The sequence below is a fragment of the Pseudochaenichthys georgianus genome, chromosome 14 (assembly GCF_902827115.2).
Source record: "Pseudochaenichthys georgianus chromosome 14, fPseGeo1.2, whole genome shotgun sequence".
Classification (NCBI taxonomy): domain Eukaryota; kingdom Metazoa; phylum Chordata; class Actinopteri; order Perciformes; family Channichthyidae; genus Pseudochaenichthys; species Pseudochaenichthys georgianus.
Genome location: NC_047516.1, coordinates 16,069,889 through 16,141,543, shown reverse-complemented (window position 1 = coordinate 16,141,543; position 71,655 = coordinate 16,069,889). Strand labels below are relative to the sequence as shown.

Sequence of the window (71,655 nt, the reverse complement as noted above, 5' to 3'; positions counted from 1 at the left end):
ATTTATTTGAATTAATTTGTTCGCTATGTCCGTCTCTGCAGATCGAGGAGGAAATGCTTGCGTTGCAAAACGAGCGTCTGGAGAGAATCCGCTCGCTGCTGGAGCGCCAGGCCCGAGAGATCGAGGCGTTTGACTCTGAGTCCATGCGGCTGGGCTTCAGCAACATGGTGCTCACTAACCTGGCTCCTGACTGCCCGGGGGGCTGGGGGGGGGGAGCAGGTGGCCCGGGGGCTCAGGGGGGGAGCCAATGGCCAGGCGGAGGTGGAGCAGGAGGCAACCACAGTCATCCCCATCAGGGGGGCTCCAGCTCCCAGCAGCCCTGGGGTCACCCCATGCTGGCCGGGGGCCCGCCACCCTGGAGCCTCCACCACCCCGGGGGGGGGAATCAGAGGGGGGGCGCGGGGGGGGTGAGGAACAGCCCACAGGCTATGAGGAGGACGTCATCAGGGGGGAGAAATGAACAGGGCATGAGCAGGAGCGCCAGCATCACCTCTCAGATTTCAAACGGATCCCACCTGTCGTACACCTAGAACACACACACACAGTTTGATTCCTCTTCTGACACTACACACACACACGCATGCACCACACATGCTTCACACACACTTGCAGTTCCTCTCCCATCCCCACTGCTGTCTGACGTCAGCGCTCTGCTAGCAGCAGTCTGTGGAAACCCAAAAGTCTTGAGAATAATCCAAGATGGCTGACGGGCATGTCCAGTTTGCCACAGCAACAGTGTCACTTTGACTATAGCCTGCAGGGATGTGTCGCCATGTTAGTCTCTGTTGCCATAGACCCAAAGTAGTATTTTACTTTTATCTGCCATGGAGTTTTTCAATTCAGGATTTAGTTTGCTGTATGGTTGTTGTTCTTTTAAGTCTGATGTTGTCAGATGTTGCTTTAGCACATTATGGTGCATTCAGTGTGCAGTTTTGAGAATACCGTTTAAAAATATGTTCCCTTAAATCTCTCACAGCTCGAGATGTCATCACGTCGGTCTGATAAGGTTTACTGAGAGGATTGTTTATGTGCAGTTACAGACGAATGAGAAGGCAGGAGGCAGAGTAGGGTCTGACGTTGAACAGCTCTGGAAGGGATATGCAAAGAGAACAAAGGTTGTTGAAAGTGAGTACCTGAGGGTATCTCTGACGTCATGGTAGCAGCACAGGGACGTCCAAGGAGTCACGAAAAGCTAAAAGTATGCAATATTTCATTCCAGCCTGCGTGATAAGCTTATCCTCAAATAGAGAGGAATCTAACCGGGGAAATCCCCATGTGCAGCGTTTGAGTGGAATTAGTATTTAGGAGTGAATGTGTAGGGCTGCAGAGATGCCAATGGTAAGCGTTCAGAGTCAGATTTGTCATTTTAATTCCAACATACTGTTTAATGAGATTGTGCCAGAGATGTTTTGGGAGGTTCTGAAATACTATGCGTAATATTAGGCCAAGTTAGATGCATGCGTTGCTGGCTTAGAGGAGAGAAGGGAGCCATTTCCTGTGCATGCTCGGCCTCTTCATCTCGGCTCCTGGGTTTCCACAGTCCTCTGCCCACTCCTCACTCAGGCCTGTCTGAGGGACTCTCATGACGAGGGTGGTTTTTCAGCCTAACCTTTATTTCAAAATAATCAATATTAGTGTTTAATCCTTCTTTTTCTGCAGTCAATATTCCGGCTCTAAACACTGCGCCCTGTGCGGGTGATTAAAAGCGATGCACTGCGCAGTAAAAAAACGTCTCTGACAAATGTAACCGTGCCTGTTGGTCTACCTCAAGAACACTCGAGCAGGGCTTAACCACAGGGGGTCGTGACTTTAACAATGACTTGCACTTTTTGCGCAGGCCTTCACCCACACTTGATAATCAGATTGACACACACACACATGCATACATACAATAGTGTTTTTTATTCCAACAGTATGTCCCTTTGCACACTTGTTGTTAGATGCATGTACGGGGTAACATTTGAGAAAATGCAATGGGATATAAAAGATCTTTAAGGCACTTAGAAATGGCTGTAAATGAGCAACAATATCCATCTCAGTTGCCTTAAAATGTCTTTAAGGGTTTTTAGAAAATAAAAAAAGAACTAGATTTACAGAGTTGGTCGGTGCTGAATGTCGTTGGAGGTTTAGCGGTGATGCTGTGATCTCCGCTGCTATGCCCCTGCTCCTCTCCCTGGTCTGACGTCCCGCTCTGTCTCACCCCCCCGAGACCCCCGACGGTCTATTCTGACCTTCAACCTCCTGATTCCCTCCACCCTTGTTTCCCCCTCCCCCCCCCGCTGTGCCTGGTGTTGGCTTCACCCCCTCTCTGATCTATTTGGAAAGAGCGCTTTAAGTGAAGGAAGAAAAGAAGAAGAAAAAAATACATGTTTTATTATAAAAAAGGATTATAGAGAAATAAAGAGAGGTGGAAGTCTTATTGTAAAATGCAGACATTATGCATTGTATGATTTTTAGAGGTGGAATGTACAGGAAACCTGTTAATATTGTATATTTTGAGTTGAAAATATGGAAATCTAACGGACAAATCAAAGACACATGAACTAGTTGTGATGCAGACACAGTGATGTGGTTTTAGACCAGCGGTGTTCAGATCACTGTCTTACTGCGAGTACTCAAAGCTGTTACAGATATTCTGTTGAGAATGAACAACACGACTCCACTGTAGGTCAGGTTGCCTTGAGTAAATGGCAACATTTAGTTTCATGCTGAATGAGGATGATTTTGCACATAATTTGAGATCGTTATATTTTACTGACCCATTATAGAAGACTCACTCACCCTGTATATTTAGGTTTTCCTGATTTTTATTTGAAGACTAGCTGAAAGGCAAAGGTATAATAACATAGACAAAAAGAAAGAACTGTCTTTTAAAGATCTCTGAACCTGGAAACGTGCTGAATTCTACAACATTTGGTTGCATAAAACAAAATGTGTATGTGCTGCAAAATCCACGTTGTTGCACAAGATGGTAAATATATCTGTTGTTGGATATCTACAAAGGGTCACTAAAGTGATAATAATTATGCCTGGATTTCTTCAACATGGATACTCTTACGTTGTTTGAAAAAAAGCATTTTCACATTACACTATAGTATTATTATGTTCCTCAAAGCGTACCTCCCAGCTCTCAGAATGAATAGACACTTGAAATAGATTGTGGTTGTCCCAGTTTTCCCCATGAACAAATATGCGATTACACCACAACGAGTGTTTTATTTCCTTTTATGCCAGAAAAGGTCATGTTATGTTTGAGGTGACGTCTGCAGAGGGCCGTTGCAGATTTTAAAACCTTCTCTTATGTTTACTGGAGCTCCCAGGTGTTTTGGAGGCAGCCGGGCAGAGTCTAGTTTTAGACCTCGGCCCTCTGAACTGGATCAGTTGCACTGATTGCACAAGTGATTGTCCAGATTAAAGTGTCTACTGTGATCCCCGCAGTGTGACAGAGGGACGGCTGCCATTGGCTGAAAGTAGGCGGGAGGCGGGGCTACGTCTCTGTACAGTCTGTATCAGTATTCCCTTTATCTCTCCTGTCATTTGGTGGATCTTGCCGTTTTATTCTCCGTAGTCCAGAGACCTGTATTAAATTGTATAGATTGTGCAAAAAGCTGAATGTCGCAGAAGTGAAGAGCTATTCCTTACAGATGACAAAGTGATTTAAAATGTATAAAATAAATTCAGAAGCGAAGAAGTTTAGGGGATAAATGTAATATTTTGTTTGTAATTACTTCATTTTTTTTGTTTGAAGAGGGCTACTGGATAAAGAATCATCTGTAATAAAGTAATTTTAATATTTATTTGTCCCATGGTTGTTGTGTGTGTTACAGGAGCATGAGGGAAGTATTTAAAGCTTTGGAAAAACGTAACTTCAATATATTGCATTTTTTTTCATTCAGTCATATTATGTTATACATTTGAAATGTTATACAATGTAAATGGTAATGTAATGTTAATCTGCTGTCCTTATTGTATTTTGGATGATTGACTTTTTCATTTGTTTTTAAATCTTGTATCATAAAACTGCAGCTTTAGAAATAACTTGAGAATGTCTCTCTGCAGATCCCCTCCTTCCCTTTCTCTTCCTCCTCAGCGGGTGTTTGACCTCTTCCAGGTGAAGTTTCCTTCCTCTTCATCCCCACTCCTCTCTTCAGTCGGCTGCAGTCTCTGTCTCCTCATCACGTTGGCTCTCCTGCGGAGGGGGGCCATGTTGCTGGTCCTGCTCCTCTGCCCTGCCTGAATATATTCCCCATCCTTCTCCTCCCCTTTCAGGAAATCAGCGACTACTCTAAAGTACTCCAGAACTGCAATATGACTCCAGTTACCTCCCTCCTCCTCCTTCCCAGTCCTCCCCCCCTCTGTCTCCTCTGGGCCCTCCAGAGTGAACCCACAGTGCCCGCCTCTGTCTGTCAGCACTAAAAGGAAATATGGATTGCTCTGGAAAAGGGGAAGGGGCAAAGTGGAGGCCGGTGGGAGGAGAGGATCGTCCTGGCTGCAGATACAGAGCACAGGGACCCCCACCTCATCTGCATCCCTCAGAGGTTCGTTTCTCTCCCAGTAGTTGTCCCAGTCCTTGGCTGGGTAGGCCCTCTCGCCCAGGGCCCAGGCCACTGAGGGGGCCAGGACCCTCGGAGAATCAGGTCCCGAATTCAGAGAGGTTTTTGGAGGTCTAGAGCAGGACAGAGTTTCCTCAAAGTCTCTGAGGGAGGAACAGCTGAGGGCCCGCTCCACATCCAAGACTCCCCTGAAGGAACTCTCATATCTTACGACCATGACGCATGTAAAGGGAAAAAATTATAGTGTCCATATTACTTTTGTTTAAACTACTATTAAAGGTCCCCTGTTATACTGTTTTTCATCAATATATTATAGGTCTCAGATATATAGAAAACATGTCTCTGAAGTGTTTGGCTCCAAACACCAAACAGATCATTGTAGCATCCCATAATCCCCTCTGTTTCAGCCCTGTTTCAAAAGTGCTGATTCTCTGTCTGTTACTTCAGATGAAAATAAGGAGCCACGCCCCTCTGAGAGATATTTGGTTAAAAAGAACACAGTGCTCTTCTGCTCTAGGAGGTAATAAGGTGGGGGGGGGGGGGGGTTACCTTGGTTGGTGATTGGCTAATGGTTACACAAGCCAACAAATCGTTATGACATCATAAAGTGGCCAAAATCTGATCAGCTCATTTTCAGGTTTTTATATAAATGGATCGGGACAAAAACTGAAACTTTCAGAGTCTCTTTACACAGAGAGGACACATGTAGATGTATAAAAACATGAAAAAGTGGATTTTGCACAATAGGTGACCTTTAATACATCTGTTAATTTGTTTCTCTCTCACCTACTGAGCTGCAGTTTCCGGTGAATCAACGCCCCCCAGCGATAAACAGGAGGCATGGCTGTTTCGAACCACAGTTGTCCCCTGAGTACAGGAGAGATGGCTGCAGCCGCCTTCAGACAGGAACTGGACCCACTGTCCCCCAGGTAAGAGAGAAGAGTCCCTGAGCCGGATCCCTCACTCACTGCAACCATCACAGAGGATGGGTGGCGGCTGTGGACATAGGCCACCACCTGAAAGAAAAAGATAATCCAGGAAGTCATTACTGAAGGGTCAAATACTGTAAGCAATTGGATGAACACAATGTTAATTTTAGCCATGCTAAGAGCAACTGTGTGGCAATGTGATGGGTTGCAATTAAAACAAATGTATGGACATGGATGATTCCCAGAAGACGAATCCTAATAATCATGTTGGCAACAGCATTTCAGTTTTAACACTGGTTTATGACCGAATAACAAAACTTCTGGCCCAGCTGTAATATTTATGTTTACTGATAATTAGCAGAGAAGCATGACCATTTTTTAACACTGTTGTGTGTGCATTGTCAATTGGATTGAAAATAGGCCTGCAACTAAAATAATATGAATTCGTTTATTATTGTTGACTTTTTTATATATCTATCAATCTATCTAACAAATCGTTTCATCTCAAAAGTCTTATGAACATAATTATCTAAAAACATAATAACCCAAAACTTGATTTAAAAGAAACCTGTACTTCTTTGTACCTGCTCAAGATCAGCGGGGTCTCCAAACTCAGTGAGCCGTGCTGAGGTCAGCGGACAGCCCACGGTGCCTCGAGCGTGAAACACCACCACGTAGAAGCCCTGACGCATGGCCTGGTGGCACAGCACCCTCAGGTGGGGGGTCATCCCTCCCCAGGACCCAGGGATGAGGAGGAGGACAGGAGGCGTTCTGGTGAAGCAGCCTAGCGCGTTCCCCCTGGACCCCGGCTCCTTCCTCCCCTCCCACCTCCTCCTCCCTCCAAACTCACCCAGTTTTGTCCCCACAGCCCAGTCCAGAGCAACGATACCCCCGTCCCTCAGTAACAGATTATCTCTAGTGAACTGTAATGTGTCTCCATGTTGTCCCCACAGCAGGCTGGACAGGGTCTGCAGGTGGGGGTCTCCTCTGGGCCAGGGGGCTAGTCTCGGCCTGGCCAGAGAGCCACAGTGCCGCAGCAGATATGTGGCGAGAGCAGAGGGTTTGCAGATGAGCTGCGGAGCGTCTGAGGCCGGACCGGAGCCTGACAGAATATCCTCAGTCCCTGTTCGTATGTTCCTGTCTAGTGGCAGCTCCAGGATCAGGCAAATAAGGACCCAGAGTCTCCACCCTGCAGCAGAGACAGCCAGCCTCGTCCAACAACATACCCTGGGCCAGCGGAGACCCAGAGACAGCAGCAGGAGCAGCAGTGAAGGAAGCAAACAGAACAAATAATCCCATACGAATGATGCCATTGGTAAATAGAGAGATTGCAGTTTATCATACAAGTCCTGTGTTTTCTTCGTTGAGTGTTACTGTGATCTCCTCAGTAACATCTGACCCCCATATTTACAATCCTGCCTTGTTGTGCCACAAATCAGTGGGACATGCCCTGCAGCTGGCTGAAGTTCAGAAAGGTTGTCTTCTTTCTACAGTTTTTGCAAACACAAAAAAGAGAACTGGGGTAATGTAAATTGTAGCCTCTCAACTCCTGCTGCTGCTCCACCTCCCTCCATAAATCATTTACTGAAAGCACAAATTCGGACTGAGCAAACACACGCCACATAAATCTGTTCCATTAATGCGAACAGGATTTATTTGACCATGGCTTATCGGAATTCTTTGGCATCATTACCCCAGTTCAACTGTGATTATGTTTTGGATTGTTGATACAACAGTCCTTGTTATTTTATCTGTAGACTGTGTAGGAGCCATATGTTAAAATGTATATTTTGTTGTTAGTGCTATTATATCATTTATTGGAACCAGCCGTGTGAAATTAACGGCATAGACGACCGCAGCTGTTCGTGATTACAAGACGTTATAGCCGACGGCAGCTGCTGGTGATTGGGGTGTGTGAGAATGAGAAAGAAGCACCGAGCAACATAGTTTTTTGACCTGAGAGAATATGTGTTTGTATTTGATACCTTTTTGTGTAAGTAAAAAACAAACTATCCTGAGACGTATTTTGTCCGAGTCAAGCTTATTTGCTATCTATGAGCCGAATTTTGAATTATTGGAACTACAGACTGTTTTAATCTATCTCAATCTATTTAAAGAGGTCTTGAAGTTGCCACTGCACTCTCATCTCATTTTGAATTTGATTGAAAGAGAACATTGTTCATTTTGTCCGGATGTACAAAACTGGGCTGACAGGGACATGTACTGCAAACGTAGGTTTCTCACACAACCTGTTATCAGAACTGAAAATGAAACTATCAAATGGTCACATCAAAACAACAAAAACTGTTTGCTGCCAGGATTTTTTATTGCAAAAACAAATAATAATAGAAAATAATTCCAAGAACTACAGACTACTATCTGTGCTAACCGAACCCCTCCTCAACTTGATAAACAACCTCTCTCTGATCCAACCAGCCAGTTCAGACCGCAGACCTGATGATAACAACATCGAGTCGATCATTGTTCTTTGACCTAAGGTTATGCTGCCAAGTGATATAACTAGTTTACACGGCATGATGAATCTTTCCTTTTTGCTGTCATCAACAACAACAAAAACAGCTTCAGCATCCATATTGTTATTGGACAAATTGTTCTTCTCAAAATTGGAATTTTTTAATGGGCGCATTCCAAAACTAAACGATATTTGTAATGGCCAGTGGCGACTGGTCATTAGGGGCACAGCCCCACCTAGTGTCAGCAGAAAGTATTACAAATAATGATTACAAACAAATGCAAAAAATAAATTAAAAAATATATTAAATATATTTTAAGGTCATGTTTAATCATCTGATTCGTCTGTACATTGCTGTTTTAGTCTGTGTTCTTCTAATTAGTGTCTACAGTGTGTGCCTATTGAGCTGTTTAGAGCAGAGGTTCTCAATTGTTTTTCAGCCAAGGACCCCTTACAAGATAGAGAATACACCAAGGACCCCCTCATTCTGATTTGTGATTTTGGGCTATAGAAATAAAAATTGATTTGACATGTATGTCCCTTGGAATAATCTGACGTAGCCTATTTTTTACACTTCTATAGTCTTAGTTATGTGAAACTCTGAGTTGGGGGAACATGTCTGTAATGCCATTTTGCACCTGCCTTCTCCAGATCGCTGTTTTGGCACGGAATGCCTGGATTTTGTCGCTTACCTCCAGGATAGAGGCATATCTGCCTTGAACGGACAAACTGAGATCGATCAATAAATTGAACACATCTGCGAGGTAGGCGAGCTGTGCGATCCATTCGGGGTCCGAGAAGAGTGCTGCAGTGGTTGGCTTGTCATTCTGGATGAACTCACACAGCTCTGAGCGCAGTTCGTACACCCGCTGTAGCACTTTTCCACGGGAGAGCCAACGCACCTCTGAATGGAACAGCAGGGTGTCCTGTCCTGCGCCCATCTCCCTGCAGAGCTGGCCGAATAAACGGGACTGTGGCTTACACTTGATGTGGTTGACCACAGATACCACCGTGCTGAGAACGGACTGTAGCTCAGGACTCAACGATTTTGACGCCAGAGCCTGCCTGTGCAGCATGCAGTGGGTAGCTACCATCATTGGATTGCGCTCCTTGGCACGAGCAACCACCCCACTATTGCGTCCGGTCATGGCAGCTGCCCCATCCGTGCAAATCGCAATGCAATTCTCCCAACTCACATTGCCAGTCTCCATGAACATATCTATAACATTGAAAATCTCTTCACCTGTTGCTCGCCCCGTCAACTCTTGACAAAATAAAAAATCTTCCTGAATCCTTCCTTCCCACGGGTAGCGAACCAGCGCGATGAGCTGCGCAGAGCCGGACACATCAGTGGACTCGTCCAATTGAACCGCGAATTTAGACCCTCTCAGTCTTTCCAGCAGTTGTGATTTGATATCAGCAGAAATGTCCTCAATTCGTCGTCTGATGGTGTCATTTGACAGAGGTACACTTCTCAATTTGGCAGCCGCATCTTTCCCCACCATCACCTCACACAGATCCACCGCAGCAGGGAGCAGTAGTTCCTCCGCTATTGTGTGGGGCTTTCGCGCCTTACGTTACGTCCACACAGCAGCTTTTCAAAAATCTTGAAAAGCTTGAAGCTGGGCGTGTCTGAAAGCTTGGGGATTTTTTGTGAGCAACGCGACCAACAACCAATCACATGAATCTCCCGCCCCCGACATACAAAGCAAAAAACCCCGGGATTTTATGCGAGCAATATATATATATATATATATATATATATAAACTCCCCAAACAGGCAAATACCTACCAGTTTCACCCACTGTCTCTGCCACCTCCCTCCATGCCTGGTTCCTCCGGTTTGTATCCCGTTAATAGTTCTGGTCGTAAAGAACCGGGTGATTTGCTACCGTAATTTCTCGTTTGGAATATGAGGAAATGAACTGCGGTCTGGTTCTCCCTGCTTACACGCGGTTTGATTGGCTAGCGCTTCTACTGTCAGATTTGCATAAACGTGATTTGATTGGCTGACGCTTCAAGCTCAGCTTCAAAAGTTGAACATTGCTCAACTTTTGAATCCTGGAAATCTTCGCTTCGCTCCCCCACAATGCAGTTCGGCGAAAAGCGAGGCAAAGTGACGTCATCCCCATTCAAAGTCAATGGACAGAGAAGCGTTGGAAGCGGTGGAAGATTCGTCTAAAGCTGCTGTGTGGACGTACCGTAAAGCTGCTGTGTGGACGTACCGTTAGCAATCCTCTGCGCTACCAGGTAGGAGGCCCGCTGCGCTTTAGCAGAAACAGACGTAACATTAACCATCCGTTGTTGTTGCTGGCGTTAGTCCTCACCCTTCCTCTCAAAAAAAGCCCGGTCTTTTTTTACATAATCTGGATGCTTGGTCTCGAGGTGCCTCTTCAATTTGGCAGGCTTCATCGCCTCATTGGCAAGACACCGCAGGCATATCAGACATTTCGGTTTCCCTTCCACTTCAATAAATCCATATTGGAGATACTCCTCATCGTATTTCCTTACTTTTGTTTTTTGTTTTTCATTTACTTCATTTGTAGCCGTAACCGGTCGTTTTAAAAATATGTCCATCTTCGTAGTATGCTAGCCGTGTTATATCTCTATGATGCTTGCAGCGGCGCTCTCTGACTGACGTAACAGTTATTGTTGTTTCCACGGTAATGGGTGACGCGCTTGATTTTTAAATGTATCTATTTGTTAGATTAGAACGTAATCTATGAACTATTTTAGATTAAAAAAATAAAATATTATTTGTTGAAAAAAAAAAAATGAAAAAAAAAAATGATATGATAATTTAAATTAATGAATCTGAAAACTTTTCACGGACCCCCTGGCAGAGTGCCACGGACCCCCGGGGGGTCGCCGACCCCACTTTGAGAACCACTGGTTTAGAGCCATGTGGGACAAAACCCGATCCTGCCCTGGTACTGTCTAAGAAGTCAATGGTGACTGTAAAAACTGCACTGCGCATGCTCAGAATATTTTCCTATTTAATGTGTGTGGCAAAAAAATAATGACCATCGGGGCATAGTGCTGCCATCCCCACCATACATCATCTCACATAATTCAGAGCTGCAGTGACGCGTCCTAAAACCCGGAAGTAAGCTGCGCATGGCTTCCCTCGACAAAAAAGCATGAGATTTCTCCATAGAATTTTAGAAAATAGCTCCAAATAAGATCTGTGGGAAACAAACCTGTTAGATAAATGCACGTTTTGTTCAGCCGGATAATATCCACATGTCTACCCTACTTTTATAATTTTCGAATCATAAATCTATTGATTAGATTAGATTTATGATAGACTTTTGAAACTACAAGAACATAAGGAGGACTTTTACAAAAAAGTAATAGAGATGTTTGTCCAGAAGGATAGGCAAATGGACTTAATCTTCAAGTCAAGGTAAGACTGCAATTGTATTGAAAATGGGATCTTACTAAGAGAGAGCAATTCAATATTTAAATGATAAAATTACATTTTTTGGGTATCCTTCTGTTGAACTGTCTGTTTAAAATTAATTGAAGCATCAGACAAAAAAAGCTTTTGAAAATAATATTATATTTTGAGTTAGGTCAAAATATAATATTTGTAAACCTGAAGAGTCAGTGCCAGTGCCTCACCATCCATGAACCTCACTGCAGAAGCTTATAGACATCTAAGTTTTTTGTGCCCCACCACTTTTGTACATATAAAAACGCCACTGGTAATGGCCAATCCGTGCTTAGCACAGAAGTCCCAACAACTAGCCAACCCTTTGCATATCTCTTCATCAGACTACCTCACGTCTTTTGGTAGATTCGATTTTCAGATTTGCACTCTTCCAAATAAGAGAAAAAAGGCAGAGACTCAAGCTACTTTTCTTAGCATTTGAAAGATAGCATTTAAAAAGTAATTAACTATGTTTTCAACTGTTAAGTGATGAGGTCAGAGGAAAGGCAGTATCATCCTCTATCAGTCATTCCACTGCAGCACATGTAGTCAAAAAACTGCTGCCGGGTACGCCCAGTGCCACAACTCAGTTCTCTGTGGAAAACTTCTACTTATCAAAACATAACAGTGGTGTTATGTTTCAGAAGCAACAGGTCAGACCAGTCATGCAGTGATGGACTCCTCTCCGGATAACAACCATTATAAATTAAGTTTCACAACTGCTAGTTTACAAGAGGACCTCAAGACCTAAGGTACAGTAACATCATAAATGTTTGTTAAATAAGGACCACACTTTTGTAGTCAATTGACCAGAAAAAAACAAAGGTCGAATCCATTTTATGTGAAGTTTTTGTTGAAAGTGAAATAATGATGTGTTAGCTGCTATTCTTTTAGTGCTGCAGGGAACTCCTGTTTGGTTGTGGTTAAAAAAAACAGGAACAAATTATGTATTTGGTTTATTTTCTGATTTAACATGTTTTTTGTGTTTATCTTTATAATAAACAATACAATACATGTGCTTTCTTTTTTTGTGTAGTGATGTTTGGATTGGCAGCTTTGTGTTTCCTGCTTCTGCAGACTGGAGCTTTTGGGTTTCAAATATACCCTTTTAATGTAGTAGGCTTTTCGTCCAGCTCTTCAATAACTCATGAGGAGATCATTCAGAGAGCCGTCCTCAATGCCACCGTGCAGGCTTGTGGCCCGGGCTGAGGGCAAAGACTTCACTTTCCCTGTAAGGAATAAATTCTACCTAAATACATTTTAATTTGAATGTTGACCATTGCCTGTATTGTTCATTATCATTATGCCTTATTAATTGTGTGTGTTTGTCCACAGACTTTGACTGCTGTGTCTGTTGCTGTTGCCTGTGAAGCGTCAAAATCATCCAAGAGCTTCAGCAAAGCTATCAAATTAATCCAAAAAGAAAATCGACACAGATAAACTTTATTTCTTTTCAGCACCTCATCACTTTGACGATGAACAGTTCTTGGAGGGGAGGAGACTCATCACAGAAGGATTGTCCGTTTTGAAGGCCAGCAACAAGCGTGACAACTTTGTGACAGCAAGAGAGAAACTGGGGAGAATCTTACACACTTTACAGGTCATTTCTTTATTTGTTTTTTTTCCATTACAGTTTTTGACATTTTCAATCAATTTAATCAATTTCCATTGGCTATTTCCTTTTTAAATCATATTTAAAAGTAACAGTTTAAAGGGGACATCTTTAAAGTACATTAATGAAGACTTCTGAAAAACATCATCTTGGTATTTAAAGATATAGACTTTAGATAATAGATGCAATATTTAACTTCTTTCCTTTTTAAATAATAGGATTTCTACAGTCATAGCAACTGGGTGGAAATGGGAAACAAACTCCCAAACTCTAACCTGTTCAGGGAAGGGACGAGCATCAGAAACATAGCAGGTAAAACATATCATGTCAGCGTTTGTCTCCACAAGAAAAGAAACAGATAAGTGACAAGAAAAAAGAAAACTGACAAATTGTTCTTTCTCAAAGCCAAAGACAGAGCAACCTGTCGCAACTGTGACGGCGATGACTGCAGGAACAACATTTTGGAAGATATCCTACAGGAAAAGATACTTATTTCGGAATATTTTGCTATATTTAGTTCTTCCAAACCAGAAGGTAAAGGATGTAATACCTGCCTCCTTCCTGGTTATTTTCCAAAGAAGATAGAAGAAGTGTTTTCTTATCTGTTTCTATTACTGAACAGGAAAGTGCAGCCATGGAGGTTTTTGGGATAAAACAAGCAAGACTGAACCTAAAGGTGGGATTAACAAAGACAAAGTTGGCTCCGACCATGGACACCTCCACATAACAGCAGCAAATATGGCTGTAGCTGCCACCAGTGAGCTACTGGAGGACATTCGAGGGGCTGCTGGGGACAAAACCTTCCTCAGTAAGAAACCCAATCTGCATGTTGCAGTTAGTGTAAAACTGCAAATGGGATCTTCTCTTATCTCTTTGTTCCTTCTTCCCTCAGGTTGATGGAAATCAACAAAGGATCCAGTAAAGCTCTTTGCTTTGTGATCGACACGACAGGAAGCATGAGCGATGACATTGATGCAGTGCTGGCCATCACTTCCTCTATAATCGACAGTAAAGTGGGAACAGAAGATGAGCCCTCACTCTACATTCTTGTTCCTTTCAACGATCCAGGTATTGTTATGCCCCAGACTTTTCAATCTTGTCTATATTTTGTTTTGAGAAAAGGGTTATTTGTACCATTAAATTATAACATTTGGGACTGCGGCATAGCTCACCTGGTTGAGCTGGTGGCTCATGTACCGGACCGGACATACTTTAATGTTGGAGTGTTGTTCACATAATATGTCAATAAGAAAGAACATCTATCTGTAAACCAGAAAGTATCCAACAAACACAAGCAGAAGAGGAATATTAAAATCATGTATTAATCCTTTCTTCACCTGAACCCCAGATTTTGGGCCACTGCTGAAGACTACCCAAATGTCTTCAAGAATGCGATTGATTCACTAAGAGCAGAAGGAGGAGGAGATAGTCCAGAGATGAGTCTTTCAGGGCTTCAGGTGCTGAGATGTTTATGAGACTACTTCATGGTCAACTTTTCATAATAAGATAAAACATTTAAAGAAAACTTCTGTATGCTCCTTCAGCTAGCTTTAACTGGTGCTCCTCCTGAGTCTGAGATCTTCCTCTTCACGGATGCTCCTGCTAAAGACACACACCTGCAAAGCACAGTGATCACACTCATAGAGCGCACCAAGTCTGTGGTAAGTATCTACTATTGGGGGCAAAGAAACGCTTAAGAACAGTGGTTTTCAAACTTTTCAATAATGTATCTGCTGACCAACCCAAAACATGTTGGTAGATAAAAAGAAAAAATATTTAAAAAGAGACACATACACTAGAAAAACATAAAAGTTTAGATACAAGTAAGGTTGTACTTAGGCACAACAGTGCATTAGGTTAAATGCTAGAGTTAGCATGTTAACGGGATTAGCCGTAGGTAATGCTCGCCGTGTTTTAACATTAAACACAAAGAACTTTGTTCAGAAATATTGATATTAATGCCTGTTATACTATGCAGGTATGGATATGATAATAAGAACACAATATCACAATTTTCAAATACTTCTACAATGGATTAAATGTATTACATTTGCGGAAGTCGCTTTACCGCACCGTTGGAGCTGAGCCAGAAGGCAAAGCTCTCTGTCTACCGGGCCATTTTCGTTCCTATGGTCATGAAGGATGGGTCATGACCGAAAGAACGAGATCGCGGATACAAGCGGCCGAGATGGGTTTTCTCTGCAGGGTGGCTGGTGTCTCCCTTAGGGATAAGGTGAGAAGTTCGGTCATCAGGGAGGGACTCGGAGTTGAGCCGCTCCTCCTTCGCGTCGAAAGGAGCCAGTTGAGGTGGTTCGGGCACCTAGTTAGGATGCCACCCGGGCGCCTCCCTAGGGAGGTGTTCCAGGCACGTCCAGCTGGGAAGAGACCAAGGGGTAGACCTAGGACCAGGTGGAGGGATTATATCTCTTCGCTGGCCTGGGAGCGCCTTGGGATCCCCCAGTCAGAGCTGGTTGATGTCGCCAGGGAAAAGAAAGTTTGGGGCTCTCTGCTGGAACTGCTACCCCCGCGACCCGACCACGGATAAGCGGGAGAAGATGGATGGATGGACATTTGACATATAGAAATTAATTATTTGGTCCAAATAAAGCTGTAACATTGTGGGTGAAATTACAAGATAGGCCTGATAAAATAAAATGCATCGCAATAATAAACCCATGAGGTTTTTGCGATTTGGTTTCCTTGAACTCTAAGCTCCTCCCAGTTGGCTTTACGCCTCTAACTTTCCTCAATATTTCTGTCTCTATTTAGGTGAACTTCATGATAACTGCCGCACTGCGATCCCGTCGGCGAAGACAGGTCGGTGACAGCGAGCAGCAGCAGAGTCGGATGGGGGTCTCAGACGCCGCGCTGTACAGAGACCTAGCTCAGGTGTCAGGGGGTCTGGCTATAGAAGTGACCATGGCTGAGCTCCCTGCGGCCACCAGCATCATTACACAGTCCTCCACCTCCTCTCTGGTACCAACACTCTCACTCGCCGTCACAAACACTGCTTTCTAGTCTATAAAGATTCAGTTGTGTCTTCAGTTTCCTTTCCCTTTCTAGGTGAGTCTTCTACAAGCAAACAGAAATCCAGGGAAGGCAGACAATTTCACCTTCTCAGTTGATGAGTCAGTACGAAACATCACAGTTTACATCGCCGGGACCTCCACCACTTTTTCTCTCACAAATCCCTCAGGTGATACTGTTACAGGTCATAAGCAAGTTGCACAACACATGGTGTTAAACAGAATCTGTGACTTGGCATACAAAACGTCATTTCCTGACTTCGGCACAATCTGGTGGTAGTAATAAATATGGAACTGCAGTAGACAATGATCTTTACCTGTTTTAATCTATCTCAATCTATTTAAAGAGGTCTTGAAGTTGCCACTGCACTCTCATCTCATTTTGACTTTGATTGAAAGATAACATTGTTCATTTTGTCCGGATGTACAAAACTGGGCTGACAGGGACATTTACTACAAACGTAGGTTTCTCCCACAACCTGTTATCAGAACTGAAAATGAAACTATCAAATGGGAGTATCAACACAACAAAAACTCTGTTTGCTGCAAGGATTTTTTACTGCAAAAACAAATAATAATAGAAAAGAATTCCAAGAACTACAGACGCACCCTACTATCTGTGCCAACCTCAACTTGATAAACCACCTCTCTCTGATCCAACCAGCCAGTTCAGACCGCAGACCTGATGATAACAACATCGAGTCGATCATTGTTCTTTGACCTAAGGTTATGCTGCCAAGTGATATAACTAGTTTACACGGCATGATGAATCTTTCCTTTTTGCTGTCATCAACAACAACAAAAAAGCAAAGAAGCTTCAGCATCCATATTGTTATTGGACAAATTGTTCATCTCAAAATTGGTATTGCCAGAGAATTTTTCAATGGGCGCATTCTGAAACTAAACGATATTTGTAATGGCCAATCCGTGCTTAGCACAGAAGTCCCAAAAACTAGCCAAACCTTTGCATATCTCTTCATCAGACTACCTCACGTCTTTTTTGCACTCGTCCAAGTAAGTTTTGTAATTACTGTACAGCAGTTGAACTCTGGAAAAATACAATTGTATTATATCTTATATTCAGAAGATATGAAAAACAGGATTTAGTTTTCAGACCCAATGCGTAAACGTGAGCCCCTTTAAAAGAAAGTTGGTACCGTGACCCTTTTCGGACGAGGAGGAGATGTCCCCATCCTTGTTACAAACCAGTGATAATGGGGTTCAGCACAATCTGGTGGTAGTAATAAATATGGAACTGCAGTAGACAATGATACACTACTACTTTTGAAAAATTATAAAGCTTGGTTAACTTTTTTTAGCTTTTTAACACAATGGCAGCGTGGAGGCTATGGGTGGAGGAAGCTACTTTGCTCGGTTCGACAGGATACCAGCAGAGGAGTTTGTGGTGCTCGTGAAGGGGCAGAACAACAATGGTTCCTCCAGAGCGACGTCAGTGAACTTCCAGAGGCAGTCCACCACCAGCATCAGAGCCTCTACTGTCAGCGTTAGATCTGTAAGTTCAATGCATCCAAAGAAAAACCTATGCCTTTTATTGCCTCTTTTTTTTAAATAGGCTACTACTGCTACTGACTGTTTTACTTCTGTTTTTAGCCTGATACAACTGGTGTCTTGGAACCAGGAACACCGCTCTCTGTTTCCTTCTCTGTGGCGACAAGCGGTGCAGGAGGAACCTTCAGCATCCAAGCTACGAATGACCAAAACTTTGATTCATCTCATCTTTCCCGTCCAGTTTAATCGTGGAAACTGGAAGCACTGCTAACGGGGCAGTGAACATCACGGCCCCCTGGCACTGACGTCACTCTGACCATCGAGGCCGAGGCTCCAGGAGGGGCAGGCGCCAATTATGTTGTGCTGCATTTCACCGTCCTCACACCGGTAACACATCAAATTACAATAAATGCAAAGGCACTAAATTATCATGCTATCTCCAGGGTCATACATGAATCTTTTTCTCTCCTTGAAGATGTTTAATAGCTACATTTTAAAAGAACATCTCATGTTTAATCTCTGTCTCTTTAACCCTCCTGAAAAAGCTCAGTCTGCTCTGATTGGTCAGTTCTTCCTTTTCCTTCCTTACTAATCTGTGAATATCTTCACAATCATTGCAGCGGAGGGCTGACAGTAACACAGCAGCAGCATTTCTGCTTATATATTGTATAGTTGTGACACCAAAACCTCATATTATTAGTCCTGAATTGAGCATTTTTATACTTTTGCAGGATTTATACAGCACGTATGAAAATCTCCCCTTTAACAACATGGGACCTTATATCATTTCACTATTGGGTTTATTTGTTGAAATAAATGTCAAACCATCTGTCTTTATCCACTTGTTCTCCTCACAGGTGACTGATGTCGCTCCGCCGGTGTGTCAGAATGTCAGCCTGCAGGCCAACTGCTCTGATTCCTGCAGCTCGTCGATGTGGGAGCTCTCTGTCCAGGTGACTGATGAGGAAGGAGGCTCAGGTGTTGACCGTGTTAGTCTCAGACAGGGCAACGGGACTTTGAACACCAGCCTCGCTGCTGGAAACATAACGATGGTTTTATACGATGCTTCTTGCTGTTCGCCGGATGTGGAGCTAGTAGTTGTGGATGAAGTGGGTAATGTGGCCACCTGTTTCTACAGCATCACAAGAACCGTGGTCGTCACAGCAACCACCCAAAGCCCAACGGTTCCGAGAGCAGCCCCTGTTGTGTCTTTGTCCTCCAGAGTGGTGCCTTCGTTCCTGCTTTGCTTTTGCATCACCATCCTGGGGCTTAATTTGCCATTTTAAATGGGGTCTAAAAAAAAATCTTCTGGCTTCAAAAAATCAACTATAAACTTGTTTATTTGTAAACAACTTGGGTGATGTGCTATAAAACTACCATTTATGAAAATTAAACTACATAACGCATGTGCTGTATGTATTATAGGATCTTGGTGTCAAAAACCTTCTTTAAAAGCTTAATGGGGTTGTGAATGATTCAGCCATGTAAATGTTATTATTTTACCTAAATCAAGGATCATTTGTTTATAATGTGAGTACTACTGCTGATATTGAGATTTAGTATGTTGATTTAATGATTGCTTTTATTTGATTAATAACATTACTTATATAGTATATATATATATATATATATATATATATATATATAACTAAAGTGTTGCTTCTTTAAACAGCTGATTAAAAAATATCAAGGATGATACAATAAAACAAAAAAAGTGATGTTGACCACTGTGATCATTTTGGGAGAAATATTATAGTGGAAAAAGTCAGAGGAAAGAAATGTGATCTGGTACTGTCATGACAAAAACGGGAAAGGAAACAGTGTAAAGAGTAAATCAAAGTATTTATAACAATAAATAAAGCAAACTAATACTAAAGATAAAGCTACCATAAGAAGTGTGTGTGAGTCAGTAACATCAGTTGCGTAGCTGTGAATGTGTGAGGATAATATAGTGTGAGGTGTTGGATGCAAAACTCAAATGCAATACAAAATGAAAGTTAAAACCGGTAGCTGCTCTCAGGAAGGGGAAAAGAGAGGGAGGCTCTGGAACAGGGCTCTTAATCAGGCACACTCACAATCTGTTACCTTCAGGGACAAAAAGGAAAACATGTAACAACCAAAAGACCTAAGGGGCTGGTCAGGTCAGTCACAGTTCTGCATGTATTAACTACCTGTGGGTCCAGCATCAATCTTAAGAATGCAGCATCTTCTGATTATTTACATTACATACATTAAATATCATTCAGAATCACCGTGTCGCAGGGTAAAACATCCAAGTGTCCTTTATAATTGAACAGTTTTAAGTTTGAGGCTGAAGTAATGTGAGATGCAAGGGGTAAAATGGGGAGAGGGTTTTCATTTTATGTTAAGCCTTGAACAAAAACATTATTTTACAGAAAGATAAAACTGCCACTTCACAACAGGCCGGGTGCTGCTCTTTCACCTACAAAGGTCCCTCTCTGTCACCTTTATAGCAGATAGCCCGTCTTCACAAATCAATCTGGCCAATCAGGTCATGACTCTGGAGAGAGAGTGAACAGTTAAACAGATAAATAAACATTGTTTCTACTAACAACATATCGTACCTTCAAAAACAAACAATATCTGCACACAACTGATAGTTTTTAAGGTAATTGGCCAACATTACATTACTTGACCAACGCCCTTTGAGCACTGCTCCCAGGACTGAATGCAGGAAATGATGATTCATATCATGATTGTGTGTCTTTAACCTCTTTAGCCCCAAGCCTGTTTTTCAGGTTTCAGGCTCGAAAATGACATGCCCAAAACAAAGGACTATAATTTAACTTCTAAAAGGGTTATATTAATAATTTCTTTTATCAAAGCAAGGTCACATCTGTGAGTTGGATGTAGAAGTGTCAGAATCAATAAAGATGTTTCAGTGTCAGAGTAAATCCAGATGGAACATAGTCCAAAAGTGTAAATTCTTGTCTCCGCCCAAATAAAACCCATTACTTATAGTGAAAACCACCCTTGAACCCTTGAATTATGGGTTAGTAGCCTAAAAGCTTTAGGAATCCAAAGTATAACATATAATAAGTACCCTGTATCAAGATTGAGGCAAAACAAGTGAGAATTGACCTTTTTAGAGAGGTTTAGCAAAAAAAGGTCCAAGCGTACTAAGCTTTGGGCACATTTGGTTCCATCAGTGCCATTTAACCTTTTGCAGGTACCAGACTGTAAAAATCATTGTATAACATTTAATTATCACTATAGGTATTCATTCCATACAACAACAAAAAATTATTATTGTAAAAAAATTAATTAAATAAATATGAGTGTGTGTGTGTCTGTGCGGTGTGTGTGTGTGGGAAGTTCCCTCTTTGCGTGAGATGCATGTTACTTGCACAATAAAAATTAGGAAACTTAGGAAACATTTGACTCCAACTGGAGCAGATTTATTTAAAAATAAATTAGCAACACACAATACCAGAAGCATTTTTTGGGTAATAAAAATATTTCTTTTTTGAAATAAAAAAGTCATATCTAGACGTCATATTCAAAAACGACCTTTGTCATAAGATAAAAAAACCTAAACCTTAAAATGAAGGAGTTCCAAAAGTATATTTATCACACCCATTCACCCGTTCAACAAGTTCTGCATGACTCCACCTTTTCAGTGCAGCACCAAGGGACTGACATAACACCTTCAAGTTTACAGGACAGCAGCAAGACCAGGTAAGAACTCTTTTAACTAATTCAATCAATTCATAATTAAAAAAAACTTAGACATTAAACTTTTTCCTACAATATGCTAGTACATATTACAATGTATGTATTCTTGTAAAAGCACAATGTATTGTAACACAAGAACACAATCTGATAACGTTGTACAGTCAGCATGCAGTGCTCCGAAGCGGCTTTGTCATCTTTTCTACTAACATGTATGGGAAGTTATGGAACAAGGGCATAACAACTCTGGATCAAACAAAAAAACATTTAAGGTTGTTATTTACTTAGTCTGCGACCTACTGAGTAATCCTTTGCACTTTTGGGAGGAATTTAAAATGTATGCTGTGGCCTTGTCCTTTTTAAACTACTGTGGTGGATACATATTCTATTACTATAAGGTACATCTTAATCATAAAAAAATAATTAATGAATCTGATGTGGATTTATGCCAAAATGACCTTAATATTTACAAGCAGGCAAATTAGCCTATACATTTTTCATTTATAATGTTGGGGGTAATTAAAAAATACAACGAGTTACATCTGATTGTTTACTTTGGACATTTAGGAACCATCAATAAATGATGGTGTGAATGAAACAGCACCAATGTTATTCCACCTCTGTGCTGCTGACCTTCCCATTTAAGTGATAATTATGTTTAAGAAATTATAAGAAATGATCCTCATGGTGTAAAACTTTTTTTCAGGGTTTTATCAGAGTAGTAATACAGTGCTGCATTCATGTGAAGCCTTGGTCACATGAAATGGAAGCCATTAGAATAATTTAGACGATGAAGCGACCGTTATTGCCCATCCATCCATCCATCTTCTCCCGCTTATCCGTGGTCGGGTCGCGGGGTAGAGTTTAATCTCCATTAAATCTCCGTTAAATGTTCATAACAATAATAAAACAGAAAATCATTTAAAAAGAGGTGTGTCCTATATTTGTGTAGTCTAATTATGTTCTCATTCAGAATCACCGTGTCGCAGGGTAAAACATCCAAGTGTCCTTTATAATTGAACAGTTTTAAGTTTGAGGCTGAAGTAATGTGAGATGCAGGGGGTAAAATGGGGAGAGGGTTTTCATTTTATGTTAAGCCTTGAACAAAAACATTATTTTACAGAAAGATAAAACTGCCACTTCACAACAGGCCGGGTGCTGCTCTTTCACCTACAAAGGTCCCTCTCTGTCACCTTTATAGCAGATAGCCCATCTTCACAAATCAATCTGGCCAATCAGGTCATGACTCTGGAGAGAGAGTGAACAGTTAAACAGATAAATAAACATTGTTTCTACTAACAACATATTGTACCTTCAAAAACAAACAATATCTGCACACAACTGATAGTTTTTAAGGTAATTGGCCAACATTACATTACTTGACCAACGCCCTTTGAGCACTGCTCCCAGGACTGAATGCAGGAAATGGTGATTCATATCATGATTGTGTGTCTTTAACCTCTTTAGCCCCAAGCCTGTTTTTCAGGTTTCAGGCTCGAAAATGACATGCCCAAACAACACACTCTCACTCCCTAAGCGTCCAATAGCGACGTTTGGTCAGTGTCCGTGGCGTCCAATTGTGACGCTCCTAGGCTCCTTCAGCGTCATAAAGGGACGCAAATAGCTTTCAACTGATTGCAATGTATTCCCATCTGCGTCGGGATTTGACGCTCATGGAAGCACGGCATTCGTTTATGTCGGCTGCCCTTAAAGGTAATGTGAGCGTCCATTCCCAGGAGTAAAGGATGGCAGAAGACATACACTACCCAGAATCCCCAGCTATCGTTTGGACTACACCATGTGCTCTGTTTGACAAACCCCGTGATAGTCCTCAAGCTCTGTGATTGGAGAGTGTGCTCCGAGGGTTAAGCCGATTCTCGAACAGCACTTGAAATGGGATGGAACCACGGCAGACTGTACAAAACTGGATTTGAACGGGTCCACCGCGTCCCCCCTCCCCCACCCCGTCCCCAGAACTACACATGCTGGCTATTCTGTTTCGCAACATGTTCTCTATGGCACGTCTCTACTGGGAGTTGTAGTTTTAAAAGACGTTTTCGTATTTCCCATAATAAGAAGTTGCCAGTATTAAACTGTGTACATCCCTGGAGGTTTAGGGGACAGGAAACACTCACATTTAAAACATATAATTAATAAATGGGTGAAAATTGCTTGTGCCCAATATGGGCAGTATTAATATATATACCCACATGCCAGCTAAGGTCAGAAGAGCTTTATTTAACAGCTGGTCTTATGTGTGTGACCCCTGTGATAACATTACATTACATTAATTGATAAGCCTGAAACATGCACTTGTCAAGGTTCAGAGGCACATTGTGCAAATATGGCAGTAGCCATCGATCAGCTTAAGATAAGATATACTTTATTGATCCCAAGTTGGAACATTTGCGTTACATCAGCATGTGTAATTGTTAAATATGCAGTTGTGTTTAGTTGAAAATGAAATATCTACATACATCTTATAAGAGTATAATACATTATGTATAATATCAGTTAAAATAAGTGCTTCAACATAGTTAACATTGCTGGAGGTATGCACAAATATTGATAGATGTCTTGTAATGCACTATTGAGGAACCTGCAACCCAAGTTTTTCATTCAGTGCAGAACTACACCACAGTTGTGTAGGCCTATATGATATGTCAATAAACCTTAGAAAATCTTGAAATCTTGAAAGGGATGTGCAAAATAGTCATTATATACAGTCTTTAATTAACTATTAGTAGAGAATAACGAGTAATGAATATACTTTATAGGGATCGTATTAATATCTAATAATAAAAATAATTAAATTCAATAACATGCTTTAACCACCAGGTGTCCCTTTATATCAGCTGTGCACCTTTATGGTGTAAATACAGCCTATCTACCAATTGGATCAAATATAAAAGTGAGCCGAATTAGTGTTGATACTGCAAGGAGACGTATTGTGTGAAAATAAATGTAAGATGTTCTTTAATGGCTGATATATTTATGATCCACGTCACGTTTTCAGTTCCTCATGTTTGTCTTCTCATCAGGGCTCTATAAATACAGAACTACGGCAGATATGTAATATGTAATGCAGCCGAACCGTGTATTACAATGTCGTTATGTGATGACTTTCAAAGAGAAAAGCAAGCACACTCGGAATAAGGTATTATTATTTATTTTTTTAAATGTTTTCGGTCTGTTTCCGGTATTTGTTAATGACGATGTGCTGTGAGATGTGAGACTGGAGTTGCACAGGGGAAAAATAACGTAGGCTATCTTTAGATGCGGATTTTGTTAAACTAATATGTTTAGGCTGTGGACCAACACTATACATTGACGGGGAAGGGGGTGGCAATAAAGACAACACCATTAAACAGTTACACAACATAACAGAAATAATATCGATAGCAGCGTCCCTAGCAACCACCTTGGTAACAATGAAAACGTCGCGATTTCCTGAAGTAATCTTCGTAATAACTAGCAAACTAAAGATCATGTACATCCACTGCACACATAATCTGAAATAACAACTCATATTTCTCGCATCAAATGACATCAAAACGCATTTTAATGGCCAAACTAACTTTAAAATAGGCATTTTCTACCGAGAATAAAACGAATTTCGGCCATGTTTTCTTTTTCTGCAGGGAGAAATTTGAAGATCATGTGACATAGACGCCAGCCATCGGAATGAATGGTGAAAAAAACGGGGTTTGTCAAACAGAGCACATGGTGTAGTCCAAACGATAGCTGGGGATTCTGGGTAGTGTAGTGTCTTCTGCCATCCTTTACTCAGAAAAAATATTTGTTTCTCCGAATCGAAGGGGAAAAATACAAAAGCATTGCACACAATTTAAACCAATCAATGTTGTGTAATTAACAAGGATAATCTGGTGTTTTTTAGTCGATGAGTAGTGCAGATATCACTGTAAAATCAATCGACAGTAAGAGGAATACTTACTTCCGGGTGTACAATTCTCCGTTATCCAATGGGAATGGACGCTCACATTGCCTTTAAGGGCAGCCGGCATAAACGAATGCCGTGCTTCCATGAGCGTCAAATCCCGACGCAGATGGGAATACATTGCAATCAGTTGAAAGCTATTTGCGTCCCTTTATGACGCTGAAGGAGCCTAGGAGCGTCACAATTGGACGCCACGGACACTGACCAAACGTCACTATTGGACGCTTAGGAAGTGAGAGTGTGTTGGCCCAAAACAAAGGACTATAACTTAACTTCTAAAAGGGTTATATTAATAATTTCTTTTATCAAAGCAAGGTCACATCTGTGAGTTGGATGTAGAAGTGTCAGAATCAATAAAGATGTTTCAGTGTCAGAGTAAATCCAGATGGAACATAGTCAAAAAGTGTAAATTCTTGTCTCCGCCCAAATAAAACCCATTACTTATAGTGAAAACCACCCTTGAACCCTTGAATGATGGGTTAGTAGCCTAAAAGCTTTAGGAATCCAAAGTATAACATATAATAAGTACCCTGTATCAAGATTGAGGCAAAACAAGTGAGAATTGACCTTTTTAGAGAGGTTTAGCAAAAAAAGGTCCAAGCGTACTAAGCTTTGGGCACATTTGGTTCCATCTGTGCCATTTAACCTTTTTCAGGTACCAGACTGTAAAAATCATTGTATAACATTTAATTATCACTATAGGTATTCATTCCATACAACAACAAAAAAAATTATTATTGTAAAAAATAAATAAAATAAATATGAGTGTGTGTGTGTCTGTGCGGTGTGTGTGTGTGGGAAGTTCCCTCTTTGCGTGAGATGCATGTTACTTGCACAATAAAAATTAGCAGATTTATTTAAAAAAATGTAGCAACACACAATACCAGAAGCATTTTTTGGGTAAAAAAAAAAACTTTATACAAACCCTGAATGTTACAGTATTACTCCAGTAAGTCATAACAGTTCTTTTTGGAAGTGAAGCACAGAGGGACCTGACACTTCCTGCAGCACACAGGTGTCTTCACCCTTCTGTTGCCAGCATCAGAGCACCTCCTGACCTTGGTGGCATCTTCCCCATAATACTCGGGCATCCAGAAGCCATATCCTCATCGCCTTCCTCACTGTGAAAACAAATGTGGAAAAAACAAATAGATTCTCTGGCTTGTACTTTCAAAAATGTAACTCAAATCAGAAATAATTTCTCTACAACAACAGCAGAACATCAATTTTGAGTGTGTGAAATAACATTCACTCAAAATGTATACCGTGTAAATTATGTGAGACGGGTTTCATATAATCTGTTCAATATTTAATATTCCGTCCGTCATATATGTATGTGTGTATGTATATATATATATATATATATATATATATATATATGTGTATATATATGTATGTATGTGTGTATATATATATATATATATATATATATATACAGTGTCGTGCACAGACATTTATAGGGGCAGGTGCTCATGAGAAAAAAAAAGGGCACCTTCTGAGTCGTTGTGGCGGTCTGGCGGTCGCCCGCGCGCTGAATTTGTGCGTGAAAATTTGTGCCCGAAAATTTGCCGGATAATGGCGGATTTTGTTAGTTTCCTTTCGGTTTTTGGTTACTCCTTCCATCTCTCCCTCATTTTGGTCATCATCAGAGAGCACTGTTTCTGAACATGGTGCTGCTCTGACTGGACTCTGACATTTCTGCTTCATCTGTGTCTGACTCAGAGATATTTTCTATGGATTTGTCTCCCTCATCTTAGATGGACTATTGCAGGACAGCAGGGGGCTGCTTCCCTGAGCCTGCTGTAGCTGCCTAGAATACAAACAATATAGAATATGATGTTTATTTCAATTATTTGGGTAAGGCAATGCAATGCATGACAACATTAAGACTCACCAGACTTTAACTGTCATGGCCAAAATGCAACACCCTACCACATAGTTATCATCATTGTCATTTGGCAAGTAGCTTCATGTCTGATTTAGTATCACCAAAGCACTTAGTGTGGTTAAAATAAATTGTGGGCCTCTCAATAAAATGATATTATTATTTATTATTATTATTATTACTACTATTATTACCACAGTTCAAATCTGAGCATGAAAGGGCTCTAGACAGACAGTTTGTCCCTTAACATGACTCTGACCTTTCTTCTTCATCTTCATCATTGATGATGGGTAAGGGTTCATCAGGCACATCTGCATCCTCATCTTCCTTGCTGGTAGGCTCAGGCTGCTTTACCCAGGAGAGCAGAGAGCTGCTTCCCCGGGCTGCTTGCTGGAGCTCTCTTTGTTTTTCTTTTCTTATCCTGTCTCTTCTTGGCATTATTCTACAAGTGGTAAATGCAAATGAGCTAAATCAATGTACTGCTCTGCTGTGCATGATAATTAAGGGTTCATCTCCTAGAAACATTTAACAGCAGTATTAATGTAAACCTATAAGGTTACTACTACTTATATTGTACTTTTTGAGGCATTTTTACTTTACTTGAGTATTTCCCATTTTCAATACATTTACTTCTACTCCACTACATCTCAGATGCAAATATTCTACTTTTACTCCACTACAATTATTTGAAAACTTTAGTTAGTTACTATGTAGATTTTGATTAAGATTATTACAAAACATACATTTAATCACTTCAGCCCTAGCATAATGACGCATTGTGAGCGTGTAGATCTGCTATTTTCAAAAGTTCCGCGGGGCACGTGTGGGGATGTCTGACAAAATTACAACGCGCATTTGGGGCATTGCTGTATATATTAGAAGCTTTTAATCCAGAATTGATCGATGTTACCATGAGCCACATACAGTACACTGTAAAAAAATAAAATAAAAAACTGTAAAAAACGAACTTTCAAAAGGGCACATTGCTGTCCAGAGGGCAAAACGGGCAGGTGCTCAAGCACTACCTAGAGTCTATGTGTACACGTCTCTGTATATATATGTATGTATATATATTAATGCTGTCAAAATTATCGCGTTAACGGCGGTAATTAATTTTTTGAATTAATTGCGTTAAAATATTTAACGCATTTAACGCATGTGCAGAATGGCCCGCCCCATACGTGCCACCAGTGGCAGCGCCAGGGTATGGCTGGGGTAGGCTACACCCATACCAAGAAATGGCTTAGCCCCACCATGAACAATGATGTTAAAATAAGCAAAATAAAGTCTGACAACTCACAACAGACACCAGTTAGTAAGATTGATTTCAGTAGCCACTTGTCTGGAAATACCGAAGACGAGAAACGGTTTTGAAAACTTTTGTCACGTAGTGATCGTCTTCTCAATAGAACATCTTTGATAATGTCTTCTGGCCAATCAGAATCAAGATAACGGCGTGGTGTTGTTGCAGGAAGTCCCGACGGAGAATACTTTTGCTGTAGTAGTTGCACATAACTGGTACGCAGGTACGCATGCGAGGCAACACTCTGAAATGCTTACCGTCACTTGTGTCACAAAGCGCATTTGGTACCGACGTACATGTGAAGCTTTTCCAGAAGGCGGTTAGATCACCCCCCCCCCCCCCCTGTGTCATCAACACGTAATGAAATAAGACCCCACGGTTTGATGATTGATAGGTGTGTGGGCCGACTTTCATTTTGACACACAGACATTTTTTATAATAAACATACATAGGCTACTGTATGTTACACGGATATATCCGCCTTCTTTCATTTATCTTTCCATTCCCACAACAATATACATAAAGAAATGGAATATTTTGGACATAGTTCGAATGGTGATTAATCATGATTAATTAATTTTTAAGCTGTGATTAATCTGATTAAAAATGTTAATCGTTTGACAGCCCTAATATATATGTATGTGTATACGGGTTTCATATAATCTGTTCAATATTTAATATTGATATTCCATCCGTCATATATGTGTGTATGTATATATACATATATATATATATACATACATATATATGTGTATATATATATATATGTATGTGTATATATATGTATATATATGTATATATATGTATATGTATATATATATGTATGTGTGTATGTATGTATATATATATATGTATATGTATATATATGTATATATATGTATATATATATATGTATATATATATATGTATATATATATATGTATGTATATATATATATTAGTGCTGTCAAAATTATCGCGTTAACGGCGGTAATTACATTTTTGAATTAATTGCGTTAAAATACTTAACGCATTTAACGCATGTGCAGAATGGCCCGCCCCATACGTGCCACCAGTGGCAGCGCCAGGGTATGGCTGGGGTAGGCTACACCCATACCAAGAAATGGCTTAGCCCCACCATGAAACGTGATGTTAAAGTAAGCAAAATAAAGTCTGCCAACTCGCGCGGAGTAAATTGCACAGACAGCAGTTAGTAAGATTGATTTCAGTAGCCACGTTTTGAAAACTTTTGTCACGTAGTGATCGTCTTCTCAATAGAACATCTTTGATAACGGCGTGGTGTTGTTGCAGGAAGTCCCGACGGAGAATACTTTTGCTGTAGTACAGGGCAGAGCCATATAATAGTAATAGTAATAATATGGCTCTGGTACAGGGGTGCACATAACTGGTACGCAGGTTATGTGCGTAATCTGAAATGCGTACCGTCACTTGTGTCACAAAGCGCATTTGCGTACCGACGTACTTGTGAAGCTTTTCCAGAAGGCGGTTAAATCACCGGACGACAGAGTCGGTCTCCGTGTGCACAGACAGGGCTGCTGTTAACGTCGGTCTGTACAACGGAACTGTGCCAAAACTACGCCAACCGGCTGCGGAGGGAGACTCCCCCCTTCACTGGAGAACTGCGCTAAAACAGCTGATCACAACGTTCACACTCTGTGGTCACGAAGTACTCCACTAGCCCCCCCCCCCCCCCCCCCTCTGTCGACTTTCCTGAAGTACTCCCCCGTTGATAGAAATCAACACGTAATGAATTAAGACCCCACGGTAGGTGGTGATAGGTGTGTGGGTTGTCTTTCATTTTGACATGCAGAAAAATGTTATAATAAACATAGATACTGTATGTTAAATGGATATATCCGCCTTCTTTCATTTATCTTTCCATTCCCACAACAATATACATAAATAAATGGCATATTTTGGACATAGTTCGAATGGTGATTAATCATGATTAATTAATTTTTAAACTGTGATTAATCTGATTAAAAATGTTAATCGTTTGACAGCCCTAATATATATATATGTATATATATATATGTATGTATATTATATATATAGTTGTAAGTCACTTCGGATAAAAGCGTCAGCTAAATGAAATGTAATGTAATACCGTACATGTGTATGTCTTGTTTATTTCAACAACAAGAACAAGAAACGTCATCCATCTTCTCTGTTTGTTGTTGAGTGTGTGAAAGAACATTATATCACAAGATGGATGCCGTCGTGTTATTGTCACGTGTGTGAAATTACTATAGATGAATACACTCTTACACCAAATAAATAACAAATAGATACAAACAGATGAATACTCTTACACCAAATAAATAAGTAATAGATACAAACAGAGAGATTACATACCTTTCCGGTGACGGGGGTTCATAATCAGAGTCATTACTGTCCCCTGTATGCGTGACGAGATCACTATCTTCCGATGGAGAGTCCTGAAATACGATGTCCAATGCCTCCTCGACGGACAAAAAAGTCTTCTTTCTGGCTGCCATTGTTACAATGAAGACAAAGAAAACAAATCCTTCTGTTTTGCTGATCGATCTGCCGTTCTCTGCTCTCCTGTCGCTGCGGGACATGCTATGCTATGCTATAGCTTAGTATGCTGCTTCAAAAGAGTGGGCTGTGCGTAAACCAGCTATACTGCCTTTATTTATAGTTACGCAAGCTCCTATCTCTGGAACCCATTGGTCGATTTGGTTTTTGTATCGTTAGAGCCAATCAAATCGAGTAGCAGTTTCAAAATACGTAAATACGTTACGCGTAAACTGCATCTCCCGCAGCTGAAGCCACGGACTGTTAATCGTTGGACCTACTCTTCTGCCGTGAATGAAAGGATTGATTATCAGTAATCATTTTAAAGTGACAAAGGACATTGGATTAACCCTGAGCAGCGTTTTTATTCCTTTGAACACAACTTTTGATCACAAAACAGCCAAGGTAAGACCTAATTATTTTTCATGGATTTGAAAATTGATATTGTTTACTTGCTATGTTCTGGCTGCTAGCTCGGTTAATGTTGTGCCTGTAGTGATGGGGTGTATACCCATGGAATCTGTGGAATCTCAGCTTTCAGAAAATGTGTTGTTTGTGCAGAAAGTATGAATTATAAATGATCGTTTTTGTGAGTTATGAGCAGAAATAGCAAGTGCCCGTTTTTGACATGGGCTCATTTAGAGGCTTCTTGTGAGACTTCTTTTTCGAAAAACTTTTTTTTTTTTCGTATCGTCAGTTAGCCAAGTTTCCTCCGGTCAGATGGGTATGGAATATTAATAGTTTCATGAATGACACTTCAGATATAGCACTGTTGCTACACATATAGCATTTTCGGACCCGAGCTCGGGTCCGTGGGGCTTAAGAGGTTAAGACATATTTTTAAGAAGTATAATTCATTTAAATGCATAGTATTTTCATTTAATTGATATAAGAAACCTTAAAGGTGGGGTAGGTAAGTTTCAGAAACCGGCTCGAGATACACTTTTTGTTATATTCCATGGAATGCTCTTAACATCCCGATAGCAATGAATATCTTAAGTGCTTTGACAAAAAATCCATAAAAAAATGTCATCTGTAGAAGCCGTAATACTGTAAAAAGTACAACCAATCTCGTGCCCTCATTGGTCATGTGCGCGTTCGTGTGTGTTGGAGGAGGGGCTCTATAAGGAAGTGGCAGATTTTCTCCGGTTGTGTATTTTCAAATTCTAGCGATCTCGAGCCGGTTTCTCAAACTTACCTACCCCACCCCACAAATAAAGAAAATAGTGAAGAAAAATGCCTACTTTTCTTTACAAACATAGGGCTTAGCCAAATGTTAGTAAGGGGGTGTGTGCCCTCACAGAGGTGCTGATAGTATAGTGTACTAATCAATGCTGACAATTGATGTCAAGTAAATCAGCAATCCATGTAAACATAACACTCTCAGTTTAAAAATAAATAAAAACATTTACATTAATTTGACTGGTGACTTTAGGAATTGTGGAAAGCTGATTTGGATAAATTAAAGAAGACTGTTACAGTCACACGGAGGAAACGACTGAGGAAGGTTGAGTTAAATAGATGCGTTTATTTTGTCCTCAGGCTCTTTGATAGGTTAAGGAGGCATGTCTCCATGGTTGGCTGCGTTTGGTCTCCTGCTCCTGATACCTGGGGCTCTGGGGTTTGCCATATTGCCAGGAGAGTCTCTGAATCACCTGGAAATCACTGAGATAGCCATCTTAAATGCCACCGTGCAGGCGTGCCGTGAGCTGGCCAAAGCTGAGGGGGCGGACTTCACGTTTCCTGTAAGAATACCCTCTGCTGAAGTTGGTTTTCTAGAAATGATTAGTTATATTATGTAATTTATTGTAATAATTGTTGACACTGTGTTTAGACACCGCCTTTCACTGCAATGACTGTTGCTGAAGCCTGCGGAACACCAAAGTCCTCCAAGAGTTTCCGCCAAGCCATTACATTCATCATACTGAGGAATATACGGGTGGACATCCGTCATGCCTTAAATGCCAGCTTCCACTTTGATGAGGAAATGTTTTTTCAAGGAAGGAAAATTATCACTGAGGGAATAAGGGTCATCAAAGCAAACAACAAGCAAGACAACTTTGAGGCAGCAAGGCAGAAATTGGGAGAGATTTTACATCCTTTACAGGTATTTATCATCACTTTAAAAACACTACAAATTCACTTTTAAAAGAAGAGACAATGTTAGTAACCCTGATCACCTTCTGCCATCTTGAAGGACTTCTACAGTCACAGTAACTGGGTGGAACTGGGCAACATATATCCAAACCCTAATCTGATCAGATCTGACACCAGCATTGGAAACATAGCAGGTAAAGAGATGGTATGAGCGGTTTATCTGTGCAGCACTGACAAAGAATGCAGCTTGGGTGTGATTATTGTGAAGTTATTTAGCATGAAAAAACGTTATCAAAAAAAATCTTTCTCGATGAACTTTTCCTCAGAGGAAAGCAGGGCAACATGCCGAAACTGTGACGGAGACGACTGCAGGAACAACATCTTGGAGGACATCATAGAGGAGGGGATACTGACCTCTGGATATTTTGGTTTAGTGCCTTTCGTGTCAACCAAACCAAAAGGTGATTCATTTCGATCAACATTATACCCTCAGAATTATTACTAGTTTATTACATTTGAGAAGTTGTATCGCCTTCCCAAAGTTTACACCTCAATGTAAGATCTATTTTTGATGGTGAGTAGTTGACTCTTCAACAAATGTCAACAACATTTCAAAGACTTAGTTAAATGTCTTAGTATCAGGAGAGCAGTTCAGTAATAAAAATGTGGATACACATTTCTTAACCTAAAACACATTTTGCATCATATTTTAGTAATGCTTGTGCATCGTGCAGCACTGCATTTATTCCTTTATTGATGTTCAAAAGGAAAATGCAGTCATGGAGGACCAGTTGATCAAACAAGCAACACCGAACCTAAAGGTGGGATCAACAAAGACACATTAGACTCCAGCCATGGACACCTCCACATGACAGCAGCAAATATGGCTGTAGCTGCCACCAGTGAGCTACTGGAGGACATTCGGGGGGCTGCTGGGATCAGAACCTTCCTCCAGTAAGAACCCCATTCTGCATGTTGCAGTTATAAAACTGCAAATGGGATCTTCTCTTATCTCTTTGTTTCTTCATCACTCAGAATGATGGGAATCTCCAAAGGATCCAGTAAAGCTCTTTGTTTCGTGATCGACACGACAAAAAGCATGAGCGATGACATTGATGCAGTGCAGGCCGTCACTTCCTCTATAATCGACAGTGGAGAAGGAACAGAAGACGCGCCCTCACTCTACATTCTTGTTCCTTTCAACGATCCAGGTAAAATCACAGTATGCTTCACATTGTGTTGATGTAAAAAACAAGCATCATTGAGATGTTTTCCTTCTCCTGTCTCCACATGAACTCCAGATGTTGGGCCGCTCGTAAAGACTACAGACCCAAATGTCTTCAAGAGCGCTATTAATTCCCTATCAGCAACCGGAGGAGGAGATGTTGAGGAACTGAGTCTTTCAGGGCTTCAGGTGCTGAGATGTGACCTAAATAAATAACTTCACCCCAAAGCATGTTGTGTTACCAGTTTTCTTTTAGCAAAAACAATCCATGTTATTCAATACTGTCTTCCTCATACAGCTGGCTTTAACTAGCGCTCCTTCAAATTCTGAGATCTTCCTCTTCACCGATGCACCTGCTAAAGACAAGCAGCTGAAAAGCACAGTGATCGCACTCATAGAGCGCACACAAACAGTGGTGAGTGTTAACTCATTTTTGGTCATTAAAGAATTGCGATCTTGTGAAAATGTCCTTACATATTTCTTGAATGATTTTTTTTTGTCTTGTGTTAACGATGATTATCTAAATACAGTATACAACGCTTGGAGGTGTGCACTGGTGGCAATAGTGGCAATAGCACTATATCAATGACACATTGTAGAGCTGCAACAATTAGTTGATCAACAGAGAACTCGTGCAATAGTTGTGATTCTGATCATTTATCAATTGTTTTCAGTATTTTAAGAGAAAATTATCTGGTCCCAGCTTTGCAGATCTAAGTATTTGCTGGTTTCCCTGGTAAGATTGCAAACTGAACATTTTTAATAGGCTCTGGTCCGGGAAGAAATGGACAATCACTGTAATGGCATCTTATAGACTCATCAATGATAGGTCAACCGGCAGATATTCATTATGTTGTAGTCCTTTTTCTTCAGATTAATGGCTGCTTTTGGACATTCTGATTTGTTTTACTTCCCCTGATTTGTTTCCTATCAGGTGAACTTCATGATTTCTGGCTCAACAGTGCTGAACCGTAAGACACATAGTGACGGGGAACTGAACAGGATCTCGGAGTCAGAGGCGGAGCTGTACAGAAACCTGGCTCAGGCCTCAGGAGGTCTGGCTATAGAAGTCACAAAGAGTGAGCTCCCTGTGGCCATCAGCATCATCACACAGTCCTCCAGCTCCTCTCTGGTAATCTCACAAATATCTTCTAAAGGTCACCTACTATGCAAAATCCACTTATTCGTGTATTTTATACATACACATGTGCAAAGACATTCTGAACGTTTCAGGAAAAATAAAAAATAAACACGATTTTTTACCATTAGCCAATCACCAACCAAGGTAACCCCCCCCCCCCACACCTTATCACCTGAATCTCCTTCTAGAGCACCATTGTGTTATGTTTAACCAAATATGTCGCAGAGGGGCGTGGGGGGGGCCAAACACTTCAGATACATGTTTTGTATATATCTAAGACCTATAATATATTGATGAAAAACAGTATAACCTTTAAGTGTTGTTCACTTCAGAGACTTCCCGATGTGTCATCTTGAATGTTTATTTCTCAGGTGACCCTACTGCAGGCAGCCAGGAACCCAGACAGCAGCGATACGTTCTCCTTTATGGTTGATGAAACAATAATGAACCCTTTAGTTTATATTACTGGACGCTCCATCAATTTCACTCTCACCAGCCCCACAGGTAATAACTGGCACACTCTTTATGAGAACACTCAACACATTATGTGCATCATTTCATCATCAGTAAGTCATAGTGCAAGTCATTGCGATGTAATTTCAGAACAACCACAGACTCTACCATCCGCTATCCAGTTTAATAAAACCTGCTGGTTTAGATGTATTTTAATTAATTGCTTTATGTACTTTTTTACATTAAAAAGTCATATTATAGTATGACCTGAGGAGATCATGCAAACATGTTGTAAAGTAGCTTAATCAACCATGTGTTTGCAGTCAAAATCCAAATGATGTACAAAAAAAGAGAAATTGGTCTTTGCAAAAATGTTGCAATAAAAGCAACAAAAATTGAAAATGATTGTTTCCTTCCTGCTTGTTGACTTTTTTTCTTTGAAGGTGAATCTGAGCAAAGCACAAACTCAAAAGGATCATTGATCATTAAATCCCAGTCAGTCGGAAACCTCCAGACTCTGCAGCTTGATAAACAAGTCGGACTGTGGACAATGAATATGGTGTCGACTAATCCGTACACTCTGAAGGTCATAGGTGAGACTTCCAGCTATATTTAATGTGTTAACTAAACACATTACCTTAAGCCTCAGCTCTATTTTTTAAGTGCTATTCAATTAGTACCTTAATTTAAAGGACAAACATTTTATCATTGTCAATGTGAGCATGTTAGCATGCGAGGTTAGCATTTAGATCTGCCTAAGACAGAACAGCTGGCATCACTTTAGACTCTTATAAAGCCAAAGCATAATAATTGGGTTTCCCATCCATATTCTAATTTCCGGTTTATATTTGAACCCCTTGGCAAATGAACAAAGATTAAAGGCAGAATATTAAAGTATAGCTCAACACAAAGCTTTGAGTTCATACATGAGGACAAAATCATCCTAAATGTTATCTATCTATTGGTACATTTAAGATGGTTTTGTGGTAGTGGTAATCCATATAATTTGGAATACAGATTGAAAAGTATCATGCTTTAGCTTTGTCTAAAGGGGTTTTTAAAAGAAACTCTGTATATGTACACTAATCCTTTTTTTCTCACAACTTTTGATTTGCAGGTCAGAGTCCTTTTGACTTCCTGTTTGACTTTGTGGAGGCCTCTCAGGGCCCGTTCCCAGGATATGATGCTCTTGACACTCGTCCCAGAGCGGGTAAAGGAAACTGTTAGGATGTTACTTTGAAGATATGCAGATATAAAATAACATTGTCAATTCAAACATGTTACATTTCATTTTTGTTTTAAAAAAGGTGTCAACGGTAGCTTGTTGGTGTCTTTAACGGGGAGTGACTCTGCCACGGTGACAGAAGTTGCTCTGGTTGAATCGTCGGGGTCGGGGGAGATTAAAGGAGTCGTGGCGTCGCAGGGGAGCGGGAACTTCTTAGTTCTCATCGACAGGATCCCATCAGAGGAGTTTGTGGTGCGGGTGAAAGGGAATAATGGACCAACAGTCTTCATAAGGCAGTCATCAACCAACTTCAGAGCCTCTAATCTGACGATCACTGTGAGTACCCATCCCAGACCAACACTGTCACACAAACACCACACATGAGAGGAGGTGGAACTAAACATGTAAACAGGGTTGGGAGGGTTACTCTAAAATTGTAAACCGTTACAATAACTAGTTACATGTCAACATGTTTTATGAGTAACCTAATCTAAGTTGCATAATATACAAGTAATGTAACCTGTTACTTTTGGATTACCTTAATATGAAATGCAAAGCAAATCAAAACAAAAGTAAACAAATATCAGTCAGATTTTGTGTATGTATTATGTAGTGTATAATGTAAGACAACAGATCAATGTGTCATCTTAAATTAAGGCAAGGCCTACATTATACTTAAGTTAACAAATGCTGTTTTAGTTAAAAACTTTAATTAAAAGTATACACAGTTTTTTTGTCTACTGCATTTAAAAACATAATATATTAAAAGAATGAAAAAATTAAAGTCAAAAAGAAAATTCACTCAGTTTGTCAACAATCCGTCTAACCCTGTAACTAAAGTGAACTTATTGTGAGCTAATTATCAATTGAAAATAAACTCATAATCAACTCAAATTCAAACTCGTTAGGTTTATTGTGCTCCCTTCCAACTTGTGTCTACATTTCTCTACAAAGTACAAATGTAAAAAAAACACTTTTTGCCACTTAGTCTACAAATGACTTATGACAGCAACTACAGTGAACTACTACAAAGTTCAAACATTTATTTCATTTACCAAACTAAAGTAACCAAAGAGTCCCTGAGCTGACTGAGCCTAAATCCCTAAAACGTTGCTGAAAGGTAGAGTGTAGAGTAGACTATACGCATTACACTGTTACACACCTACTATACAGGCTACACTGTAGTGACTGTACAGTCAGAGTGTACTGTACTGTCCGTACACCATGTCATTTATACAACTGTACATGTGTACGTTATACAGTACATACTACATACATAGTGATGTACATACATACTGTTAGAAATTCAAATCAATGTTGATATGGCGTAATTTTGAATTAAATACACTATTTAATTTAAATCAGTTTTATTCTGAAAAAAACGGAAGTTCACACTATTAACTTAATACTTTTATTCTGAAAATTATTCACTTCCGGTTAGCATTAGCATGTGGCGAAATGCTACGTTTTCAAACCGTGAATCGAAGGTGAAATGACATGTGATGTTGTACACTGGGATTAGCACTCATTTATTGACGCTGAATAACGTTTATCAGGGAATGTTTAAATAACCACAGACACCAGAATATACGTAAGTGCTAGTTTTTTTGCGAGTCCAAGTACCGGTTCCCGACGTTCCGGTTTTAACCGGACTTGAACTGAAACTTTTTACAAGTCCAGTACCGGTTCGGCGTACCGGTACGCAGCACTACTCACGGAAGTGATTTCAAAACAAAAGCACTCGTGTGCTTGGAACGGTGATTTATAAACAAGGTGAATTTAGCGATCACAACGAAAACGGCCAAGACACAGGCCTAAGTCTAAAATGGACAACATTGTTAGGAGATTTAAACTACAGCGATTCTGCACTGCGGTCACCTCAGCCGTCTCTCGAGTTTGTTTTTTCAATTCAGATGCTCTTCATTTGTTGTCCTGTAGCCAGGGCTGGACTGGGACAGCAAATCGGCCCTGGCATTTAGACCCAGCCGGCCCAAATCCATAAAACAAACAAATAGTAGCGGTTATTGACAAGAAGAATAACTCAGTATAATTTAAAAAAACGCTATTATTATCCTTTTTACGTACCAGGGGCAAACTAAACTAATACATACAACAAGTATGTGTAACTATCAATCATTAGAAATTAGACCTTCAAACCCTCTCACAAAGCGAACAGTGACCGAGCACTAATAGGGGGGTCTGATGGTGGTGGAGGCGGGGAGGGAGCGGATCAACAACTTGAGCAGCTGTCAACTCAACATTGTAAATAACCAACAAAAGACGATCACCGGTTCATCTTGTTTTTGGCTTGAGAATAGTTTGGGCAGCGTGAGAGCGTGAGATTGAGAGTGAAAGCGTGTGTCATACGCTAGATGCGTGAGAGTTGGCAACCCTGCATTACCTGCTGCAGGTGGGGCACCAGTTATACAAGAGGGAGACAATAGCTGTACTTATTTTTTAATGAGCCACATGCCATGATGCACCAACTTCAGACTTCCTTACAGAGCCACTCCTCCACCACACACGAACGCGCACATGACCAATGAGGGCACAAGATAAGTTTGTGCACAGATGGAAGGCTGACAGGCAGGTAGGCCAAACCAAGTTCCCATCAGCAAAAACACGTGGGTTTGCTATCCTGGCTCCAAAATGGTGGAATGAGCTCCCCATTGAAATCAGGACAGCAGAAAGCTTACACATCTTCCAGACTGAAAATTCATCTCTTTCGACTCCACTTCGAGCGATAGAATTGTTAACAAAGCACTTATATACTAAAGGACTGGCTTATCTAAAGCCAGTTGAGTAGCACTTGAAATGTTTGGCTCTATGAAACCTGATGTACTTTATGATTCTGTTTTCTTCAAGGTTGTGTCTTCCTGGTGGAACGCACTTATTGTAAGTCGCTTTGGATAAAATCCTCAGCTAAATGCAATGTAATATAATGTCTGGGGGGGTATGCCCACCCCCCAGAAGAAAAGTTTTAAAAATAACCCCTTAAATGATGACTTCTAGTTAATTTAAGGGGGGGGGACCCTATAGTGCCCTGCCTCCCCTTTCTATGACAACACGATAGAGATAGGACCAGATGAGTCTACAGGATGAGTCGACGGCATCTTTTCTTGGGCTTGTTTCTCCCACAGATTGACGCTCTGATATGACTCCCTGATAAACACTGCTATGTCATTGATTAGGTTGAAAAGTGTTCCACATTCGATGACATTTTGGGTAGTTTCAGCCAGGACAAGATTAAGAACATGAGCATAGCACCACACATGGACATGAGTGGGTGACTGGGAGGTCATCAGTGCAGAAAATCCTTTGTACCGGCCTTTCATATTGGATGCTCCATCCGTTGCATTACCTATACACACATGCCCTTGTCCAGTTTCAGATGCTTGAAGTATTGTCCGGTGGATGCGTGGCACTTCACTAAAGCCACAAGCCTCTCTTGCACAGTCTCATTGACATATTTTAAGATTACTGAACACTGATCCTGAGAAGTTATGTCTTGTGTTGTGTCCAGCTGAACAGAAGACATTCCGGCCTTCTGGACATCACTGGAGATACTTTCTTTGATTAGACTACGAACAGTTTCTATGATGGAGTTAACAGTAGTTTTGGAGAGTAGGGGGATGAGAGACCCTCTACCTTTTGTTCCACTGGATTGGTGCAATTTCTTGCTCTTCTCTACGCAATCATCCAGATGCTCTTTTAACCAGACATCATACTTTCCTAATAAAAGGATGAGCTCCAAAAAGTTACCGTGGTCCACGGTGTTGTCAGCTAGCATATATGCTCCCTCATTCTCCACCTGCCTGCACTTTCACCACATCCACCACATACTCCAAAACCTGACGTCTCTTTCGGACTTGTTCCCTATGAGCAGACATCTGACTGCCAGCAAACATGCTTTCGATGTCTGCTTTAGAGCACCGTAAGAAAAAAGCTTCAGCACAGGTTGAATGTGTAATGCTCTTTTTGTGCTCCTCTGTACGCTGGTGTGCGTGCCTCCAATCTGACATTCCAGTTATAAAGACATACAAAACAAAACAACATATGACGTCCCTTGCAATATGACGCCACTTTCTGCTGGTGCCATCTTTACAGGTGAATACCGTCTGCACAACTGGATTTCTGGTATGTTGTTGTGGGTGCTGTTCTAAAAACATCTGTAACATAGATGGCTCGGGGCGGGCAAAGTAATCTATGTCCTCCTGCTCTTTGCTCTCCTCACTCTCCTCCTCTGGGGATGCTACCTGGCTCAACACAATGATACAGAATGAATGGATTCCCTGATAGAGGTCCATACAAATAGGCATTGACATAACAATACCACACAGTTAATGGTCAAAACTACATGTGTGCCTCCATTTTTTATCTATTTCTATATTATTCATTCTATATATTGTCAATCAAAACTACCACAACAAGCTGACTATAAACATTTTCTTCAGGTCCCAAAAGACCACTGTTGCCCTTATAACCAAATAAGTAAATACACTAAACAAAACAAGCTGCCAGCTGACAGTAATTGTTCATGAATGTTGGTTAACTTTCAATGAGACAACGTATCAGAGTCCCATTAAGCTATATTTTAACTTGCCAGGGAAAACCTAAAAAAGCCAGCTTACTAGCTTGGAGGCTAACGAATGTTTCTCTTATAATATTTGTCTTATTAGTGCTTCATCAAAGGGATATTAATGGGTTCCAGAATTACAGAGTATCATAACCTTAATAATAATATTTTCCTAATTTTCTTAGCTTCTGCTTACCGCCAGTTCTCCTCGCTCTCCCCACTCGCGCTGATCTCTCTCCCTCTCATCATCTTCCTCACCACCAATATCGGCCACGGGTTAGAAGAAGATGGACCTGCACCTGTACTAAACATGTCGGTTATTTTGACACAAGCGGCAGCATCAGCACGAAGGGCCTGCTTTTTTCTTGCCCGCAATTGTTCTGCTCTCCCTTTTCGCTTGGCCTTCGCCTTCGCCATTTCTAACTCGAACTTTTTTTTTTCTCGAAAAAAAAGGAAGTTTGGCTTCAACGGCCGGCTCACCTCCTGGGGGCGTGATTTAATGATGCACACCGAGCGGCCCAAAGGGGGAGGTGATTAAAGATTTGATTGGGCCGGCCCAGTGTCAATTACTAAAAACATTTAAACAGAGGGCCAATATACCCGTCTTATGGGCCGGGACTTCAGAAAAAAAAAAGAAATGACGTGTCGGCCCAAAAGGCACGTCGGCCCACCGGGAAAATGCCCGGTATGCCAGATGGCCAGTCCACCCCTGCCTGTAGCCTATAGTTTAAATCTCCTAACAACGTTGTCCATTTTAGACAGAGGCTTATTATATTTATAGCCCTTAATAACATCCATTTTCTGGGCTCAATATGTGTCTTGGCCGTTTTCGTTGTGATCGCTAAATTCACCTTGTTTCCCTTTGTTTATAATATTATCACCGCTTTTGTTTTGAAATCACTTCCGTGAGTTTCGCCCCGCCCCTCGCTCCAATGACCATTAGACCATTTAGTAAGGTAAAAAGCAAAAAGACCTCTCAAACCCTCTTCCGTTTACGTGTTTAATAAAGAAAAACAATTGGACGGTAGATACACGGATTGCCTACCTATGATATATGTATCTTTATTTCTTAATGTCACACTGCAATTCTGCTAGTAATCTCAATAAAAGAAAATGTAACAGTCATCTGTTTAATTGATTTTTTTTGTAATTGAATACAGTTCCTACTCTTTGTATCCTGATTACTTAATCTCGTTACATGTCATTCGTTACTCCCCAAGCCTGCATGTAAATGTCCACTTGAATCATTGCTACAAAACCTGACTGTTGTCTGACTCCCTCTGTCTTCAGGCTGATTCAAGTAGCATCCTGGAACCAGGAACCCCTTTCTCTGTGCCCTTCTCAGTGATGAGCCACGAAATAGAGGGAAACATTTCCATCCGAGCCACTAACAACCAAGGTTTTGACTTAGCGTCTCCAACCAGTTTGTTCCTGGAAGCTGGAAACAGAGCCAACGACACGGTGACCCTCTCCGCTCCTCTGAACACCCCCTCTGGGACCGACTTCACCCTGACCATCGAGGCCGAGGCTCCGGGGGGCCAAGACACAAACTATGTCGTGATGCGTTTCTCTGTCTTTAGCACGGTAAAACTCCCACTGAAGAGTCACTTTTGGTCTGTGATTATCGGGAGAGAACTTCCGTAGACTATGGGTTACTTATTACTGGAAAAACATGAATTTCTTGAAATATTTTAAACCTGTGTGAATATTAATTTATTATTTGAGATTTTTCCTTCGCTGAATTCCTGTAGGCATATTTAAATGTTTGTATGTTCAGCTGACCTGATCTTCATTTACAAAGGTAGGATAGGATTTCATGTCAAATGTCATGTTATACTGTCTATGCCATACACATGTCATCCATATGGAAGCCTATGGCACAAGAATCACTGATCACTTCAACCATTTGTTGAATAATAATCAGCTGACCTGCTATCTACTTGCGTTAGGTAGGCTACAGATACAAATGTATACTATAGGCTTGAGAAAATGTACTTACTTATATTCCATTGCTAGAAAACTGAATGAATTACATCGTTACCTTCTTCCTCCTCTTGATGAACTCACTGATGTAAAACTCACTTAATCAATCATTTTCTTCCAATAGGTGACTGATTTCGCTCCGCCGGTGTGTAAGCTGCTGAGCCTGCAGTCCACCTGCTCTGATTCCTGCAGCTCGTCGATGTGGGAGCTCTCTGTCCAGGTGACTGATGGGGAAGGAGGCTCAGGTGTTGACAGTGTTACTCTCAGACAGGGCAACGGGACTTTGAACACTAGCCTGGCTGCTGGAAATGAAAAAATGACACTGGTTTCCTACAATGCTTATTGTTATTCGCCTAATGTGGAGCTGGTGGTTGTGGACAGAGTGGGAAATGTCGACATCTGTTTTTATGCTAATTCTCTGTCCACCAAAGTGATTCAGGATTCTCTTTGTCTAATCATAGTGGTGTTAGGGCAAATAATGAAAGCTGCAATAATCTAGGTTTCTACTTCTACAAACACTCAATCAATTGACTCTGTATTATCCTGCGGTGTCGTTTATTTTCATCATCAGAGTTTGCAGCAATAAACTAGTTTTGGTTATCACAGTTAAACCCAGTGTTCCCTAAAGTTGCAAACTTACCCAAACCGGATACCAGAAGCTAACTGTTAGCTTAGTGTAGCAACACAAATTAAGTGATAAAGTGAAATATGTAGCAAATATTTAGGAGTTTGTGAAGACCAAAAAAGAGAAAAAAGACAAACATGTTTCAGGTGGTTTGATGACCTTGTTTCAGATTGATGTGTTAAAGGCTAGGTAAGGGATAATGTGCAGTGACGCTTCGCGTCGGGCTCCTGATCAGCCTGTCGGTGTTCTTTTCCCCATAATGACCAAGTCGCTGCACATTATCCCGCTTATTACACAAGGCCACATTCTCAACAAAGTAACGATATGACTCCCAATATTAATTGAAATGCTTTTGTGGATTTAGAAAATGATTTTATTGATTTAAAAAATAGTTGTATGTATTGATTTAAATTGACATGCATCCTAAGAAAAGTAGTCCGTTGTTACTGTTTGAACTAACGTAGCAACGGCAGGAACTGCTTCGATAGCGTTTTTGAGGAGCTTTTTGATTACAGATTTGAAAACATCGTTGCTTGCTTTAAAAGTATACACAATTCATTATGTCAAACCTTGGGAAGTATCTAGATATCCCTGCCCTAATGCCAAAGTAACTGGCAACTGAATATGTGTCGCCATCTGATGTCTATATCTGGACCGCTGCGTAAAAAGGAGGGTTTCTGCCCGTTACTTCTCCGCTGTTTTCTTGTCGCTCTTGTCTTGTCAGTTGCATGCAGTTTGCTTTTTTTTTTTTTTTTTTTGCTTTTCGGCCAAACTGTATATATGGTTGCTGAGGCTTATGACTGCTGTTGTAAATCCTGGTGCCTGTTTTCTGCCTTCTGTACAGTGAATGCATGTCTTTCTGTTTATGACCCAATCATAACACTACAACTGAAGAGAAAGGCTCACTGGAAAAAATGCAGACTGTCATATAAAGATGGACTGGAAAGTGTCCCCACCTCTGAAAGGCAGGTTGTGATTTCTTATCAGGATTGTTTAATTGAAAATGTTGTAACAACAAACTGAAGAGGCAGAAATATTTAAAAAACACTGATTTTTATTGTTGTCATAATGTGTCTATTGTATAATGCTTTACAGAACACACAACATTTGGCTTTTCACAATTTGCTACAAGTTCAACATTTTTTCTCCTGTTTCCTTTTATCACTATTTACATTTTTGAAGAGTTTTCAAAGAGTCTAAATAAACTAGTCAGTGATTGTCTCTTACTGAAGCATTTCGATTTGTTTAGCGTGATGTTAGTTTGTCAATGCAACTTACCAAAAGCCAAACCATTCCAAGCAGGAAGTCTTTTTGGTGCATTTCATTTTTACGGTGTGACAGTATCGTTTAAAAGTGTTCACAATGCTGACTTCATTCAGACCTTCAACCCAACGTGCACACGTCCCTCTAACCTGCTGCTCCCTCACTCCACTTTTGTACTCTTCTCATTCTTGACTTATATATTAAAAATACTTTTGCCATAGCAGTAAAGGTATATTGTGTTAGAGCTGGAATGAGGATTATGTAGAAAAACTGCCAAACAATTACACATTATGGATGTTATTTGTTCAAATTAGTTTGACTGTCTATTTGCATGGACATTGTCCACATTCATATTTTTACAAAATGGTACCTTTTTTAAAGGAGCTACACTGTTGGAGTATTTAGGAGACTGGTTCCTTGAAAAAAAAACAAGGGAAATGTATTTCTATAATAGTTGTATAGATACATATTTTGAGATGTAGACCAGTTCTTCAGACGCAGGTTTCGCGTCAGTCAGTGCCATTAGTGAACTGGGAAAGCTTATTCTCCAAGTCAGAGATTCTCTTCTCCTGAGACAAAACTGTGGCCTTCAGATTCTGCAGCTCTTCCAACAACCTCCCAAGTAATTCAGGCTGGACGGCCAGAGAAAGAAGAGAATAAAAAAGGGAAGAAGGAAGGAATAAAGACAGTGACGGGGAGTGGAGAATTTGGGACAAAGAAAAAGAGAGGAAAAATAGGTCAAGGACAGTGAGCAACTAGGAGAAATAAACCAAAACAAAGAAGGGAGCTTTAGGGAAAAAGGTTGTGGGCAGGTATAAATAGAGGAGAGATAAACAGAAAACATGTTAAACAGGGAGGCAGATGTTCAGGAGGAATGGTGCATTCAGGTAACGGTTGCAAAGCTAGAGTGAATCGCAAAACTGTGCAACATAAAGCTACAGATCAAAAGCAGGAAAGCTTAGGTGGCAACTTAAATGAACACAGATTAGAATACACAAGTAATGTACACATTTATATATATGCAGTGTATATATATTTGATCGCCTTGGTGTCACTCCAAATTTGTCAAAAAATATAATGGGAAAAGTATTTTTATAGTATGTTGAAAAATATTTAAAAAAGTCAAAGCACAGTATATCTGAAAAATAAGTCATAGTATAGTATGTCGAAAAATATGAAACAAAAATTATAATAGTATTTCAGAAAATAAGTCATACAGCATGTCAACAATAACATGAAAAATGTCGCATTAAAATCCCAGATTGGCCCTTGTATGCAACAATACATTAATTGAATATTCTATATACATACACAGGTTATTCTCTATGTGGTACTTCTCGAATGCCACAACTTACCGGAAGATTGTTGGTGTCCAAAGTGGACACGCTGCGTCGGGTGGTTGGTCTGGAGTCCAGCACGTTCTTCTTTGACACTTTGAACTCCCGGCTCTTGTGCGCCACATACCCGCCCCTCAGGGATACCAGGATGGGGTCTTCGTCGCGGCCATTCAGCCACTCCTCAGGCTCCATAGCGGGCTCGGGCCCCGCTGTGTCCGGGTACAGGTCGTCCTGAAAGAGGTCCGACTGCAAGAGAGGTGCAGAGGTGAATAAATAAAAGACAGATGGCTATGTGGGTGTTTTTGTTTTTTTAAATGTACAGTATATACAGTAGTTGCTTTTGCAGGGTTAATCAAAAGGATTTATCTATTTTTGTACTTAAAGGATGAGTGGAAAGGACATGAAAGCAGAGCAGAGAGGGAAAGACTACCGACTAAAACAAAAAATAAATAAAACTTCATGATCAGGTTTTGAATTATTTAAAAGGACAGTGTAGAAATACCACACTATTAAAGATGCTCTACCACAAGTGAAAACCCTATATTATTTTGTAAAAGTATAGAAAGGATGACAAATCGTAAAAATAGTACTTGCGGAGTGAAAGAACAATATTCCTTTCTGAAATGAAGTGGAATGGCAATAAAGTAAAGGTACCTTAAAAAGTTGTACTTAATTGTATGTAGGCCTACTAGGTTCCTGCAGCACTGATACAAGTCAGAAACGTGTAGAGAATGATCAGGCTTACCTTTCTGGGCACTGTCATTGTGATGGGCTCACACTTCTTGTCCAGGAGCTTGAATAACCTAAGAGGACAAGTGAAGAGAGAAAAGAGACGCATCAGCCATTGTCACACATGATTTTAATTTTAAATGTGAAACGTTTAAGATGGTGTCATGCACTGTGAGAACATGGTCTCAGTTCAGTGATGATGAGAGTGTAAGGTACTTGATAGTCAAACGCTCTAACTTATCATACACACTGCAATAATGTAAATATGTACTGTTAAGAGGAAAGATAGTGAGCACTTTAAGCTTCACCTCTCTCATGCAACATCTGTATTGTAGTGAACCTTCAGTGTCTTACCTAGCGATCTCACATTTGGTCACGTCCACCCCTCTCTTGGGCATGAAGCCCATCCCTCTCTGGGGCTCCTTACTGCTGAAGGTGCTGAGGTAGTGAACAAATGGCGGCTCATCTGTGATCTCAAAGTAACGGATACTGCTGTCCCCCTACACACAAACACAGAAAACACACCTAGTCAAAACTGTATCATTGATAGGGCTGCAAGTACAATCAATCTGCATTTATGAAGCATTTATGGACAAGTAAATCAAATGTGTCTGTACCTTTCCACAGAGGTAGACCATGCTCGCATCTGCATCATAATACGGTAACAACACTCCATTACTTGTGTCCAACTCCAACAGTGCGATTGGCTCCTCAAAATTTGTCTGTGGAGAGCAAAAACAATGAAGAAAAAGTGCTGTGTACATGCATGTAAGTGATTGTAAATGTCTTCTCCTTATGATATAGATGAGCTTATGTTAGATGTATTTGTTTGTTACCGGGTCCCAGAGTCCGAGCTCTCTCTGGCTCATCCTGGTGAACCCTGTGGTGAAGATGTTTCCGTCTTTGGTGAAGATGGCTCTCATTGGCCGGATCCCCTCATGTGGAGCCAGACGTTCCTGTTGGTCGGCACAGGGTCAGACGTCACTACAAGTGAAACTATGAGCAACCTTTTTTCGGATTTTTAGGGATTCATTCAAACTCAGCCGACAGCATTGATGTAGGTGTTTAGAATCAAGGGTAAAGTAAGTTTCAATGTTGTTGAATGGTTTTGTGTCTCACTGTGTCTGGAGGTCCTGACGATATATTCAATTAAACTTTAAATTAAAGAATCGAGACAAGAGATGTAGTTTATTTTACAAAAACTTTACAAAACTGTGTGAAAAACTTACTGCAAGCCTCTTGACTTGCACAATTATTATATTTATGTGTTATTTATGCCTCAATTTAAACAAGATAAAAAAGTAGTCTCTTGCCATTGATTACAGTAAATATTTGTTCTCAAGGCCTTTATTTGCCTCATCAATTCTCTACAGAAAGCCAATGTTAGTGTATTTCCCCAAATGTCATTATGTGTTATCTTAATTGTTCCTTTACTATGTCAGTAATATACAATATACTCATATTTCTTAAGAACTCTGATAGTGGTGTTAGAATTAACTATATTGTGAAGCGTGTATATATCAATATTTTCTGCTCACGCACCGCAACCACGTCCCTCTTGCGGGGGTCGCAGACACGCAGACGCCGGTCCTTACAGGTGGTGCAAAACAAGCTGCCGTTTCGGTTCCAGCTGATGCTGTAGATGAGGTCTGGGTGGTCGTCCATGGTGATGAGGGGCTCCCCCGTCCCCACGTTCCAGATTATAACCAGGTTATCACTGCCTGGGGTTACACGAAAAGATCTGAATGTATTCACACACTTTTACATAAGACAAAAGACTTGGAAGACAACAATGTGTGTGTGTCCTACCCGCAGTGAGAAGTATGTTGCGTGCAGTGGGGTGCCAGGTGATGATGCCCACTCGTTTGGAGTGACCCTCCAGCACCACCACGGGGTCGGAGAGGGGGCGGGTCAGCGAGTGATCTGGGATCTGCCACACCTGGAGAGGAGGGACGAAGAAAAATCAGATTCTGTGTCCATAACATGCACTTTCTGTCCATTGTAAAATTATGGTAGCAACTGATAGCTTACTTTTATTATTCATCCAATTTTAAAACGTATATGCTATGACTTTTTTCAACAAACTATACTCTTTTCGGCAGACTAAACTATGACACTTTTCTTTTTTCCAACATAGTATACTCAAACGTACTATACTTGTCCTTTGGCCTTTTTTCCAACATATACACTATGTTTTTTTCGACTTTTGTTGAAATGTAAATGTAAACTTCAGGTTAAAATGATACTGTGTAATGTATATGTAATTGTATAATACAAACACACAAACAACACAACTGACCTAGGAAACTCTTTCCTCATTAATGTCAGTACAGTTTGTTGAAATGTTGCCTCTTTAATTAGCCATACATCATCATTGATTGATCCCTATATGCTAACACATACACAATTTCACACGCACCGAACTCTTATGAGCCTTTGGAGATGACACAATGATCCGTATCAGTGAACTGAGGAGAATGACATCACCGTTATGACCTTTCTGCTCCACAGTGGCAACGCTGCCAAAACTGGACAGCTGCAACTGTCTCTCAGTGTGCTGGACATAAACAAAGCAAGCACACACAGAACTCTAACAGCATCCAAGCAGCTGTTGCCTTAGGAGGAGAAGCGATTCAATCATGCATCGCACAAAGATTCCTGCGATGTCGTTGAACAAATGTGGGCAAATCTGTCCGCAGTGACAACTGTGCTGAGTCAACGACATGTCATTATGCATTCTTTATAATTGACACATGCTGAAAACTCTTTTTGACAAGGAATTTCGAAAGAGAAAATGCATAATGCCAGCTTGTTCTCGGTCGCCAATGCAAGGATTTTGTGTTTAACATCATAGCGTACTGAAAAAAACTGATTTTGCAGGATTTTACAATCAGCTAAAGTGTCTCTCTACAAGTTATTTGCATGAATAAAAAGATGAGTTAAAATATTTCATCTTAAAATATTTCATCTTTCTCTATCATCTCCTGTACTCCAGGCCTCACAGTGACCCCTGCTGACAGATCTATGTGATGAGATTCAGAGCTACAGAGTTCTGCAGGTTATTTCAACCAGGTTTAAAAAAACTACTAGAGCTTCAGTTGGCTGCTGCCTTTAGTCCAACACTTTACATTTTCTATGTTTAGCATTCAACTGTGTGTGTGTGTGTGTGTGTGTGTGTGTGTGTGTGTGTGTGTGTGTGTGTGTGTGTGTGTGTGTGTGTGTGTGTGTGTGTGTGTGTGTGTGTGTGTGTGTGTGTGTGTTTACATGACCTACATGTTTTAACATCCTGATGTTGTCCGGCCTTAAAAGATAATGCTAAAACATCATCAAATCACTTAACCTATGCACAGAAAAATATCAGGAGAGTTTCAGGAGGATTTATAATGTAAAAGAAAGTCCTGCCATGTCAAACACCTACACACAAATACAAAAAAACATGGACAGGTTTGAGCAGCAGGTGAAGCAGCAGTGATGTACCGAGAAAAGTTTGTTGCAGACCAACTTGTCATGAAATAAAATATATGACAAGCAGACTTATGAAGAGGTGAGACGGAACAGGTGGGTGGACAGACAGACAGGTAGACAGACAGGTAGACAGACTGATGACTCACTTCAATCATTTAACAAGCAGACTGAGATGACCTCTACGGCAGCTATCTGAGTCACCGAACAACAAACTCCTCCACATGCATTTGCAGATTCTCGCTCCCACTTAGAACTGTTTTCTTCACACACACAAGCACACACACACAGACACACTGATATTACCATAGCAGTAGTGTCCTCTGAGCAGCTAGCCAGGATATTGTCGTCATGAGGGCACCAGTCGATATCGAGGACGGGTCCAGAGTGGCCGTTCACCAGCGGGTAGTTCTTATCCACTCGACCCGACTGCAACACACAGCAGCAGAGACACAGGACTGAGTTAGGACTAGATGTAAATATTACTTACCAGCATCCTTTTGTCAAAGCTAAGGGGGAAACAGTGAAAAGCCGTTAATTTGGTGATTTGCAGATCAAGAAACATCAAAGCATGTAGGTTAAAAGCTAAAAGAGAAGGTTTTTTTGACATGTAAAGTTATATGTAAGAGTATTTCGGTAACTATTTCCTGGATGTTATTGCATCACACAGCGAATAGTTTGCTTAGTGAAAATGTGGATGTTTGAATATCCTTGTTTTATGTTCGATTTTTACGTGTTCATCCAAATGGACCTTACAGTGGTTTAGTACTATTCCTAGGATCAAATATTTCTTTTTTTAATTTCACATTTTTTAAGCCAACATGGAAACAAAGTCCTTAAAGTGCTCAGGAAAAATGACAATTTGAGCAGCAAACACCTTAATAACTACATCTGCTGATTGAAATCATATGATACAAGAAAACTGGTCCTTGTAATGAGTTTTTCGTACATGCTATACATTCTGTTAAGTCTACAAAGGATGTATCCTGTTAGTGGGTCACGGGGCAAATCTTTTCTGTTGGGCTCTTTTGACCCACACTTTCTTGCCCTCACTGTCTATACATGGAAGGTTTGTTCATAGGAAATATGCATCGTGTCAGGACGGTATAACTTTAAGGGATGAAAACAACATTCAGGCACAGAGACTGTTGCTGTTGACCGGCAGCTGATTGACCCACAAATCTTAAGATCTGTCGATGGCCACTCTCTCCTGAAACCACAAAACACTTGACGCATTATGGTGGACTTCAAGGGAATACATTTTTTTTTTTTTATATATGGTGTATACTAAAAAACTAAACAAAAAAACATGTCAGGTCCAAGTTATTCCATGTTTTCCTGTTCCCATGTTTTCCTGTGTGAACATGGGTTTCAACTTTTGAGATTTCATTCCCTCCGCACACATACAACACACACCCCAGGAGAGTTTATTTATAGCTGAGCGACGGGGCACTGAAAGGGGAGTTTTTCTTCTGGCCTGTTGGGGACTTGAAGGGGGGGGGTAGATGGAGGGCGAGAGCACGTTGGTGTGTATTAATAGCATGTCTGTTCACCATGACTCCGGTTTATAATCACATCCAAACCATCTCCAAAAAGCTCATTGTGACTAATTATCACTGCTGACATGCTGATGACACTCAGCAGTGATGTCCTTGTTATAGCCATGAACATTCTAATAATTAATCTCAAAAAGGGAACAAGATGATGGTCATTCCTACCTCTAGTCTAAATATAACTCTACCATAACTCTTGTGGACTTTAAAATATGAACATTCTTCCAATATTATATGTTATTACCTAAACAGCAGTATTCTTCCGACTAGAGTAAATTAACTTTTTACTTCTCATAATGCTGGACTGTGATTGGCTGGTGGTGTTACTGTGGCAGCCTGAGGCCTGCTGTGTGCAGGCTACTCACTGGGCAACTCAATTGCTACAAACTTGTCTGATTATAGCAGCGTGACAGCGTCAGAGGTTATTTGGAGAGCTCCACCATGAGCTGTGATCTGCAGCTAACTGGACGGAGTGTGAGGCCGCTACCCAAAAAGAAGCAGGGTTTATAAACACTTCACAAATCTTACTGAAATCTTATCACATCAACTTAACCCATAGAACTATAAATCAGAAGAAGGAGGTGGAGCTTTCGTCTCACAATCAGAAAACTAAATAGGTAAATCATCAATTTCAGAACAAAAGTGTAAGGCTGAGAGGATGAGGGATTAAATCAACTTCAGCAGTTAAGTATTGATTTTTAGATCACTGTTTTCATCATATCAAAACAAAACTCAAAGCAATTTTAGCTTTGCCTAAATGCATCAAACGTGACATACAACAGAGAAAATCTCTTTTACTTAGATAGGGTCACTGGAGCTGCATATCTAACCTGGTAATAGATTGAAATATTATCTCCATTAACCATAAAATATTGAGACAAATTAATAGTTTTCTTTAGGATCTCCATGGTTTGTTTTAAGGCGATTTATATCATGACGAGTCTCCGAGCCACAATGAAGCATCACATCTTTAAATATCGGATCTGTTGCTTTTCCTTTTAGAAAGAATGTCCTTTGCGAGTCAACATTACAGCTAGAAACTAATATTTTAGTCTCTGCCAAAAAAGAAAAACAAAATCAAGTTAAAAAAAAAGGATTACATTGAATTAACCAAAGCACCTTTTTTCTCTCTTCCAAGACGTTGTATAAGGATGACACAGCCTTTTCTTTGTACCTGGGTCTGCATGAAAAAATGTGACCTCAGTACAGAGCTGTCTGCCAAAGCGTTGGGAGTCCTTCTCTTCACCCTCCTCATCACAGCTGATTATGTCATGCAACATCGATCCTCTCGTATCTACTTATAGCTAAACATCAGAGAACGTTTGGTTACTGAGACGAGCTTAGTCTAGGAATCTGATGCAAGATCTGGCAGCATGACTGTGAGGTGTTTGCCGTTTAGAAGATACACTGTACTGTAAAATGTCAAGGATGTATCATTTATTTGAATATCTGTCACACAAAAGTACAACGATCTGCATGATACCTTGCATGAGCTTCGGAAACTAAGCAATAAAGCTGGCAAGTTATATACTGTGTTATACAAGAGAAAAGCAAACTATGTTTAATTCTCTTTATCTTTCCCTGTATAGTTCTCCCTCTCTTATGTTATGTCCTTGTTAACCCTGCCTCTTGCATAACAAAGATAGCTGAGATTGGCAAAGATGAGCACCAAAGATGGACTACATTTTATTTCAACATACAGTCAAATACATAGAAAACACACTTTTTTCAAACCAATATATGTTGAAAGAATGCACAATTATGATCTTAATTTCTTATTGTTGATCTCCTTTTGTTCATGTGCCTGCAGTGGAGTCTACAGATATATTAGTGACTGAGTATTTAGCCACAGTGATGTTCCGAGCTAAATACTAACATCAGCATGCTAACATTCTCACAATGGTAATGCTAACATGCCAATGTTTAGCAGGTTTGATGTTAACCATGTTTAACATCTTATCTAATGAGCACCAAGCTAACAAGTGCATATATAACTGATGGATTGTCATTAGTTTTGCAGGTATTTGCTTCATCAACCACAACACTGAAAACAACCACTTTGAAGTGACGGGATGTTAGTTCTAGAGGGAAAGTTAGAGGATTAAGTTTATAGGATTTATCCTATGGAGACCATGAATAGCTATATGAAATGTTTCTGTCAATACATGCATTATTAAGTAAGATGTTTGAGTGATCCACTGACAGTCTAACAGACCGACATGCCATCTATAGAGGCAGTAGGACAGAAATATATTATATTCCTCAAAACAATATCTCGATACTAGCAGTTTTGTCTATAATCTTTTCCCTATCCACTCTGCAGCTTCACAAGTTTGAAAAAATGTCTTAATCTATGATGATGAGCCACATTTCATTTTTGGTATACCTTATTGTAGCACCAACAATATAGACATTTTATGTATTGGGATAAACCCCTTGAGATGCACCATCTCGTTTTCAAGGGGGTCCCGACAATAGCAACAACTTACAGACATACATAAACAAAAAGACAAAATGTAAAACATGACACACAAGACAAACCACATACAGTCTGTTAAGTGAAATTCAAGCAATGCACACAATCATTACAATTTGAGACAGTCGAGCAAATCAGTTTCATCAATATCAGTTAATAACAAGTACAGACCAGTTGAAGGTGAGATAACAATGCATGTTCAGATATACCCAATGATGCAAGAGATCTAATAGCAGCAGGTAAAGTATTCCAGTCAGTAAAACATCCTTGCCTATTGAGCACATGAAGTAATCCAAACAACAAGTATAAGCAAAGGCATAGGATTGATTTTCAAATGACTGTAAGTGAGCATTTACAACATTTATCAAAGCATGTACACGTTCAGATTTCAAAGTGACACTGAATCATAGACACTGAAATGATTCCTTCTTTGACCTCACTGACCTTAACGAGGGGCAGCACCAGGAACGCTCCTCCACCGCTCGACTCCACGATGACCGCCAGGAACTTTGGGTTGACGGCGCAGAAGGAGCTGTCCCACGTCACCTTTGAAACACGGATGTCATCGTAACCCTGCTCAGCTTTGACCGTCTGGCCAAAGACGTGGCGAAACTTACTCTGCCGCACGATGCTGCGACTCATGGCTGTGGCGAGTGGAGGAGAGGAGGAGGAAGAGAAGAGGAAGAAACAAGAGAAGGGAGAGGATGAGCGGGGAGGACTTGAAAGTAAGACAAATAAAAAGCAATGGCATAGGAGACGGTATAATGTTTAACATACATAAAAAATGTCAGCAACCAAACTGTTAAACCAAATATAATTAACACTGCAAATCACCAGCAGAGAATGACATAATGTTTGATTTTGAAAGAATCGATCTGTGTTTCGTTGAAAAGAATATTTCAACAGGGGGAAAAAGAACTTCAGAAAAAGCATTTCATCAGATTTACCAAACAAATGCTGCCCGAGACCAAATGAATGGTTAAAGCAGAAGAGCTTGTTGTGACGCTATTACACATTGTGTACACACAACCTGTACTTTTCATGTTTTACGTTCACTTATACAGTATGTATGTAGGATGCCACGTTCTTTGTTATTGACGCAGGCTGGGGTAAAATGCTTATAAGTGTGTTCTCTCTGAGCAGCAACTCTCACCTGATGCGTTGTTATGAGCAGGTTGGTTTGGTTTTCATTCGTTTTTTAGGGGTGAAGATTGACTCTGTTACTCTGTGGTGCTTTGAGGGCTTTTATTTTGCAAGGGCAGTTCACACTTCTTTGGTATTTATTTCATACATATTGAAATTAATATAAAATAGATACAAGATGATGCTAGTAAGGACTGCATTTCTTGTATAGTTCTTGTTTCTCGTAATTACATTCACTTCAGAAACATTGTTAAACCAACGGACTAACACAGGATACAATTCATACTGTATAACCATCAATACACTTTAGAGGCTCTTTTAGATCATTACGTGTGTTACGATGAAGGAAGGGGTCGATATGAACACACTAATATCTGTCAAAGTTGCAATCATTAATTAGAGATACTTATTGTCATTAACTTGACACAGGACTCAGTCTGTAAATGTGATGTCACTTACATCAATGCACCAATAAGGATTTATCAACATTCAATCAGAATCAATGTCCATCAATGGGTTGTTAATGTAATTGTCAGTCAGATAAAAGTCACACACACATAGCCCCGGTAAACTGAGATTTGAAATGCTAAAATCACAATAAATAATACTTAAAGATGTTGTTTACCCTTGATGTTGCTTATTTAGCCTTGACTATTTGATGCTGTAAGGATACTTTGAATTGAAGCCAAGGTTTCAGGTGCTTTAAATAACCCCCTGCATTTCTCTGAATAATGAACTTAGCAATGTGTTTGTTGACTGACTTCTTGCTGTCCTGCGGCTGTCCAGGGACCGGCCAGAGAGACAGTAATCCTCACAGAAGAAACAGGGGGGATATTCTATAACAGTGCCTGCCACCACAGCAGATATTTATAGTGATGGCCAAACAAGAGAGAGCAGTGAGACACAGAGCAGGTTGAAGAGGGAGAGAACTTAATATGCAGCGCACAACACAAGGCAGCAGTTACATTCAATAACACACATTTGATACATTCCCAGGGAGAATATTAAAAGATTTGACTTACACTCCCGCTCTGCCTAACATAAGGTCAAAAATAAAGAAAATCTAACTTCATATTGGTCAGGGGATGATCAAAATCTTTAATCTTTATCCCTCTTTTAACAATCACAAGGAACGACCACTGAGGACATTTGTCAACTTTCAAATGTGACAAAGTAAACATAAAGGGATCCAAATATGATGATATCAGACTTTCACAATGGAATATACAATATGTAGCCTCAATCTAAACCCAAAGACTGTGGGATACATGACTCAACCAGTCTGATGAGAGGTCAGAAGCTCTCTGTTATCGAGAGATTTACATTCCAGAGACCACTTTAGTCCCCTGCTGTGGGGATTATCAGGGAGAGCACAATATCATTCATATATGTCCGATACTTGTATCAACAGTATGTTAATCCTGTGCTTTCTCCCCCACATACATGAGATGCTCAAGAGCATTAATCAAAACTATACTTCTCTTACGAACCAAATGTATTTTGAACATGACAAAGGATTACCTATTTGCCTTGACATCTGATTCAAACATTTAAATGGCTTTGTTGTGGTCTAGTTAGAAAACATCCTTGAAAAGTCAAGATGTTACATAAAACATTTGATAAAATATATCCCTGAAGCTTCCACTGGTATTGGATAAGGGTAAATTGTTAATCGGTTAACAATCTAAGACATGTAGGCTTATGCTTTGGGTAATCTGTAACATAATAGTTATTTCTGTATTTGTATATACACAGACATTGGCAGTTGAAAGCCAGAACGAATTCAAAGTAAAAGTGTGAACATTGTGCAATATAGAAGCTAAAATAGACTTATAAATTCACCCCCGAGTGGAGATAGTCGCACTTAAATAAAAAGATATAAACAAAAATACGTGATGGAAGTTAAAGTCAATGAAATCTTGAAAACCTCAGACCTGCTCCTTTAATTATGCCACAGGTTAATGAGATAGCCCGCCATGGCTCTGGAGAGTCGACACAGAGCGAAAGAATGACACTGCCACTTTCCTAATATAGACATGACAAACTGCACTGTCCCACCCGGGCCGCTCCTCCCCCCACAGCCTCTCCTAAATAGTCCCAGAATGAAGACTCTCTGTGTGTCGCTTTATGGTTAATAAATCGGATCGTAAATATAAACTACACAAACACACATAAACACAGGAACATAGGCTGGCAGGTGCGTGGGAGGTGTGAGGGAGGGAGAGGGGGGAGGTTAATGTGCAACGTGCTTCTTAAAGTGCAGCTGCCATGCACGACTCAAGATCTGCTCCTTCACAGGGAAAGTGCATTATCACCATGTCCGACTCTGTATTGTTATGGGTTTTTTTGGTGGGGTGGCACTCAGTCCTCCTCAGCAGTACAGTGGCGAAGCTGACGCACCTCTCCTCCCCCCCACTGCAGCGCCGACACTCATATTAGGAAAGATAGCCCACACAGCTCACCTCAGGTTTTTGGGGAGACCCCTTGTCCCTGGTTCCCGGTTTCGGTTGTGTGGTCGCACTCCTGCTGCTCCACTGCTGGTATTCCTTTGAATGATAGTCCCTGCGAACCGGTGAAGTTTCTGAGGAGACGCACTGGACAACTACGTGACGCTCCTCGACAGGAAAGAAACGGTACCGGGGCAGAGCAGGGGGAGAGGAGGGTGTGTGTGTGTGGGAGAGAGGGGTGGGTGTGGGGTGGGTGGTTGCCGCTGTCTATTTTGGAACAGGCTCTGTCAGTGCGGGAAACGTGACTCGCGCCGGTTACAGGGGGCCAGGCCCTGGGGTCAGTGTCACAACTGTGGAGGTCTCTAATAGTGACTTAAAGGACAGTGGGACATTAACCCTGATATTGTCACTAACCAAATTAATCGAATACTGTTTGTTTGCAAGATGTCATGAGTTCAGATGTTCATGTTTGTCACCAGAGGTGGAAGAAGTACTCCGGTGTTGTTGTAAAAGTAGGCTACCAGAGTGTAGGAATAATCTGTGTTATAAGTAAAAGTCCTGCATTCAATATGATACTTAAGTAAAAGTACAAAAGTATTAGCAGCAAAGTACTCATTATGCAGAATGGCTCATTTCTGAATTATATATATATATTGTATATTTTAATCATAATGTTTGATGCATTGAAGTTTTTATCTAAGGCGCAGTACATTTTGATTTCTTTGTATACCTCAGGTTAGCTTGTGAATTTACTCCAGGTTTAGAAAAAAAGCTTTATTTTAGTATTGATTGTATTTCATATCATCAATCCAAATATGCAAAGTAACTAAAGGTATTACATATATAGTAAAAGCACACTATTGAACTCTGAATTGCAGAGGAGTAAAGGGACAAAGTAAAACGTTGAAATACTCATGTAAAGTACAAGTCCCTCAAAATTACTTAAGTACAGTACTTGAGTAAATCTACTTAGTTACTTTACACCACTGTTTGTCACATGATCAACTGTACTTTATATGAGTTTTCAGTGATAATATGTTTCCAAACACTCCATTTATAAAACAATAATCTTGAGGTTTCCATTTTCCCTTTTGTAGCTCATACTGCTGCAGCTACTTGTTTTGAGTACAGATTTGTATAGTATTTAAATTAACCCCTGACTGGATATTTGTTTCACTAAAACTACATTTGGGTTTGGATTTAAATACATGCAAACGATTTTCCTGCTGGCTTAACCTGCAGTTTTCCCCAATAAAGTTTTAAGGATAACAGTTTCCATTGAAACTACTTCCTATTTTAAAACAAATACTAAACGTAAGTAAAATAGATCATACTCACCTCTTATAATGAAAAACACTCCCGATGCTGTGCAAAACATTGAGAAGTTAACCATAGGCGAAATAAATTAGTGTTAACACATTCACAGTGAATGTGCTCTGACATTGGTCCATAAACAGAGCAGAACTGGTCCTAACTACATACATGTAGAGATGTTCTGCTATAATCCATGTTATATAATAGTACATTCAATATCTTCAGCTTTGAACTGTCAGTCAAAACAAATAAGCATGTGTCCCAAGGTTTGGAATGTGTATAATTTCTTCACCGTTTTTGGACATTTCATAGACTAAACAATTAAAATCTATAAGTCTTTGCTTAATTAAAAAAACACATCTTGTCTTGACTTACATTACTGTAAAAACACTCACACAGCAACATAGACTCAATACTTTCCATTGTTTAATGGTCACAGTTGGAGCACATGATATAAAAGAATATTTACACTGATAGTTTAAAATAAAACAAATGAAAAACTCAGTTTTTGACAATAGACACCCATACACAACAGCTGCTACTACCTAAGCATGCTCCCCAAAAGTAGCAACCATACATTTAAAAAAAAAAAAAAAGAGCCACATTAAAAAGAAAAAGGGAGTAAAGTGCATGTATGACAGACCTCCCTGTACAGACATTTTGATAGACTGCAGAGAAGCCTCATTTGCCAGTCACAGACACACTCCTAAAATGTGTACAAAAGAGATTAATTAAAAACCAAAAAAAGTACACACCCACATAGTTAAATTGTGCTGCACAGTCGCACTCACACACAGTCACAAACCAAATATAAAAACATGTACAGTTCCAAAAATGTTCAACACTCACAATATAGACCTTTACATCCCAAAGAGAACATCGCAGAAACCTCACAAATACACACTCTGCTTTCAGCCCCCTGCCCCTAAACTACCCTTCTCCCACACAGTAACACATACATAACATGTCTAGTTTGAGTGGCATCAGAACTGAGAAAGGACGTATGAGAGACGAGAGCACTTCACCTCGAGCAGTGAAGTGGAAATTGTTTCTGAGTCGGAAACATTCCAGGAATCCAGAGTCTGACGTTCATTAAGGTGAGATATGGTTCAGACTTACTGAGGTATTCTATAGTCAAAACAAATATATATATATAAAAAAGCATGCCTCTTTTTCTTTGCATTTTGTTTCATAAAAACAACTATGCAGTCATTTTCTGTTGATGTCCCTGTGTCTTTGGGTCGACTTGAGCTCTTTGTGCTTAGATGTGCAGCTGTTAGCACAACCCATGTTAATAATCAGTCCCTAGAGAGCAGAATTGACCTTGCTTGGTATTGTCACTGTTTTTCTGCCAAACTTGAGAAGTGTGTTATAGCCTTAGATTGATGTAGAGTACATTATTTACTGTCAGATTGTACTGGCTGTATCATTTGTTTGGCAGTTACCCAGCACAAATAGCAAAAACTGAAGGAAAGAGGAAAGAAAATAAAACTACATTCCACCCAACACCAGGTCGGACAATCCAAAAAACCAACAGCGATCAGGAACCAGCAATGGTGAAGGGAGTGAATATGTGCAGGCTCAGGTATATAACAATTGAAACAAGATATTTATTTTGATGACTGTTTTAGAAAGTGTTTACACATCACAGCGCTTCTCCCAATTTGACTCAAGTTTTATTACCAATTGACCGGACCCTTCATAGCCTTGTCACTGTTCTTGCACTGAGAAAAGTCTCATATGTCAGATATCACAGAGGCCCTCAGCAGAGAAAAACGTACAGACGAATGTGATCGTATCCTTTAAGGCAAGAGGCATTGGTTTGTTTTACTGAATAAATCCAACATGTATGCACTTGATTTCTATTTCTCACAGGTGTGCATAATCCCTCTCGCTCTCGCACACACAAACACACACACATACAAACACACCCACACATAGAGATGGACACAGTGAGGGTTAAATGGTATGGTAAACAGTACTAGTTCTTTTCTTGAGCTGATTCAGGGGGTGAGTCCTTCCATACTGCTGCCTTGTTGCCGTGAGTGACAGCCCATGTGAGTCGGGAGAGACTTGGTCAGCGTTAGGCAGTTCTCCTTTCTGCGGACTGGATTGTGGAGAGACTCCTGGTGAGGTTTCTCCAGCTTCAGAAAGCCTCTCCTCTCCAGTCTCAATGTCTTCCGTCTGCTGTTCGGCTGAGGAAGACGAGTTGTGGACGCGCTGCTTCTTGGACTCATCGCTGGTTGTGTGGGTCTCAGGCTCTGCGGACGACGGGGCTACGGGCGAGCGGCTGATCTCCCACTCACTCAGGTCGTTGGCCAGCAGCTCCAGGCAACCCAGTTTGGCCAGAGAGGCCGAGCGCTTCATCAGGGATGGAGGGGTCAGTCCCGCCTGGCGAATCCTTGCCTCCACCTCTTTGACCCTCTTCTGGTTGCCTACACCTCGTTTCTGGGTGGTTCCGGCGCTGAGGCCGAACACCTGGTCCACGCAGCGGGCCTTGCAGCCTCCCTCCTTGCTCACCTGCTGCAGGAAGGCACCCAGCTCACACAGAGTCTCCCAAGTCTCCCTCATGATAATGTCACAATGAGGTCCCTCTGTAAAACAGTCCCAGTCTGTGGCTGACTCCAACTCTGTCACGCCCTCCAAACACAGGAAGTTGACGGAGGCGAAGGGAGAGTGGGCAGAGCGGTGGAAAGAAGAAGAGGAAGAGAGCAATCTTTCAGAAGGATGGAGTTTGTGTCCTTTTGTGCTTACGTCATTATTTCGTAATGCCCTCATTTCAACTAAATTACCACTGTCCCTTTTAACTGGTCTAAATGCATCCTCATCTCCTTGCACCCGGCTTGACAGCTGTGAGCCAGCTGATGCATCCTGGGTATTGGACATTGTCACATTATGGAGACTGTGTGGACGCTGCTGAGAGCAGGAGGAGCTGCCGGAGAGGGACGGAGGAGATGAGGAGGGCGACGAAGTCTCATGATCCTGTTTCATTCTTTGCTCTAGCTGTCGTGTGACGCGCCGCACGGAGCCCCTCGTCCAATCACTGTACAGACGAGCAGGGGCCGCCTCCTCCTCTTCTTCTTTGTTTTTTACTTCATCTTTAACATGCTCAGCTTCCTTTTGTGATAAAACATCTTCATCCTTTATTTCCGGCACTGACTTCTTCACATCCTGGTCCTCAGACTCTGAGTCCTCTGCAGGCTTCAGATCTGTGACCTGCACAGGGACGGACATTTCCTACAAAGAAAACATAAATCATAACTCAGTTTAAATGCCAAACAATAGTTTTAATATATCTATAAAAGGTGTTCAAATAACATTCAAGTAAAATGGAGAGTAATGTGACAGATATACTGCATGGAACATACCATACATAGGCACCAGGTGGCACCATGGACTCAAGAATATAAAAGCTAAACAAACAAATTAATGATTTGATACTTACATTTCACCACTATGACATTTTTACACTTCCAAAATCAGGCATTTCACACAAGCATAGACTTGAAAAAGATCACTACATCTGCACACTTATCTCCAAAAGCAACCAAACTGAGACCTTTGTCAGAGCCTAAGAGTAGCTCTGATGAAAGTCAGTGACCCTAAGCTTAAACATACTGCTATGTTTACAATGGAAATAAGTGCATTGATTTTGATTTCTTTTCTACAAACACTCCCCCTTACCTTTCTTTTCTCCTCATCCTTCCCCTCACCAGGCAGTTGTTGTTGTTCCTTGCCACAACTCTTCTGCTGGGGCAACTGCTGCACTGCGGCACACTGAGTTTTATCATCTTGACTCATTCCCTTGAACTTTTCTCTGGCACTGAAAAAGTTAATGTGATCTGCGCTGTGGCCGAACAGCAACTCGCCGTCTTGTGGAATGGCACCGTGGTAGCTGACTAAATGACTAGTAGAGGGAGGATGTGCTGGTAAGCTGTCCAAAGACAAGCTACACATCTGTTGGTCACAGTCTGTTTTTGGGACAGGCACTGGTGCAGGCAGACTCTGGGGTCCAGCCTGTTGTGTGCTCGGTGTTTGTGTTGTCATGGGCTCAGGCACGGACACTAGCATGGGTTTTACCACAGGCAGAGAGCAGGACAACAGCTGCGGTTTGATAACCTCACCCGTGGAGACTGGAGTTGGAGATGGAGCAGGGGAGAGGGGGAGGTCTTGGAAGGAGGGAGGTGGGTGAGGCTGGCCAGCTAAAACAGTCTCTGTCACCATGTCAGTCTTGAGAGGCTCCGGCACCACCGTGGCGGCCCTTGGCTCGGAGAGAGGAGGCGACGAGGGCTGCTCCTCAGAGTCAGACACACCGTTGGAGAGCGGAGGAGATAACGGAGACACAGAGCCAGCTGTGGGTTCGGGACAGGACGGGTCTGATTGGCTGATTTGGATAACAGCAGAATGAGAAGGAGCCTCCAGCCTTTGAGCTTCAGCATTGCCTTTTATAGCTGCCATCCCCCAAAAGGATGAGGAGCTGAGCTTGGAGTGGATGCCAGTATCAGGCTGGCTGGTGGAGTGTGTTGCTTTGCGAGTCTTTGCCGAGGTTCCCAGTGAATCCAGCAGTTCTCTCACCGAGGGGCCAGGCTCGCTGCCGGCCTGGTTGTGGGGGTCTAAGTGGCCCAGGCTGAGCGGTTGTGCGTGAGATTTAGAGAGCGGCTCATGGTTATCAGACAGGTCGCTGTCAGAGTGAGAACGCCACAGTTTGTTGTGCCTCTGTTTACTGTAGGGGGAAACCAAAAGGATACGATTAGTAGAGTCTTCTCATGTCACTCCTATAATCTTTATGCTAACTCATAGTATAAACATGTACATTTTAGGTTATTTTATCTAAATGTATTGGGTCACAGATACTAAACTAATATGAAAGCACACTAATGCACAGATCAATAATCAAATAAATAAATTTAAATATAAAAAATTATCATAACATTTCTTTCAGATAATATTGCGCCATGTCTGCTTGATGTGTAAATCATCAGCTGTTTGCTAATATGTCAGCCATGTGAGGTAATGACAGTTGCATGTACAGCTTGTTCTGCAGAAAAATGTAATACATCGCAGAATGCAGTTTTGATTAGTGATTTTATCACTGAGCACAATCTCGATTTTATGTTTTTAACAGAAACTTGGATTGAACAAAATAACAGTGCAGCTGTTCTTATTGAATCAACACCTCCCAACTTTAGTTTTATGAGTCAGGAAAGAATGCATAAGAAAGGGGTTGGAGTTGCTATTTTCATCAATGATTCCATTCAATGCAGGAAGACATCTTATGGGAACTTTGCTTCTTTTGAATATGTGGCCCTTCAGCTGAAATGCTCCTCTCGAGCTCTGTTCCTAAATATCTATAGACCCCCCAAATACTGTGCAAGCTTTTATGATAACTTTACTGAACTGCTGTCTATAGTGTGTATTGACTTTGACCGTCTAGTCATTGTTGGTGATTTTAACATCCATGTTGACAACCCCCAGGACAGAGGGGCTAAAGAACTGTTTTGTGTTCTTGATAGCTATGGACTGACTCAGCATGTGACGGAGCCCACGCACAATAAGGGGCACACTCTGGACTTAATTATCTCAAAGGGTCTGAATATCTCTAAGGTTGTGGTGACTGATGTTGCACTCTCTGACCATTCCTGTGTTTTCTTTGAGAGCTCTATTTCTGTTCACAAATTTTTTCAAAAAGAGGTAACCACAAAGCGATATTTAACTTAAAATACTAGGGAAATGTTAACTCAGAATTTCTTCCACACTTGCCCCTGCTAACATCTCAGTAAATGAGCTAGTAGATCATTTTAATTCAAAAATGTAAAATGTTATAGATGCCATTGCTCCAATTAAGGTAAAGGAAGTGACTGGGAAGAAAATATCTCCATGGAGAAAGGCCATGACCTTGAAAACAGAAAAAAGAGAATGTCGAAAAGCTGAACGCAGGTGGCGAAAAACAAATCTCCAGGTTCACTTTGAAATCTATAAAGAGAGACTTGGCCTTTATAATTTGGAATTGAAAAACGCACGACAATCGTTCTTCTCTGACATCATTGCCAAAAACAGAAACAACGCTACCGTCGACAGACTAACTAACTAGCAATGATTTTTCCTTCTTTTTCACTGACAAAATTCAGAAAATCAAACAAGCAGTCAGTGCCTCTGCATCAGGTACAGCAAATGTGTTGTCTCTGTGTCCACTTAAAACACCATGACACAATTCCATCAGATTAATGATAAAAACCTAGAGGACATTATTGAACTTCTGAAATCCTCCTCCTGCTTCCTTGATATTATTCCACAGGATTTTTCAAAGATGTTTTTCGTTGCACGGCCTCAGATCTACTTCATATAGTAAACAAATCTCTTCACTCAGGTATTTTTCCACAGGCCCTGAAAACTAAACCGCTCTTAAAAAAGAATAATCGAGATGCTTCAGTAATAAACAATTACAGGCCCATATCAAACCTCCCATTTCTAGGTAAAATCATTGAAAATGTTGTTTTTCAACAGTTGAGTAATTTCTTGCATTTAAATAGTTGTTTCGATGTGTTCCAGTCAGGCTTTCGTCCAAACCACAGCACTGAGACTGCTCTTGTAAAGGTCTTCAATGACATCCACTTAAACACAGACAGTGGCAGAACTTCAATGTTAGTATTATTAGATCTCAGTGCTGCGTTTGACACTGTTGACCACAGCATATTACTAGACCGACTGGAAGACTGGGTGGGACTTTCGGAAACAGTTCTAAATTGGTTTGAATCCTACTTAGAGGACAGAAACAACTTTGTTTCTATAGGTACATACACATCTGAGTTGACAAATATGACATGTGGGGTACCTCAAGGCTCCATCTTGGGGCCTCTTCTCTTTAACGTCTACATGCTACCACTGGCTCAGATAATGAAGAACAACAAAATAAGTTACCATAGCTATGCAGATGACACACACATTTACGTAACTATTTCACCAGGAGACTATGCTCCAATTCAAACACTGAGTAAGTGCATTGAACAAATCAATGACTGGATGTGTCAGAACTTTCTCCAATTAAATAAAGATAAAAACTGAGGTAATGGTTTTTGGAGCCAAGGCAGAACGTTTAAAAGTTAGCGCTGAGCTTCAGTCTGCAATGTTCAAAACAACAGATAAAGCCAGAAATCTAGGTGTAGTCATGGTCTCTGACCTGAGTTTCAACAGTCACATTAAAACAGTTACAAAATCAGCCTACTATCACCTAAAGAACATATCTAGGATTAAAAGACTAATGTCACAGCAGGATTTGGAAAAACTTGTCAATGCTTTTATCTTCAGTAGACTCGACTACTGCAATGGTGTCTTCACAGGTCTCACTAAAAAATCTATTAGAAAGCTGCAGCTGATTCAGAAAGCCGCTGCTCGAGTCCTCACTAACACTAAGAAAGTGGATCACATCACTCCTGTTCTGAAGTCTTTACACTGGCTTCCTGTGTGTCAAAGAATAGATTTCAAAATACTGCTGCTGGTTTATAAAGCACTGAATGGTTTAGGCCCAAAATACATTTCTGACCTTCTGCTAAATTATGAACCATCCAGATCTCTCAGGTCTTCAGGGACTGGTCAGCTTTCTGTCCCCAGAGTCAGAACTAAACATGGTAAAGCAGCGTTCAGTTATTATGCTCCAAATATCTGGAACAAACTCCCAGAAACCTGCAGGTCCACTGGAACTCTTACTACTTTTAAATCCAGGCTGAAGACTTATCTTTAACTATTCATATCTTAGACTGCACTGTAACTTTTATCCATGTATTTTTTCTTTTAATGTTTATTTTATTAGCTTTTCTTTTTAATGACTGATTTTAAATGCCATTTTCTTAATGTCTTTCATTTTTTGTAAAGCACTTTGAATTGCCTTGTGTTGAAAAGTGCTATATAAGTAAACTTGCCTTGCCTTACATATCACATTGCTGATATGCTGAAGGCAAAATTATAAACTCTGCCATAGTAACTACTAAACGGTTCGCAAACTCAAAGAAACCTTTGCTTTCTGGTTCAGAGTAATCATCTACAGAGTGTGCATTGATACATGAATAGCCTGTGCACATCATTAAACAGTTGAAAGTATAGCTGCGTTTGACCTTTCTGCTTCATCCACATGGTATTTATTAGCCTTAGCAAATCAGGCAGTCCATGCAGAATTGGCATCATGCTACATATACAGATCACATTAAATGTACTTGTGAGTGTTTTTATGAGTACCTGGCCAGCAGTATGCCCTGATACTCCTCCAGCTGTCTCATAAAGGAAGGGTTAGGCTTGGTCACAGTTCGACGCTCCTTGACGAAATCAAAAGCTTTCTTCAGGTCCCATCCGTGCTCCTTCATGGCGTACGCGATCACTGTAGCTGCAGAGCGACTGACGCCCATCTTACAGTGCACCAAACACTTGGAACCGGCTTTCCTGGAGTTAATAAGAATACATTAAGAAGGTTTCAGCATATCATTGTCAACATTTCTGTAGAGTCCCAAGATGAGAAGATATAAACAAATCATGCAGTTGTCAGAAACTCACTTGGCTCTAGTTATAAACTTGAAGGTTTCATTCCAATAGGCAAGAAGGTCAGTGGCCTCCTCATCATACACACGGATGTTGTGGTACTCAAACACACCGGGGAAGAAGTTATCAATCTCCCTGGTTACATTCAAGATGTACTGAACCCTGCATGAGAATAAGAGGATAGATCAGAAAAAGAGAGATGATTGAATGTGCAGTCCATTTGAATAACAGATATAGAATACTTTAGTTAAAAAACATTCAGTTTATAAGGAAGTATTGTTAGGGTCCTATCATATGATACATTATTTCTTCAGTACAGCTTGTTATTTGTTCTGTGTTGTTGTTTGTGTCCCCTTGCTTACCCGCTCTTCTGCAGCTCCTCCAAATTGGATGCATTCCACTCAGATCCCTGTAGGAAACAAAAGCAATCCTCAAGACTAGCTCAGAGCCTTCAACTGAGCTTTTCATAATGCTTAAATCCTGTTGCAAGGCATGCCCGACATCCACTGTGCACTCCAAGTCCAAACCAAACAAATAACCCTAAAATTGGGAGAAACTCTCAGAAAAGATCTCAGATTTAACCGGGGTCCCTGACATTGCTTAGAGCATGATTTACAACTAATACTCATATATCTTACTTTAAATAAACTGATACTTTATTTTTAAGTGTTCTTATATGTACTTAATCAGATCAAAATAAATCATAAATGCAGCAATGGTTGCCTGGAGGTGTAATGAGGAACCTACCAAGAAGACGTGATCAAAGATCTCCGTAGGACTGTCCATCTGGCCCAGAATGACGATCATCTCATTGTCGATGTACTCCTTGAACTCTCGCAGGTTGCATGTCATGTGCATCTCCAGCTCTGTTCGGATCTATGGAACACAACCAGACAAACACACGTTTATTTTAAAACAGCAAACCCAAGCCTCAAATACAGGCATTTGCTAAAAGAGTGACTAAAAAGGAACTCCCACATCTTTTTTTTCATGCAATTCCTTAAAAAGAGGGACTTCATAACTCAGTGATATTTCACCAAATATCAGTGATATTCTATCTGTTTGGAGCATCTTCAAATCCAGCATCTAAGGCGCTGACTCACCTCTTTGCTGGTGACATTCTCAAGATCTTTCTGCATCATGATCTCCCTCAAACTGTTTTTGATCTGACGCTCAGTCAGCTCTCTTTCCGTGGGTCTGCAGAAACACCATGACATTAAAATACATGAATAAATGGAGCAAGTATTTTTCATTTATGAAGTGTTGCTGCACACATACAGCCTGGTATATGAAGGTTTGTCTTGCTGAACCACTTTATAGTAATGTGCCGAAAAAATATATTCCATATGATCTGGATACTTACGCGTCGGAGAAGAGCACGGGTGAATCTGCACGGTGCGACTGCACATCCTGCATGGCGTTCCACTCGTTGATGCGGGCCTGGTCCGAGTACACCCTGCTTTGATAGTAGCAGACCCAGGTGAGGAACAAGCTGCCTGGGAAGTAGTTGTGACAACGAGCCACGTCGCAGGCCTTATGGAGGGACTGGAGGGCCGACCTGCGATTAAGTAATTGAGAGGGAAAATGCATATTTAGAGACAGGAGATGAAGGGGAGAGAGACAAATTACACTTTCAAATAAATAGAAGGGACAGGCTTAAAATACCAAGATGAATACTTGCAAAAATAAAAGAGCAGATATGGATATCGATGTCTACCAAGTTGTGTGACTCACCACATTGCCTGCACAGAAACCGGCTTGAAAACGTGCACTGTGTTATCAGTTGACACACTGAAACCCCTGGGAGAAAGAAGAGGAGAAGGATCAAACGTCAAAGAAAGCGGTCAGCCATCTTAGCAGCCTGGTTGTAATTGTGTGTTATCTATGTGATTAAACAGGTTGGATGTTTCCTTACCCATCTCCATCCAGATGTATTAATGTGTCGCTCCACAAGGGCAAAACCATCCCTACAGAACATGAACTGGAGGAAAATAAATATGTCAGGTTATAACTTAATGCACAAACATGGAGGTAAATATGAATGTGTTTGTGTTTCTGTCTCACCTATCTACAGGACTGAAATCCATTCCCAGCACCACACTCTCCTCTGTGTCTTGACGACCATTGGTTGAGACCACCACCATGTAGCGGGTGATCTGAGTGTGTGCGCTCTCCAAACGCACCGCCTAGAGCAGGAAAGGAACAATTTGTGAAGTCTTTACAGGTGATTGACATCTCAGGACATTACTTTTTGTTTTAACTACTGAGTGTACCCACCAGTTTGATGTTGTCCTCTGGTCTGAGGAGAGTGAACATGGTTTGCAGATGCTGTTGGATGTCTCCTGGTAAGATGTGGGTAATAAAACAAATCTTTGATCAGTATCAAGAAGTGCAGTTATCCATAAATGGCAGCATTTTAACCAACAGCTCTATTAAGAGTCAAACAGTCAATTGTCTTGACAGAACAATTAACCTCACCTGCATGTTTGCTGCGCAGCTGTGAGAAGCGAGAGGCAGACGAAGGAGAGGAGCCATTTCCTCGAGGTAAGAAGAGAGCAGCCCCTTTAACTGTCAGGAAACTTTCACTAATGCTAGACATATAGAGAAAAACAAATAAAGTGATGAGAACCAAACAAAATAGTTTCAAGATTAATCATGGAAAGTGATTTTTTTCCTTTTTTAAGAGGGAGTTGGTTTAGGGAGATGAAACGCTTAGTGGAAATAATGCATTTAGTCATCAATGAAAAAGCTAATAGCAACAGCACATGTTTTTATAAGAAATTGACAATTTAAACCTTTTTAATCAAGTTAAATCACACATTTCCCCATTCTCAGCTTTTCAATAGTGATGACTTTATATATTTTTTCCATCTTACATTATCATAAACTCAATATTTAGGACTAATAGTCAGGGAGAAAAAAAGCCAGCTGAATATTCAGTAGGATTTTTATTGTTGAAAAATTGATTGTGTTTTAATAATGGTAATTGAATCTTGTGCTTCCTTAGAAAATGCACATAAGATCCTGTACAAACAACGTATATAAAACAATTATGGGAGAGATTTATGCACCTTATTGAGTTCAAGATCCTTCACTGTGCAGTTGACAACTAATTCCAATAACATGCTGGCTTAACTGGCCCGGAGATGTTAAAAACATCAGGAGGTCC

The 71,655-nt window shown here is 40.7% G+C and overlaps 5 protein-coding genes and 1 pseudogene across 7 annotated transcripts in view; 3 read left to right on the top strand and 3 right to left on the bottom strand.

Moving 5' to 3' along the window:
- taok1b (TAO kinase 1b) overlaps positions 1–3,797 on the top strand; it is a 25,394-nt gene extending 21,597 nt beyond the window's left edge. For both annotated transcript variants that reach the window (XM_034098342.1, XM_034098343.2), the window contains exon 21: positions 42–3,797. In XM_034098342.1, coding sequence (XP_033954233.1) covers positions 42–530 — 489 coding nt within the window. In that variant the 3' untranslated portion in view covers positions 531–3,797. The remainder of the gene's footprint in view (positions 1–41) is intronic.
- A 100-nt stretch (positions 3,798–3,897) lies between these two features.
- LOC117458092 (protein ABHD15) lies at positions 3,898–7,495 on the bottom strand. Its single transcript, XM_034098344.1, has 3 exons — positions 6,067–7,495; positions 5,340–5,569; positions 3,898–4,759 (listed from the first exon to the last, which is right to left on the bottom strand). Exons 1-3 carry the CDS (start codon positions 6,793–6,795, stop codon positions 4,087–4,089), a joined length of 1,632 nt encoding a protein of 543 aa, XP_033954235.1. The 5' UTR covers positions 6,796–7,495; the 3' UTR covers positions 3,898–4,086.
- Positions 7,496–12,426: 4,931 nt separating this feature from the next.
- Positions 12,427–18,992, top strand: LOC117458008 (von Willebrand factor A domain-containing protein 7-like; annotated as a pseudogene).
- Positions 18,993–32,476: 13,484 nt separating this feature from the next.
- On the top strand, positions 32,477–45,111 carry LOC117459098 (von Willebrand factor A domain-containing protein 7-like). Its single transcript, XM_034099954.1, has 16 exons — positions 32,477–32,656; positions 32,746–33,018; positions 33,109–33,202; positions 33,335–33,469; positions 33,776–33,962; positions 34,044–34,219; positions 34,310–34,422; positions 34,532–34,648; positions 35,168–35,365; positions 35,746–35,878; positions 36,271–36,420; positions 36,945–37,037; positions 37,135–37,388; positions 42,919–43,212; positions 43,736–43,831; positions 45,081–45,111. Exons 1-16 carry the CDS (start codon positions 32,477–32,479, stop codon positions 45,081–45,083), a joined length of 2,496 nt encoding a protein of 831 aa, XP_033955845.1. The 3' UTR covers positions 45,084–45,111.
- A 159-nt stretch (positions 45,112–45,270) lies between these two features.
- On the bottom strand, positions 45,271–58,883 carry coro6 (coronin 6). The gene is made up of 11 exons (XM_034099955.1): positions 58,662–58,883; positions 55,501–55,700; positions 51,334–51,456; positions 49,375–49,504; positions 49,108–49,286; positions 48,402–48,521; positions 48,183–48,287; positions 47,920–48,065; positions 47,582–47,639; positions 46,855–47,082; positions 45,271–46,131 (listed from the first exon to the last, which is right to left on the bottom strand). The coding sequence occupies exons 2-11, from the start codon at positions 55,696–55,698 to the stop codon at positions 46,009–46,011; spliced, it is 1,410 nt and encodes a 469-aa protein (XP_033955846.1). The 5' UTR covers positions 55,699–55,700; positions 58,662–58,883; the 3' UTR covers positions 45,271–46,008.
- Positions 58,884–60,373: 1,490 nt separating this feature from the next.
- The window catches only part of ssh2b (slingshot protein phosphatase 2b), a 25,635-nt gene continuing 14,353 nt past the window's right edge, over positions 60,374–71,655 (bottom strand). For both annotated transcript variants that reach the window (XM_034099953.2, XM_034099952.2), the window contains 13 exons: positions 70,965–71,077; positions 70,764–70,828; positions 70,551–70,672; positions 70,402–70,467; positions 70,221–70,286; positions 69,850–70,044; positions 69,590–69,683; positions 69,234–69,362; positions 68,849–68,895; positions 68,502–68,648; positions 68,190–68,390; positions 63,645–64,683; positions 60,374–63,197 (listed from right to left, as the gene is read on the bottom strand). In XM_034099953.2, the coding sequence (XP_033955844.1) occupies positions 61,920–63,197; positions 63,645–64,683; positions 68,190–68,390; positions 68,502–68,648; positions 68,849–68,895; positions 69,234–69,362; positions 69,590–69,683; positions 69,850–70,044; positions 70,221–70,286; positions 70,402–70,467; positions 70,551–70,672; positions 70,764–70,828; positions 70,965–71,077 (3,562 nt within the window). In that variant the 3' untranslated portion in view covers positions 60,374–61,919. The remainder of the gene's footprint in view (positions 63,198–63,644; positions 64,684–68,189; positions 68,391–68,501; positions 68,649–68,848; positions 68,896–69,233; positions 69,363–69,589; positions 69,684–69,849; positions 70,045–70,220; positions 70,287–70,401; positions 70,468–70,550; positions 70,673–70,763; positions 70,829–70,964; positions 71,078–71,655) is intronic.

Coding starts and splice junctions, on each gene's coding strand:
- LOC117458092 (XM_034098344.1), bottom strand. CDS start 6,795: ATGGCATCATTCGTATGGGATTATTTGTTCTGTTTGCTTCCTTCACTG. Junction 5,570..6,066: donor ACCCCGCTGATCTTGAGCAG/GTACAAAGAAGT, acceptor TTTTTCTTTCAG/GTGGTGGCCTATGTCCACAG. Junction 4,760..5,339: donor CGGAAACTGCAGCTCAGTAG/GTGAGAGAGAAA, acceptor CATGGTCGTAAG/ATATGAGAGTTCCTTCAGGG.
- LOC117459098 (XM_034099954.1), top strand. CDS start 32,477: ATGTCTCCATGGTTGGCTGCGTTTGGTCTCCTGCTCCTGATACCTGGG. Junction 35,366..35,745: donor AGTCCTCCAGCTCCTCTCTG/GTAATCTCACAA, acceptor TTTATTTCTCAG/GTGACCCTACTGCAGGCAGC. Junction 37,038..37,134: donor TGACACTCGTCCCAGAGCGG/GTAAAGGAAACT, acceptor GTTTTAAAAAAG/GTGTCAACGGTAGCTTGTTG.
- coro6 (XM_034099955.1), bottom strand. CDS start 55,698: ATGAGTCGCAGCATCGTGCGGCAGAGTAAGTTTCGCCACGTCTTTGGC. Junction 49,505..51,333: donor CAGAGGACACTACTGCTATG/GTAATATCAGTG, acceptor CCTCCTCTCCAG/GTGTGGCAGATCCCAGATCA. Junction 49,287..49,374: donor CAACATACTTCTCACTGCGG/GTAGGACACACA, acceptor GTGTAACCCCAG/GCAGTGATAACCTGGTTATA.